At 40.8% G+C, this 72,089-nt stretch overlaps 2 protein-coding genes and 1 non-coding gene across 3 annotated transcripts; all 3 read right to left on the reverse strand.

Annotated features, from left to right (window-relative positions):
- Nucleotides 1–213: 213 nt before the first annotated feature.
- On the reverse strand, nt 214–31,459 carry PATL1 (PAT1 homolog 1, processing body mRNA decay factor). Its single transcript, XM_044259384.1, has 19 exons — nt 31,309–31,459; nt 29,183–29,294; nt 21,109–21,326; nt 20,731–20,811; nt 19,944–20,138; nt 18,903–19,004; nt 18,160–18,249; nt 17,721–17,941; nt 16,358–16,447; nt 13,238–13,418; nt 12,638–12,761; nt 11,907–12,004; nt 11,291–11,350; nt 10,117–10,265; nt 8,455–8,614; nt 4,652–4,807; nt 2,426–2,517; nt 2,177–2,326; nt 214–1,864 (listed from the first exon to the last, which is right to left on the reverse strand). The coding sequence occupies exons 1-19, from the start codon at nt 31,321–31,323 to the stop codon at nt 1,843–1,845; spliced, it is 2,316 nt and encodes a 771-aa protein (XP_044115319.1). The 5' UTR covers nt 31,324–31,459; the 3' UTR covers nt 214–1,842.
- Nucleotides 31,460–38,611: 7,152 nt separating this feature from the next.
- On the reverse strand, nt 38,612–39,606 carry LOC122914521 (olfactory receptor 10V1-like). Its single transcript, XM_044261134.1, has one exon. It carries the CDS (start codon nt 39,574–39,576, stop codon nt 38,638–38,640), a length of 939 nt encoding a protein of 312 aa, XP_044117069.1. The 5' UTR covers nt 39,577–39,606; the 3' UTR covers nt 38,612–38,637.
- A 29,720-nt stretch (nt 39,607–69,326) lies between these two features.
- Nucleotides 69,327–69,428, reverse strand: LOC122914829. The gene has a single exon (XR_006385900.1). It is a non-coding gene; the product is annotated as a U6 spliceosomal RNA (small nuclear RNA).
- Nucleotides 69,429–72,089: the final 2,661 nt, after the last annotated feature.

A 72,089-nucleotide genomic window follows, 5' to 3' on the forward strand; every position in this document is an offset into this window, starting at 1 on the left:
AACATAAGGTCTTTGAACTGTCTCGCCTACGACAGTACAAAAGTAAAATCCTCATCTGTCCCCAACACCAAGACATCCATCAGTCCCATCAAAACAGGCTAGACACATTTGCAATCACGTTCAGCCAAGAGGTAACAAGAAGGAGAAATGCAGGCACTCGGTTCTTCAAGTATACAATTTGTTTTTATTTACAATACCCTATAAAAATGTAAATTTAGAAACTTTAATTTTTATTAATTAGAACCAAACAAAAAAGATAAAGCACAGAAAGGAAGAAATAATAGTCAAGTATTCACTTGATCAGTTGTGAGGGGAAGGGAGGAAAGGCGCATGGTGGAAACAGTCAGTAGGGAAGGGCAGAGGGAAGCTAGGTCATGTCACCGGGAGCAGCTGGCGGGGCGGGGGCTCCAGAACGGGGAGACACAGAGATGGAGAGCAAGGACAGCAGGTTATAATGGAGGACTTTACTGTTGTAGGAGACATGTTTGTGCAAAATGTTGATTCTTTTTAAATATCATAACCTGTCCCCTCACTAACATTCGAAAAGGTGAGAATAGCAAAAAGTTTATCATCAGGACAGTCATGTGAAACTGACTGTGATTAAATTTTCCGGAGGGCTGTAATCCCTGGAGATCAAACCCCTTGTCCTGCTTGGCTGCTGCAGAAGAGGGGGAGGGGTGGAAGAGACCACAGTGGGCTGTCCCTGCCAGGACTGAGAGCCAGGCCCCCCTGGCTGCCTGGAAGAGGGACCTGGAGACAAAGGGGAAGGGCAGCACTTCTGCCTGTGGTGTGGAGGAGCCTGCAGAGCAAAGCAAGCCGAACTGAGCTTCCGTGGTTACCTCTGGAGGTTGCTACCCAGGACACCAAATAAAAATGGGGAAGTGGGAAGTAAAAGCATGGCTTTATTGACGTTGTCTCAGGAAGACAGAGCGAGTGTGCAAACGCTACACCATGGAAGCAGGTTCTAAGTCCGGCTCATCTGGGGCAACCTTGTACGCCCGGGAGGGGACAGGCTCAAGTGCACTGTAGTTGTAGCAGGAAAAGGGCTTAACCGTGTGCCGTATCGCCGAGGCGGACAGATACAAAGGAAATACGGCGGGTAGAGATACAGGACTTCTCAGCCTAGAGCTGGGCGTCAGCCAATTACGAGTTCTGATTTTATTAATGTGCTGCATACCCTGTATTTATATTAAAACAAGTAGAACCCACCAAATTAATTACAAGATGGACTAGAAACAGATTAAAAATACATCAGCTGGTTTGATTTCAGAGGAGGGACATGTCGACTATGTATTTCTCAATCTAAAACTCGTTCTTTAAGGATCCTCTGGAGACCACGTGAACGTGTGTAGGGGGTGTGTGTGCATACATATGTACATACATATGTATGTGTATATATATCGGTTTCTAGTTAATTGGTTCTCCTATAGTTGTATTAATATGGGGCAATGGGAAGAAGATTTGAACAGGATGAGGGAAGGAATCCTTTGGCAGGCTACGATCTACTCTGAACTGGAGTACTGGGGGTGGGAAAGGGGAGAGATTATATTTGCGTCTCTAGGGCAAAGAAAATGCAAAATTGAGAAGAATTGAGGAAAAGCGGGACATGCAGAACTGTAACACAGAAGGTCAGAAGGAACCAGCCGAAGTACCACCCAGCCAAATTCCACAGAGCAGTGGGGAAACATCTGGCACTGGGAGCCGACCCCTGGTGACAGGAATCGGTCCCACAAGACGCTCTGGGAAATAAGCTACCTTCCCTCCCTCATTAAAAACACTCCATTGTGAGGCGGCAGTGCAGGTGGCAGCCAAAAGGAGGTACAGGACACATTTGGAGATCTTTTATCGGATCCCCTGAACTAGCCTATGGGTATAAAGAAAGAGAGAAAGGAAACTTGTATAAATGAGTTAAAACAGAAGGCAATATTTTGCATTAAAGTTACATCCTTGTTAGAATTCTCTCAACAAGACACCTACAGTATGTCTACCTTGCCTTACCGAACTCAAGGGTGCTTCTGTACCCCGTACAGCATCTCGTATCTAGTAGATACTCACGCGGTTGATACAAGTCTTTAAGGTTTCCCACTAAATTCAGTTTTATGCCCCTGATCTCCTCACTATGGCGTCTAAAGCGCCGACTTCAGTAAGATGTGGGACTCTCCTGTTTCAGACTTACTGCAGCTTTGTCTCCAGCAAGTTCAGTTTCTGTCGGTCAACATAGCGAGAAAAGAGGGACACCAGGTTTGTGGGTATAGAGACTGGCTTGGCCAGGGCTGCTGGGGGAATCCGCAGAAGTTCTCGGGTTGCCATGAACATCACCTCTGTCCTGAAAGAAAAACCGTTAACGACACATAAGAACAACATGAGAAAAAGAATAAACAATGATCTAAAAGAACGTGAAAGAAGAAACACAGCCCGGACTGACCACTGGTTGTTCTGTGTTGATTCGGTAGCGGCGTCTGAACTCTGGAGGTCTTCCCCACGGCTCAGGACGACGAGGAGCAGTGACAGGCCAAACTACAAGAGGAGAGAGAGGGAATCCAACTTAGCTCCTGATCCTCCACCAGCACTGAGGGGATCCCGGCACTAGCCCACAATGACCCCGCTGCTGTGCTCTGGCGTCAGCAAACATCAGACATGAGCTGGGAGGTCGTGTCCTCCTCCTGGCTTTACTTCAGGCAGAGCAGCAACAGCATTACCAACGAAAAGGGGAAATCCCAGGGCCAAGCGTCCTCTCCGCTTCCCCACCCCAAAGTGAGATGAAATTTTTTCCCTGCCACAGATAATGTGGGATTTAGTTTTTCTTGCATTTACTAAAACAGAAATAGGTTAAAAAAAGTCGAAGATAAACTTTGATACAGAATATTAAAGTTCACAGAGAAAGAAAAAACATTAAATAGGATGATATTCTGAATTAAGAAAAAAGATGTGAAGACCGGTGGGAAAAAGAGAAGTGTACAAAGAGAAGTGACTGAAACGATTAGGCTATGAAGAGACTTCCTTGAATCTCCTGAAAAAGTTCCCTTAACAAAATTTCCATAACACATCCCTAGCGGACAGATAAAGTTTTAGGTAAGACGTTCAAAGCAGAGAAGGGATGCACAGATACATTCATATATGTAGGACTATTAAAATTTAAGCAACCTGCTCTAGAGATTAAAGATTTGTTTTATTCAATGGGCAGTACTGGCAGGAAACACGTGGTCTAAAGGGGCACAGAACGGAACACAAACAGCGACAAGCAGCCCAAGATGAAATGTATGAATCACAGCAACAGTGGATCTGAAGGGAACCCACGTTTCTGAGCTCACCTCACAGAGGAGAACCCTCACGTCACTGTCAGAAAAACAACACTGGGCTACACATACAATCACCTGTCTGACCTTGTGGCTTTCTACTGCTTTTATCAACATTAAACTCAGAGCCCAAGTAATGCAGAAGGCCCACAGCCTGTCACTCCAGAAACCCCACCTCTATCACCTCTCAACTGCCCTTGAGTCCTGCCTTGGAGGGTTTTCAGGTGTCGGAGGAAAGAGGCCTTGACTTTCTCACTGTGCTCACACAAGTGCCCACTGAGCAAGGGCATTTTGCTGAACTATCACAGCAGTAGGCTCATCTGAGTAAAAGGACAGCTCTGAAATCACCCTTGTCACCTTCCCTTCCAAGTCAGGAAACTGGCTCAGCAAAGTGAAAGAATGTGTTCAGTGTCACAAACCTGGAGACTGGCAGGCCAGGAATGGAAAGCTGCTCTGAAAGCTCATGTTCTCTCTTCTACGTTACAAGTCCCCGGCAAGTCTCTGGATCATGAATCTGACGTAGATGAAACATGGGACGGGATGTTCTCCTATTTACAGTCTTAAGAGTCAGAGTGCAGGCTACCTGCTTCCTTCCTCGCGTCAGTACTTGGATTTTATCTGAGATTACAGTGGTGTGAACGCAAAGATGTTTTCCAGCCCTCTCTGCACATATGTTGGCACGTGAGGAAAACCTGGCCACTGAAATTAAGCAGAAGTTGTTGGCTGTAACTCTTGGAAAACGTCCCAACAAGGCAGACAGCTAATCTACACGCTTGGCCCCGCTGCAGGCAGCTCTCTTCCTGAAGCAGAGTGGAGCCAGCGAAGTCATGAGGGTGACAGCCACCGCTGAGGCTGTGGAGAAGGCGAGCCAAAGAAGCCTATATCCCCGATGACATGTGGACACTATGCCAAAGCCATTCCAAGTGAGAGACAGAAAAATCCCATTTTATTGAAACCACTTATTTCTAGCCTCTGACAGCAGGCGTTTAATGCCTAGTGTCAGAGGCTCTCCTCTGTCAGAGGCTCTACTCCTGGCTGAGAGACACCTTTTCCAAAAAAGACTGAATGATTTATTTCAGAGACTGAGACAGAGACAGAGGCCTTGTGTGGGCACACACATACAAGGGAAAAAGGGGCAGAGGGAGAAAGAGATTTAAGCAGATTCTGCACTGAGTACAGAGCCAGATACAGGGCTCCATCTCATGACCCTGAGCTGAAACCAGGAGCGGACGCTTAGCCACCCAGGCACTGCTGAAAGAAACCGTTTTACAAGTTGCCACAGCAGCCAGTATCTGTATTTGTAACTCAGATCTAGAAGGCTGGCAAAGTTCAGGGACCTAAGAGGGTGCGAGCACCTTGTTCTGGAGCACAGCAGCGAGGTGAGGGTTGGAGGGTGCTGGGGCAGCTGCGCTTTGAGGTAGGTTCATGAGCTGTTGCAGAAGGCTGGTGACAGTCACTGACGGAAGGTGATACAGGAGCAGAGAGAAGGGACTCAGTAAGCATGGCAGCACCTACAAAAAAATGAAGAAAAGCATTACGTCCTGGCAACTGTGACTTCAGTCAGCCTGCATCAATGGACATGAACAGGAGGAGGCCCAGGGGCACCCTCAAATGGCCTCAGGCAAGATTTAACACAAAAGGGCTGTCCAATCTAGCAGGTACTACTACTGGAGTCTCAACAATGGGTTCTGAGGTATCTACTGAGAACTTTTAAAACTCCATTTGCACAGGAAACATGACTTGTGTGAACCAATGTTGTAAAATCACTTCTCAAATGGCAAGATTCACAATAAAACATCAGTATTTGGCTTCATCCCACAAATATTTCAATGTCTACAGTGTGTCAGGCATTGGGGGCTACAGTGAAGTGGTGAACAGCCCAGGCCTGCAGGGATGTACAGCTGAGTGGGGAGTCATGAGTAAACTGGCAATTTCAGTACCCTGTGAGAAGGACTCTGAGACCGGTAAAGCCTGAGCGCTGTGGAACTACCCTGATGTACTTTTAGACTTAACTGGCTCTTGTCTGATCTTTATAGAGGCTCAATGAGGAAGTGGAAAATGACAGATTTTGCAGCTATTAGGCAAGCTAAGCGAGCAGATGCTCGGCATTCAGAGTTCCATAGCTAGCAGTGAGAACCAGAATCCAAGGCTGTTGAATTCTGGCCTGCGAGTCATCCAGTCCTTTTTGTCATGGGCCCAGACTGTAAGGTTAAAACACAGTGCTACCAGCGTTAACTAGGCTCTAACACAGGAAAGGAAATCAAGTGCTTCCAGCACTCAGTGCCCATGGTATAAAAAGTGACAGCTGGTTTTACTTCAGATGGCATTCAAAGATGGAGTAGACTTCTAGTGATCGACCACTCTAAACAAATAAAGCTTTAACAACAAAAGCAGTTTTAATCATTCATAAGCGTATAATGAAGTCTGTGTACCCATCACCCAGTTTCGATAATTAAATCATCCACATTCTACCAATCTTATTAAAATTAAATCTGTTCCTCCTATATATCCTATCCTTTCATCCATAAATACTTCAGCTTGTATTTCTAACAAATTCTCTCACTTAACAAAATTAACAGCCATTCCTCAGTATCACCTAATATCTCCTCCATATTCATTTTCTCCAGTTGTCTCAAAAAGATCTTTTAGCAACTGATTTATTCTAATCATGATTCCAATAGGACCCACACATACCATCTGGCTGGTAAGGCTTTCAACATCTGTGAACTGGTCCCTTGCCCACTGCCTATCTTCTTTTCTCATGCTATTTGCTATTTGGTTGCTGACATTCCACAGTTTGGATCTGGCTAACTGCACCTCTGTGGTGTCACTTAACAGGTTCTACTATCCTCTGTCTTTTCAATTAAAAACTGATGGTTAGAATCAGAGGTTTAATAAAATGTTTAAGTTCATCAGGGAAGGCAAGGGTAAGAAAACTTCGTGGATAGATCTGTATGCTCACTCCTGCATTATGTCAAGAAGCACACAGTGTCTGGCTGTCCCCCTTCTTAGACGGTGATCATTTGTTTGCTGCCCCAACCAACATAAAATTCCCTATTCACCTTTAACCTGATGCCTTTTGCACCAGTGAGGACCGCTGTCCAGACTGACTGACTGGCTGCTTTTCCATTAGGTATTGTAAATTGGAGATTTTCTAATTTTATCATTTCTTTTATATTTATTAGCTGAAACTCTTCTAGGAAGAACTTTCTATTATCAACTTTCTGGTTACCATGATATTTAGTTGTAATGAAAAGGCAGGATAAATGTTTGAGTCTTTTCCCTATATACCCATTTTCAGAATAATGAGTTAATGGCCTAGCAACCTCTGAAGGTGATTAAATATTTTTTGGTATCATTAAGTTAAAAATATTTAATATATTTCAATTCATTGCTGTAATTTATTTTTTATTTTTTTTTTAAGATTTTATTTATTTATTTGACAGAGAGAGATCACAAGTAGGCAGAGAGGCAGGCAGAGAGAGAGAGAGAGGAGGAAGCAGGCTCCCTGCTGAGCAGAGAGCCCGATGTGGGACTCGATCCCAGGAACCTGAGATCATGACCTGAGCCGAAGGCAGCGGCTTAACCCACTGAGCCACCCAGGCGCCCACTGCTGTAATTTTTCTTTCTGAAGCAAATGATCCCATTTTTGGCCAACAGGAGTCCCTTCAGCTTTGTCTGTGCATCTTTCACGTGGGACCCTAGTAATCTTTTAGCTTCCTTACTTTCTGGCACAAGATATTCCAGGATTACCTTGTATATCTTATGCCTCAGACGTGCAACCAGTTATTGCTTCAAGAAATGGTATTCAGAGATGTAGTCTATTACTCTTTAACACACATAGGCAGAAACTCCACCCCTATAATTAACCAAGTTTTCCTCACTAGCAGGCCCTTCAACTAAGGCAGACGTCTTTGAATTCCAAGCTCCCAGCCCTACATGCTATATTTCTAAGACCCAAAATAGCTCCTGGTACATAGATGTGTAATAAATATTTAATAAATATTTACTGAATAAAGCTTTCCCAAACTTATTTCCACTGATGAGTTCCTCTAGGACCGAGCATTCACCCCATGACCTACAATAATCCATATGCTCTAAGGAAGCTGCTGGTTTTTGTCTGGCTTCCATTTTCTAGGATAAACCTCAAATCCTTAAACTTTTTTCCAACCCATTTTTCCTTCTTAAAGATCTTTAAGAAACATATTTGTCTCGTCCCGCTTCACTTTTCCACGAGGCCTCAACTTTGCATTAATTTCTTCTGCCGGTGCTACAATTTCAAAGGACTTTTTCAACTCACTATGATTTCAGAGGGAGTAATTTTCAACTTTCATGCCATACTACCTACACGGTATCCTGGAATCACGTTTTCTGTGGATCATCACCAGCTGGTTACTGATCAAGCATCAGTGTTGGCTCACTCTCGTAAGTTCCAACATTCTGAACCTCACACTGAGTAGTAACTACCTGTTGTACTACCCTTTTCAATTGCTTGCTCTGAACTTCTAGAATGATTCTAAATAGTGCTAATCTTTCAAGTGTTGGGAAAAGGGTAAGTAGAGAGCAGTTCTTACCAAGAGTTTACTTATAAACTTGAAAATCACGTTTCAAAGTCCAGCCTAGTTTAGATCTTGATAAATGTTATTTACGAGCACTGACTTGATTCCTGTGGCACACCATTCAACTAAATATGCAGCTAAATCTTAAGGTCCTGACAACAGCCCAGTGAATACTTTACATCCAGCAAAGTAACCAAGACCATACATCTCTAAATTTTAGTAAGCATCGGATTCAGCTGGGGATTCTCTTACAGATACAGAAGCCCTGACCCTTCCTCTGTAAATTCTGATTCAGAATGTTTGGAGTAGGACTGAATTATCTGCCTCCCAAGAAATTCTGAAACACAACACAGCTTCATGACTATGACAAATACGATGGGATTACTGCTTTCCTCAGTTTAGGAACTTGGTCTGTTAGAGGAAAAATGGGATTAAAAGTATAGTCCTAGAGTAGAGTTTTGCTTTAAACAGTCAAATCCTACTGCTGAAGGTTAGACAAAACAACAGAAACATGAAGAGGGGAGGGAATGAAATTTGGATTCTAGAAACCTTATCAACTATGAAGACCCAAAGGAAAGAAGTCCCACATGGGGGATCACCTCATCTTGTGCATCCTTCTTGATAAGGAAAGGGAGATTCCTGGCTGTTGTCATGAGAATGTCAGCTGCTTGCTCTGTGGAGAGGAAAGGAAGAATACGGGCAACCATTCTCTTCCCTTTTCGGATACACATGATCTGTACAAAGTGGTCATCACTTGGCCTGCAGGGGAAGGAAATGCTCACTTAGGTCAGCAGGAACTATTTAACACGTACTTTTTCTCCTCTTACATGTTAGTGAATGAACATGCTGTGCTTATTTTCACCCTAGGATGACCTGTGCTACAAAATAATGGGAATTACTTCCTCAACTCTCTGCCAAACAATAAGTCATTTTTCAAGTTTCACAAATGTAGAAAATCATCTTCACAAACGTACATAAAATAGACTTGTTCAAACTACAGATGTTCACTTAAGTATATGTAACTAGACAAACAACATGGTTAATACAGCAAAATCTGAAAACATACATAAGCAAAAAATATAAAAACAATCATTTCACAATTAACTTTATACTATTATCATTTTTCAAAAATTTATTTGTATGACAGAGAGATAACAAGAGAGCATAAGCAGGGAGAGTGGCAGAGGGAGAGGAAAAGCAGGCTCCCCATGGAGCAGGGAGCCTGATGCAGGACTCGATCCCAAGTGACCTGAGCCGAAGGCAGGTACTTAACTGAGTCACCCAGATGCCCCTACTGCTACCATTTTTAAGAAACTTTGTTAGATCTGTGTGCTCACTGACTGTGTATTTTTTTCATTAAAACAAAAACAACAACAAAAAAACCCAACAAAAAAAAAAGAGTCCAGAGAATTCACATGGCTTTGTACTTGGCTTTCTTCACCGGACAACTTCTTAAGACAATTTTCTATCTCCACAGATATACTTCAACTACGTTGATTTGATGACCCCATAACATCCCCAGCTAAGGAAAGCCCACCTTTATTCAACCAGTTGCCAGTCCGCCTGACTCCAGAAATGGTGTGATGAAAAGAAGGGGTTTATTCTTATGTTCTGGTTTGTGTGTGTCCTGGCTCAGAAGAATCACCAATTCTTTTGCATGGGCAAATGAAAGGGGAGGTTTCGGGACAGAGTCCCCTTACATTCATCAAATAAACACTTGGGGTTTATAGAACATTTACTGTTTGCAAGATCCTGGGTGGGACAGATGACAGATACAGATAAAAGGATACATTAAGGAGCTTAGTCCCCACTGGAAGACTGACTGGCTACGACAGTGTATAAGCATTCTATGGAAATTCCAAGAAAGTATAAATGTCTGTACTTTCCAACTTAGTAGAAGAGACTACATGAAGATTAAAAGACTGAACAGGCTGGAATAAAGCACAAAGCAAGTACAACCTATAGGCTCAAATGCAGACACCAAATCATGCTCCCCACGATGTCTCCAGTGCCCAGGATAGTCCCTCTCAGAGAGTGAATAGCAAATAAATGAATCTGGAATAAAGAGACTGTTTTCCTGGGTGAGAAGGATTATGAAATGCTTTATATGACGTGGCATTTGAGTTAGGCTGGAAGGACAGTCTCTGAGCTTCCTGGGATGGTAAGGAAGATATCCAAAAGACAGAAATGTGGAAAGCTCAGGTCAGCCAAGTAAGGAGTCCAGCTGGTCTCATGTGCCCCTCCAAGTGTACAATTCTTACCTCTCTTGTCCAGGCAATTTCCCCCTTAAGTTGTCATACATGCTACAAATTTTGTGCTTTCTTTCATCCGCCAGGGCAGGTCGCTCTTCTTCTAGACTTAGGAGATACCGCCTTTCATAATCCTCCACATCCAGGAGTAAACTATAGGTCTAAGTGAGACACAAAGCAGGCCACAGCATGCTGGGTCAGGATCAGAGTATTTGATAAACAATTTCAGTTTAAGACCACCAGGTAAAGACAAAAGAGTGAAAACGAACTGTAGTAAGACAGAGGAAAAAGGTGCTCTTTTGAATCCAGAAAAACATAATGAAAGAACTTAAAGAATTCCTCTCTCTTTGTTGTCCCTCCTGACCACTAACCCAGGAGTGAGGACAGTGAATGATTACACCCTTTGCAAACCTTCCAGCAGCAAGAACAGCATTATAACAGAAACGATCTGCATCACTGCTTCAAGTGATGCCTTCTATCTATGAACACAGTAGTAATTTTACTCCTGGGTGCCAGGCACTGTTCTAGGCACTACGCTTATACTCATTCACAAGACACTCTCCACAACCCAGTCAGAAAGAGATGACGTTATCATCTCCACTGTTGAAGACGAAGAAAATGAGGAGAGCACAGAAAGGTTAAGCAGCTTGCCTCAAGTCACAGACTCAGTTAGAAATGCAGAAGACGCGATTTGCAGCCTGGTTCCATACTCCGTGCTCTTCCTCACCATGCCCATGGCCTAGACACATAGTATTTACACTTTATAAACGAACTGCCTACAGAGTACCACATTTTTCTTTGCACCCAGCACAGTGTCCAGCATCCAGGAAATACCTGTGAACTGACCTCATTAACTCAATTAATTCACAGGTGGAACAATGTAATTTTTATTCTCATTTTCTTAGAAAGGTGACCTGCTCCCAAACACTTAGCGGTTAACTGACCAAGCCTGGACAAAGACCCAAGACTTCTCACTCCAACTGCAGTGTTCTTTCCATGAAGCCGGAGGTGAGGCACGGCACACTCTTTTCTAGTGTGCTCTGGTACATAACAGACACATAAGAAGAACATATTCACTAATTAAAATCACAGAACACCGACTGCTCACTTTCCCACTTCTTGAGTACCACATCTATGTGACAGTTCCTTATTTGAAACTAACTACAGCAACAAATTCTAAACTTACTTTCTCAATTATGACAAGGGTTTTTCGTCTCTTGTCCCGAACCTGTTTTTCTTTTGTCTCCTAAAAAAAAAGACAAGACTACTCAGTGTGAATTCTTCACCTCTGTTAAAAATAACTTTCCTAAGTATGCATATGTACTTCCACTTGTGACAATACCGTGAAAAAAATCTTAACTCTTTGAAAGTTAGTAATCTAAACCAACACTAACTGGATGAAGGTTACAGAACAGACCGAATTAACCCACACAGACTATTAAACTGAATTTACAGGTGGTCACAAGGTAATTACAGAATGTAGTAAAGATGCAGACAATCACAGGAAAATCTTAAAACACATAGAAAATGGTAGTTTTTGAAACTGGAATGAATAGCCCAGTGCTGTTTGCAGCCGGTTACCCAGTTTAAAGACTCCTGCCGCCCCAAGTCTAGCCTGGCTGCCGAGGAATGTGTCAGCACCTCAGCCCACCTGCAGGAAACCAGAACGCTGGGACACGTGGTGGGGAAGCTCCCAGTCACATGACAAACAACTCCGTTGCGCCTGATTCCCTCCCACGGTGACCCCTAGGCACCAGGGACAACCCAGAGTTTCTTGAACACACGGCTGTGCTGACACTTACATCATCCTCACTCCGAGACGTCACAACGGCATCGATCATTTTTCGGGGGTTATTCACACTGGAGACTGTAAGCTTTCCCAAAGAGCCCTCAAACTGCACTGTAAGGACAAAGCATTTTCAACAAGTAACTCAGCAGTGTAAGCAGGCAGCTTTCTAAGACCTCTATGGTCTATATTCTTTCCTCACAGTCTAATGGTTCAGTACAGAAATCTATGTTATCTAATGTGATCTCTTACCCAAATCTACCTTTTCCCATTCTTTGGTTGCAATGGTAATAAAAATCTGAAGTATTTCCCTTTTATTATAGGGATACTAGAAATTATAACACATTTTAAAAAGTTAAGGAATCTCAGGGCGCCTGGGTGGCTCAGTCACTAAGCGTCTGCCTTCGGCTCAGGTCATGACCCTGGGGTCCTGGGATCACAGAGCCTGCTTCTCCCTCTCTCATTCCCCCTGCTTGTGTTCCCTCTCTGCCAAATAAATAAATAAATAAAAATCTTACCAAAAAAAAAAAAAAAATTAGAAATTAAGGAATCCCAAGCTGTGAAGGATATACAAGTCCATCTACACTCATTCCACGCAATAAAGGCAGACCTCTGCATTTAAGGACAATGGTCCTTACGAATGAGCTTTGAATGTCTGTATCCAGTTGTCTCCACAGTTATTTCTATTTATCGTATGGGCAGCAGGTTGAATTTCTTTTATTGTGGGCCTAGGGGTAAGGACCTCACCTGGCTTATACGCGTGCTCCAGTTTGGCCACCTGCGGGGTAATGAGTTTGGTGCGCTCCTTCTTCGGGCCTTCGCCTTGTACTTCTTCAGCAGCTGACAGTTTCTCCAGTTTTTCAAAGTAATTCTACCACACGAAGATGATTTCAGTTGCAACACAAGCCCAGAGTACCGCTGCTCTTTATCATACGTGATTATACTGGCGGCAGCAACAACTGGGACTCTACATATGCATCGATCTTTAATTTTTGCTAGACTGCCAGATATTTACTTCTCAAAAAATCCCAGCCTACAGAAAAGCCCAACATCAATGGAAATATCTTTAAAGTTAGACTGCCAATATGTTTAACTGAGAAAACCAGATTATTGATGCCAAAGAGATTTCAAAACATTGGCCCGAGAGCCTCTGTAAAGAATAAGAGGCAAACATAGAAACCTTCTAGTGAACACTGAGAGGCTCTCCAGCTTCAGAAGAGGACAGAATTTGCTTAGTCAATTCTTACCCAATTGAAAACTACATCAAAAGCAGATTCTGTCAGTATGTAGGTCTACCAGTATCTCCCTGAGCGCCTCCCCAGAGTAAGGGACTGAATGGCTGTCTACCTGGTAATAGAAATCGTCCAGGTAGGGATCAGTGCTTTGCAGCTGCATCATCTGGATTTTAGAGACCCAATCCTTCTCTCGCTGCAGCATGAGATTGGCATAGGGATCCTTTCGGAGATGGTCTTGATGACTGCTCCGGTGACTTCCTCTGTCTCCAGCACCATTGAGACTGCGATGCTGACTGAAAACAAACACAGGGGCGCATTCACTTCAAGTCACAGTATTCATTAGGCCTTGTAACAACACAGGAACAAGCCCCGCCGGTTAAAAAAAGATTCCACTTTGCTTTCGTTAACAAAGTGAAAAGAACTGAGTCTTAATCACGTCGGAGAACAAAGAGCTATGCGATACACACTGAAAGAAATAACCCGGAGACCTGAGTGCCTCATCACGTGTGCTGCGCACTCACCCACGGACTGTTTAGGCCCTGCAACAACCCTAAGAGGTGGGCGGTTTGATTTTCTCCACTGAAGACAACAAACTGAGGCCAAAGAGATGTGAACGCAGGCCAATTTGACTCACAGTCTATACACTTTTTTTAAACTTGCAAAAAAATAATGAAGTACTTCAAATATAGAGAAAAGCCCACAATAAACATTCATCTATCCACCACCCAGACTTAGTGGAAAAAAAAGAAAATAATTTAGTTGCCCCAGTTTGCCTCAGGGTTTTAAAGAGGAGTATTAAAGCAACATACTGTTGTATTTAGTTAAGGCCCTTTTGCACCCTGTCTGGATCCTGGGTTCCCGCCTCCCCTCCTTCCCAGAGGAACCACTATCCTGACTTTGTATGCACTCCCCCTGAAATGTTTTTTCTAAAAATATTTTATTTATTTGAGAGAGAGACATTCTGTGCCCATGTGTGTGTGGGAGGGCGGGCGAAGGGGGAGAGAGGGAGAGAGAGAGAGAGAGAGAGAGGGAGAGAGAGAGAGAAACTCAAGCAGTCTCCACACTGAGTATGGATACTGATGTGGGGCTGATCTCACAACTGGGGACCATGACCTGAGCCCAAACCGAGAGTCAGATGCTTAACACTCTGAGCCGCTCAGGCACCCCTCCCTGCAATATTTTTAAGACTCATGACTCACGTATCCATCTTTAAATATTATACGGTATTATTCTGTGTGCCTTTAACTTTTACATAAATGCTACTGGACATGTTAAGTCTGCCCCTTGCTTCTTATTCAATGTTACGCTCCTCACATTTATCTGTGTTGACAGCATAGCCAAGCATATACCAAAATGAACTGCTAGCATGTGGTGTATCCATGTTTTCAACCTTATTATTTACTGCCAAATTCCCTTACAAGAGGCTGAGACTAACCAATATTCTTGCCAATAATGAGTGTTGAGACATTTCAAATTTTACTTGTCTGATGATGTAAAATAGCTATCTAATTTTAATCTGTATTTTCCTGATTATAAGCAAGCTTGAAATTTTTTTTTCCCCCTCTGAGTTTAAGGTGTACAATATAATGGTTCAATGGTTTTAAATGTTACTTGGTGCTTACCATGATAATTGTACTCTTAATCCCTATCATCTATTTCACCCATCCCCCACCCTCCCTGCTCTCTGGTCACCATCTGTTTGTTCTCTATAGTTAAGAGTTTTTGTCTCTTTTTTCCTTTGTTCTTTTGTTTTGCTTCTTAAATTCCACATATAAGCAAAGTCATATCAGCTTTACTGAGGTGTAACTGACATACAAAGAACTGTGCACATTTAATGTGTACAATTTTGTAAGTCTGGACATGCAAACACTTGCCTTACCATCACCACACATAAGATAATAGATATATTCAACACCCACTAGAATTTCTGTATCTCCCATTATTTTTTTGGTGGTAATAACACTTTACATAAATGAGAACCCCCCTCTTCAGAAATTTTCAAATATATAAAACCATATTGTTAACTTCAGGCACTAGAAGTTTCGTGTGTTAAAACAGTCAAATGTATTAATCTTTTCCTTTATGGTTAGCACTTTCTGTGTCTTATTTTAAAAATGAGCCTATGTTGTTCTTCCCCTGCAAAAAATACTCTAGAGCTTCTTTGAAAGTGAGAAGGAATTACACACATAGAACCATAAAACTGAAGGTTAAAGAAACCTCAAAGTTATGTTTAATTTTCTATTTTTCGTTTATGAGCGATTACAGAATGTCAACCCCATGAAGGCAGGACTTTGACATACCTCGTTCTTCTTTCAGTCCCCCAAACCTACCACAGTGTCCGATATGCAGGGCTATCAGACACTGTGGTAGGTCTGCACACATAAGTACTTATGTGTGGGGCTGCATACATAAGTACATATTTGTATCTGTTAAATAAACATTAGATTACAGGCAAAAACAGAGTGACTGCTGGCTTTACGTAAGACCGAAATACAAACCTAGCCACTATATTTCAAAGTCACCTCTGAGCTGAGGTGATAAACAAAGATAGTTAAGAGTATAAAAATGACTTAAAAAAATCATATCTATATTCTATTTCTGATGTACAATAAACAGATTTATAGAATCTCAGAAATTAGTTGATAAAAAATCTTGTCATTTAAACCCAGTTATCAAGGCACTTGGGTGGCTCAACTATTTAAGCATCTGACTCTTTATTTTGGCTCATGTCATGATCTCAGAGTTGTGAGATCGAGCTTTTTGTGGGGCTCTGTCCTGGGTGTGGAGCCTGCTTAAGATTCTCTTCTCCCCCCACCAAAAATGAAAATAAATAAATAAATAAATAAATAAATAAAGCTAGCGTATCAAAAGCATAAAACAACAGCACATATGATCTTCTTTACCAGTAAAATAAACTTAGTACTAATTACATTTACTTAAAAAGTAAACTAAATAAGTAGCACCTTGTTATACTGTAACAAAGGAAAAATTGAATTAAGAAACCACCAAGGCGGGACGCCTGGGTGGCTCAGTTGGTTGGACGACTGCCTTCGGCTCAGGTCATGATCCCGGAGTCCCAGGATCGAGTCCCACATCAGACTCCCAGCTCCATGGGGAGTCTGCTTCGCTCTTTGACCTTCTCCTCGCTCATGCTCTCTCTCAAATAAATAAATAAAATCTTTAAAAAAAAAAAACAAAAAAGAAACCACCAAGGAGCAGGATGAGTCCTTACTTTCTGCTCTGCTGCTGTCTCTGATGCAAGAGCCGACGGTGCTGTGGATGGAGGTGAGTCGTGTCCGGTCTAAACATTGGGGCCTGAGATCTAAGAAAAAAAAAGGGAAAAGTTTTTAATTCTGTTGTTCTATGATCTGAAGTTTTAGAGAATGTTGTCAATACAGGCTAACCTCACACAGCACACTCAAGGGAATATACAAGTCTATCCTCAGATCTTTCAGAAGGAAAAGACTGTAGTACTTTTACATGTCTTCTACAAACACTAATTCTCAACTCCTAAGAAGAGGACCATAAAATTTGAGTGAATTCGCAGGGAAGCAGTGTAACTATTTTCTTCTTCCTCCTAACTGTAAACAGAAGTCTCAAAAGACTTAATGTGTTTAGCTTCAACTATTTGGGAATCACACTGAAAATCTATGTGTGATAGTCACTTTATGTCAACTTGGCCATAGGCTGTGGTGCCCAGTTGTTTGGTCAAACACCGATCTAACAATAATATTGTTATTAAGAAATAAGGAAAAAGAGGACTTTTGAAAATGTGGGTGGGCCTCACCCAACCAGCTGAAGGCACTAAGAACAAAAACCTGCTATTTCCCAGACACGAAGCAATTCTGCCTCAAGCCTGAAACACAGAAGTGCTGCCTGAGCTTCCAACCTGCCAGCCTAACCTACAAATTTCAGACTCAAGAATGCAAGTTCAACTCTTATCTGAACTTGCACTTTCCTGGCCTGCTTTATGGATTTCCTTAGCCATTTCTTAAAATAAATCTTTTCATTATATAAAGAAAAATGTATGTGCATATATACATATACACATGTGTATATATACAAATACTTCATTGGTTCTGTTTCTCTGAGGAATCCTGATACTATATGACATGTAATAAAATACAATCTCACTAGAAGCAGAAACTTGAACCCCTATTATAAAACCAGATTGGAAGTGAGCAACTTGGCTACTGAACCCCTATTATAAAACCAGATTGGAAGTGAGCAACTTGGCTACCACCAAGATGAGCTGACTTCTCAGTCTCTACATCTCTGGTCCTTAGCATTTGGTAATTCTTGTTACATAATAAGCACTTTGTGCACGCAGATGTTTATAAAATGGATATAAAGTGAGACCTAAGAAAGGTTAGAAGAAATAAAGGGGTGATTAGCAATATGCAAATTACACAAGAAGCACGTGACTTTAGGAAAATGTTAATTCATAAGAATGCCTGGAGACTGTCAAACACTTTTGTGTCTGACAAGAAGACGATCCAATAACATCTCAAAACACATCCCTTGCAGACATGGAAGCCTCACTGATAAAGAGCCTTGGGCGACTGATGGGTAAAGAGTGGCATTAGTTTGCACACCTTAGGTTTTGCAGGTGAGGCCCTGGGCCAGGGGAGTGCTGCTGCGGAGGCGGCGGAGCGGCAGGGGGCGCAGCACTAAAGAAGGCACGGAAGCCAGGTGCTGGGGGAAGCACCTGCCCTACTCGCCCTTGCAGCAACTTGGGATTCATGGCAGCAAGCGGACTACCAACAAATCCAGGGACCCGTGCAAACTGGCTGGGAGACATCCGTCCAGGCGGTAACTAGAAAGAGGGATAAGATCTCAGATTTAGTGAATCAGCAAGCCTCTTGCTTTTATCCACAGAAAAGTGAATACTGTTTCCATCAATAACTTTGTTTGAAAAAGTGAAGGAATAAAATAAGAGGCAGTAGAGACTGATTAACAGCAAAGAGAGGTATTACCTATGAATGTTAGGAAAGCAAGAGAGCTCTTCATGGGTTGGGCTCATCACAGGCTTACCTGTGCTCCTCCAAGAAGCTGTGCTCTCTGGAGGGGGCTGAGAACAGGAGGAACACCAGGAGGGAAAGGGTGACCAAGCAGGGAAGAGTTCTAGGAAAAAAAAAAAAAAAGACAAAAAATTACACACATTCTGTGAAATTTGTAAATTGATATAAAGGAATTTAGTAAAAATGCAGAATAAACTTGGATATAAAAATCTTGGATATAAAAAAGCTGTCTATGGAAGGAATATGAAAGAGAGCAATGCTAGACATCAGGAAGCACTATGATCATGTAACCCGAAGAAGGAGGCAGTAGGATGAGGGACTGAAATAGCAGGAAACCAGATGACCACGCAGGGTATGAATTCTTTTTTTTTTTTTTTTTTTTTTAATTTTATTTATTTACTTGACAGAGAGATAGAGATCACAAGTAGGCAGAGAGAGGACGGAAATAGGCTCTCTGCTGAGCAGAGAGCCCCATGCAGGGCTCGATCCCAGGACCCTGAGATCACGACCCGAGCTGAAGACAGAGGCTTAACCTGCTGAGCCACCCAGGTGCCCCATTAAAGATTAAAAAAAAAAAAAAAAAGCTCAGGTATGAAACAACTGAACATGATGAACCATGTCTTCTGACCTGGGGACCATAACATCCAGAAATTCAAGTATGGAGACTATAATAAGCGCACCTAATTTAGGAGACCGCTATATACTAATGGTGAAACCATATGCAGCACGTTTTCATCAGGACGTGAAGACACATACCGGGACACTGCAGAGCTGGTTTGGAGACATCCTCTCACCATAGGGAGCAGGGTAACGTGGTGGCATCGGGGGCCGGACATGGACAGGCTTCGGACACAGGATCTATCAGGACAAACATATACACAACTACACTCAATGAAGTCAGTTTTTCCTCCACCTACTCTCCCTCCCCTCGAGTACTGGTAGAGACACAGAACTCAATGCACAGCCCTACTTCTAAGCAAACTGCTACGGCTATGGGTTCACGTACGAACCTTTGGTCACTTCCTCTCGTAAACACCAAGCAATGTGCCACTTGTAACTGAGGAAGATTTAGCTAATTCTCCAGTTATCCCCACCCTTCCATGCTATCTGAGGGAGGTACCAACAGATATTCTGACTTGCAAATTCTCTGCAAGAGGATATTATTTTGGTAGCAGCGAGGGAGAAGGAATGATAAGAAAGCTGGAGGATTAACTAAGTCCTATTCTGAAGCCCCTGTGATATGGCCGCCATGCTCAGCTCTTTTGTGATCCATTGGGACTCCACCGTTTTATAGAATACTGAGCCTAACTAGGGCCATACCAACACCACCCTCCCCCCATACCTTCCAAATTGGCCTTCCTTTTCAGCTGCTGGTTTCAGGTGGAGGAAAGTCTATGGAACAGGACTGCACAGGCTCTAGGGAAAGCAGGGATATCTTAAAGGTAAAAAGGGATGTGGACAATGCTGTGTGTTCCCACTCCCCCCAGCTTTCAGTTACCTCTCTGCCAATGTTGTGGGCAGCCAGCAAAACACTTTGAAAAGGATATATATACTAAATGTGGTTAACTACCCTTTTTCTCCCCCAATTAAAAGGCAGCAGCAACAGGAGCAGCACCAGAAAAGGGCATTAGGGAATGTGTCTCTTATTTGTACTAACTTCTCCTCTAATTGGCTATTTCTCTTTCTAATCTAACGCCTACCCGAAACTTCCACCCTCCTCCCAGCATCGCCAACTTCCCAAATAATTTTGCCCAGATTCCCAATATCCTGGGCTGAGTGCCTGTTAATGAGAGGTACCTGTTGGTTGAAGCTGGGTACAGCCATCTGCTTAGGTGGGGTGCCTATGGGGACGGCTCTAACAGGAGGACTCCCAATGATAGGTGACGTTGACCGCCGTGGTAATGCGCGCTCAGAAAGGTCTCGATCGTCTTCTGGACCCTGCGGGGGCCTCTGAGGCAGGGCATATTCTAATACAGATACTGTAGGCATTTCCTAATTGACGAAATCGTTAATAAAAAAAAAAAAGAAAGAAAGAAAGAAAGAAAATTAGTCCGTAACAAATGTTTAATAATCTGTACAGATGCCAAAAGCATCTTGAGAAATTATTTTTAAATTTTATTTCATATCCAGCAACATTCCCTCTCTTTGGTGCCCTCTGAATTTTGATAAATACATATCATGGATCTACTGCCACGATCAAGAACAGAGCAGTTCTGTCACTCCCCAAACTCCTGCTGTAGTGTCCCTTAGCAGACAACTCCTCCTATCACCTCCAACCATTGGTAGACACTGACCTGTTCTTCATTCCTATGGTTCTGCCTAGAAATGACTTAAGCAATTTGAATTATAAGCTAACAAATTCAAATTCTAAAGGCTCCCTTTCAACCTTTCAAAATAAAGCACAAATGAGCGTTGCATGAAGGCTGAGTAAATAAATGTACAATCAACAGGTACAGCTATGAGGAGGTTAAGTAATCAACATAACAGCAAATGACATACATCAACACATTGCTTCAGTAAGGAAAGGGTCAAGACAGGAGTTTTCGGATACTAGGAATTTGTATAAGGAGAAAATGTTTCATACCTGAGCAAGCAGTGGCCCTCGGATGCGCCTCAGAACTTCAGACCCATCCCAGATGCTGGAATTCAGACTTCCTGGTTGGGGCTACAAAAAAGGAAACACATACACAAAGTCTGGAGTAGAGAGAGGTTTCTGGACGCTTTAACTGCTTTCGGTGAACAAGGCTCCGAGAGAGTCTCAACTGCTTGAGAAGACGAGATTACAGTGCTCCAGACGACACCTGACTCCCCTCTTCACCTGCTACGATCAGGAAGTAGATCAACAATTTTCTATGGTATATGCAAGTTTCTTAGGGTAGCAGATAAAACAAAACAGCAAAGCTCAGTACTTCACCTTAATTACTAGTCGGCTATAGTTCTCAGATCAGAGTAACTTACTCACTTGCAGAACTGGCCTGGTCTGCACTGCCCTCATGATAGCTGGATCTTCTAGCTCATTTTCAATCACCATCTTACTGAGCCTTTCTGCCAGATTCTCCTCATGGTCACCCAACAAGTCCATCTCATCCCTTTCTCCGTTGCCTGTTTGTTCATTAACTGCCACCGGCAGCTTCTCCTCCAATTCAGCCAGGCGCTCATGCGCTTCCTGCCAGTCATCATCTGTAAGAACATCACAAGAAACATAGTTTATACTGAGACTAAAAGTTGGATGAAATTCTTCTGTTAACCAGATGAACAATTCTAACTTCAGAAGACAGTATATTTCCACTTGAGAGAAACAAAGTAAGATTTAAACTAAGGGTCATAGGAAAGTGAGCTTTTCACTATTAAGGACAAATAACATCCTACCAGGAATATAACTGAAGCACTTAGAGGGACTGCTTAATACATTACCAACGGCATTCAAACTGTATTCTGAAAACAGTTTCTAAGCCAGTGATAGGTATGTCCACAACTCACTGGTTTTGAGATTCTTTTTTTTTTTTTTTTAAAGATTTTTATTTATTTATCAGAGAGACCGCACACATGTGAGTGCACAAGCAGGGGGAGTGGCAGGCAGAGGGAGAAGCCGAATCCCCACTGAGCAAGGAGCAAGGAGGGACTCTGATCCCAGGGCCCTGGGACCATGACTTGAGCCAAAGGCAGACACTTAACTGATGAGCCACCTAGGCATCCCTAGTTTTGAGATTCTATGACATATCAGGCAAAAAAGGGAAGTTAAAACCCACTGCGTTAGCATACATGTTCTTTTAGATTATGCCTGACATCTTTATGAGCTCTCAAATCTACTCATTTCATTCAATTAGTATTTGTTGAGCCCCTGTTATGTGTTAATGTTTTAGGCACATGGGGTAGATCAGTGCACAAAAGACAAAAAGATCCCTGGTCTCCTGCAACTTTCCTTCAAGCAGGGAAGAGACAGATAATAGATAATAAATGTAACAAATAACTTAGATACTGTAGGAGATGAAATACTATATAGATATATGGAGGAAAAGCAGGTTGAAAACTTTAAATGGGACAGAGAGAGGTACACCTCATTGCGAGGGTGACATCTGAGCAAAGATTCAAGGGTAAGATAGTTAGCCGTGTGGATTATCTGGGAGAAGAGTGTTCCACATAGAGGGCCAGTCCGTAGAAAGCACTTAAAGACAAGGGACGATTTTGAGAGTCAAGTAGGACTGTGTCTGGATTGGAACGATCAAAGAGGAAGAGCAGGAAAAAAGAGTGAGGCCAAGTAGGTAGTAGGAGGGAGCTCCTTCTGGGCCTTTTGGGTCACAATGATTGAAATGGGGGGGCCACTGGAGGTTTTGATGTGGCCTTTCTGAAACAAACAGTCTGGCTGCTGTACTGAGAACAGATTCTGGATGTGAGGGGTGGGCGCGAAAAGGAGAAGAAACACTGGAGGCGTGGAGGCCTGCCGGGTGGCTACTGCAGCAACACCAGGGCTACTGCCGGTGGCGACCCGCAGCTGGGTCCAGTCCTTTTCCATGTTGACAATGTGCAATTCCTGCACACTCCTGTACGGTCCGTAGCTCCAGCACTAGCTTGTTTTCTCACTCTGTATGCCAACGCAGCATTATTTTGGAGTCCTGCTACAGCATAGGTAAAAATCTTCACAACCCTCCGTCAGCTTCTCTAGAACTAGACCTTATTTCCCTCGCTCTGTCATTCCAGTGCTCCTCTATCTCATTCCTCCATTCTGCTTCCACTGCAAAAGTTTGACTCAGTGTTTTTCCCCTTCTGGCATTCAAATTCAGATACCTTTTCCTCCTCATGGAAACATTCCCTAAATAGCCTTTTCATTTTAATGCTACCTTCACCTCATCTAAACATGCAAGACTTTCAAACTCTACAAAAACCTAATGTATCTGTATATATTTTATTCTTAGTTTGTTCTTTACGCCCTATAAAATTCAACAGAAAACGGTAACAGATCATTCTTCTCTCTATTAATTTAAAAAAATTTTTTTTCTCTCTCTCTTTTTAAAGATTTTATTTGTCAGAGAAACAGCAAGTGCTCAAGCAGCATGCATAAGCAGGGGCTGAAGCAGAGGGAGAAGCCGACTTCCCACTGACCAAGGAGCCCAAGGCAGGACTGGATGGTTTGGACCTCAAGATCATGACCTGAGCCGAAGGCAGACCCTTAACCGACTGCGCCACCCAGATGCCCTGATAATTCTCTTTATAACTAACATAAAAACACAGAATTCTCTCTGCAAGTGTCCTCAATGGCAATCCTTCTCATATAATTTTTCTATGTACCTCATTAAAAGAAAAAAGAGGAAAGAAGAACTGGAGGCACCATAACAAGAAAAAAGAAAGATGTCTGGTATACAACAAGGTTAAAATAAATGGTAGTCACTCAAAAAAAAAAAAAAAAAAAAAGAGAGAGATTCTTTAGATTTATTGACAATTTTCTGAGGGGCTCATGTACAACTTGTTAATATTAACTTTTTTCCTGCTTACAAAGAAAATCCTATTAATTAAAAATTTAAACATCACACAAATATATAACTTAGAATGTTCCCCAGAATTCTACAGGTATGTTAAGTTTTTCAAAATGCAAACTATAAAGTTCAACTTGTTTCTTTTTATTTAAGCAATACATCTCGGATACTTTTCATGTATATACACTTGCATGTAACTACTGATAACATTACCTCATTCTTTTTAATGCTGTTTAAGATTCTGATCTATTGATATACTAATTTAACTTATCCCTTACTGATGGAAACTTGGATTATTTGCAATTTTCAATGTAATGATTAATACTGTAATATATCTTAACATCTTATGCAAATATTAAGTAGCTTAAGTCCCTTTTAAAATTCATGATTTTTATTCCATAACAATGTATCACATAAAACTAGTGATCCTAGTTTTATGTGACTAGGGATAAAGGGAGACTTCAGATGTATAATTTGGTATGATCGGAATCATTGTCTAGTCTTTGGGCACTGTGGTATATTTCAATGTACCACTTGTGGTAAAGAAAAAAATTCACTTTAGAGGAAAACTACAACATTAATTTAAATTATCAGTTATCTGGAAAAATATTCTTAAAGATTAGTGTTATTAAAAATCAGCTGGGGGCACCTGGGTGGCTCAGCGGGTTAAAGCCTCTGCCTTCGGCTCAGGTCATGATCCCCGGGTCCTGGGATCGAGCCCCGCATCAGGCTCTCTGCTCAGCAGGGAGCCTGCTTCCCTCTCTCTCTGCTTCCCTTTCTGCCTACTTGTGATCTCTCTCTCTCTCTGTCAAATAAATAAATAAAATCTTAAAAAAAAAATCAATTGTACTGGGTATTACATGCAACTAATGAATCACTGACCATTACATCAAAAACTAATGATGTACTGTATGTTGGCTAATTAAATGTAAATTTAAAAAAAAAACCACCGTTGACATTAATATTTGTGTCATCTTTGCTAAGGAAGAGTAAGCTGAGTACGTTTTAAAGAACAGATTGTTTTTTGTAATTTTACTAATTCAGTGATGCCAAAAAATGGGGACTCTATAATACTGAATGAGGGGATTTTTAAAAAACATTTATTTCCCCAATTTAAGAAGTTAATTTGTGGATGCCTGGGTGGCTCAGTGGGTTGAGCCTCTGCCTTCAGCTCCGGTCATGATCTCAGGGTCCTGGGATCGAGTCCCACCTCGGGCTCTCTGCTTGGCAAGGAGCCTGCTTCCTCCTCTCTCTCTGCCTGCCTCTCTGCCTACTTGTGATCTTTCTGTCAAATAAATAAAAAAAAAAATCTTAAAAAAAAAAAGTTAATTTGTTAGTGGATTACTCTAATGCAGGATTCTTAAACTTGTGTTGTTTTCATTTACTACCTCCCATACTCATGCTTACTAAGTTTGTTAGAGCCTACCAAAGATGAACAGTTTGTCCTTAATTTAAAAAAAAACTCGTTAAATAGCCGTATTCTGCGAGAAGGGCTCTGTTGTGAATTAACTACTACTGTCTGAACGATGAAGGCAAAGGAATCTAAGCCACAGAATCCCATCATTATCATTTTAGGTTTTCCCTGCTCTTGTGAAAACTCATGTGAAGCAATATCAAAAGATCACAAGCCCCTACTATTAGAGGATACTTCACTCGTATCTTTTTCAAATGACCTAAAAATAAAGTCACTCAGATATAACAAAGCTTGACCCTGATCCACAATGGTCAAAATAATAAAGGGTAGGCAAAGGTATACCAGAAAAATGAAGAAAAAGAGGTTTTGTTTTCCTTCAACTAATTAATCTCTACCCTGATGTGACCGGTTACTGAATCCACCCACAGCTAGCAACTAGCAACGCCCAACCCAACTCCCCCCATCCCGCCCCCCACTGCCTATCTCAGGAATAATTCTGAATAAATTCCACATGAAAAGGCAGTACAGGTGATTTAATTTTAAGACAACCTTAGTCCCTAAAGATTATAGCAGCTATCAATAGAAGGGAAGTGGAGGGGCGCCTGGGTGGCTCAGTGGTTTGAGCCTCTGCCTTCGGCTCGGGTCATGATCTCAGGGTCCTGGGATCGAGCCCCACATCGGGCTCTCTGCTCAGTAGAGAGCCTGCTTCCCCCTCTCTCTGCCTGCCTCTCTGCCTACTTGTGATCTCTATCAAATAAATAGATAACAATCTTAAAAAAAAAAAATAGAAGGGAAGTGGAAACAATGGGGGGCTCTTCCAAGCAAAGGCAGGAGATTCCCAGAGATTCCCCAAGGACTGTTCAAACATAACTGGTAGTTTACCCTGATTGCATTTATAGTTACTTCGCCTCTCTCATAGTCTTCTATCTCATTTGTTAAAATGAGGATAATAACAGTACCTACCTCGCAGGGTTCTTGTGAGGATTAATAATAAATATAAAACATTCATAATGGTGCCTAGCAGATAATAAGCACTCTGCAAGTGTGAACTTTATTTTTAGAGAATGAGCTGAGATTACTGTGGCTATTTACTGCTCTAAAGATGATGTAAACATTTTTCCATGCAGAAGACAAGGACTAGTTTCTTAAGGAAAGATGACATCAGAGCATTAGCAGCCAGTGACTTCAAATAACTAACAAGTATCATTCAAGACACTAACTCTTTGAGTTAAAAACTATCAAACCATAACATATGTCCAAGGTCTGACATTTTACCTCCTGATTTAAATTCTTCACACCAGCTATGTATCTACCTGTATGGTGCATTAAACAAATCACAGGCTGACTTAGCAATTTTTTTAATAAATAAATCTGGGGGCACCTGGGTGGCTCAGTGGGTTAAGCCTCTGCCTTCAGCTCAGGTCATAATCTCAGGGTCCTGGGATTGAGTCCCACATCGGGCTCTCTGCTCAGCAGAGAGCCTGCTTTCCCCCCTCTCTCTGCCTGCCTCTCTGCCTACTTGTGATTTCTCTCTCTGTGTGTCAAATAAATAAAATCTTTAAAAATAAATAAATAAATATATCTGTACAATATTTGTATCAAGATATTATGAAGAAGTAAGTTTTAAAAAAAAGATTTTATTTGAGAGGGAGCATGCACAAGCATGTGAGAGCATGAGTGTTGGGGGTGGGGAGAGTTTGGGGGTAGAGGAAGAGGGATACGCAGACCAAGCAGACTCTCCACTGAGCAGGGAGCCAGCCACAGGGCTTGGTCCCAGGACCCTGAGATCACAACCTGTGCCAAAGTCAGACACAACCAACTGAGCCACCCCAGTGCCCCCTGAAGAATTAAGATTTTAACATGAGGGACATGTGGGTGACTCAGTCAGTTAAGTGTCCAGCTCTTGATTTCGGCTCAGGTCCTGAGATCGAGCCCTGTACTGGCGTCCCTTTTGAGCACCGAGACTACTTAAGATTGTCTCTCCCTCTGCCCCTCCCCCCCAACTCATATGCACACACGTGCTCTCTCTCTCCCGAAGATTTTAACTTTGTAATTAGTGTATATTATAAAGATTCATATTTGGACATCTTTTCCCCATTACAAACTTTGTTGACCAAGAAAAGTCTTACTTAATCACTTCTGCCCTGGGGTACAAAGTGGGCTAACCATATGCTATTTCACTGCCTTTACTTTTTGCTACCTGTTCTTTTAAAGTAGAACCCTAGGGGCTTTTTCAACGTGTGTGCACTTTTCTTTTTTCCCATCATATCATACAGAATTCTGCACACTCTAATGTCCTTTTAAGACAATATTTTCCCTAACTTGTGGGGAACACAGAAGCAGAAAAAGACTGTCCATAGCACGCTGGAAGTCAATGAGAAGAGATGAAACTATTACTCTTCTGTCCAGGTTCAAAACTGAGGACATTTTAGTATGCTGTCTCATTTTAATACAGTACCTATAAATCAATCCCACCAATTTTATTTAAACCTGAGGAATTTGCTTAAAAAAATAACATTCAGTACAATACTTTAAGAGAAAAGAAGTTCTAGAAACATGCACACAATGTCTGTAACCTCTATTGTATCCTATAGGTTATTACTAAACTAACTTCCAGATACAATTTGCAATTCACATCAGTTCCTTGTATTTGCAATTCTAGTCAACATCTCTTCCCCAGTGATCTCCATGGAGAGAGAACAGCATCTTAGATCATGTCATCCTCTTGTAGGATCTCATCTCCTAAACTATGGCTATGATCCAAAAGGTCTTTGGTTTCCTTCTGTAATCAGTCTCACTTCTACCTTAAGTGGTTCTCCTGCTGCTCCTGAGAGTGGCAGTTTTACTCTCTACCGAATTTTGTAAACTTTGACTAAAAATACTATGCTTTCTCCTTTTTCCCAGTTAATTCAACTTGGTCTAAGTTTTAATAAATTCAAGTGGGTCACATCACTGCAAAACAAGGAGCCACTTTCACACCTTTAAAACCTTTTGTTTTTGATATTAAACATCTTAAGATCAGTCACTATTGTGAAATTTCCTCTTGCTACTTAACTTTGAATATTTGTTGCACAGACAGAAAGCTTATTTCAAAGAAATCACACAGATTTACACATCCCAACAGAAACATTTTTATTGCTACTTTTCTACACCAATGGTTAAAGCAAAAATATTTACATTAACTCTTACCTACTTCTTTTTTAAAATACATTTTATTAGTATATTTGCTTAAGGATCTCTAATTCTCAAACTTTATCATATAAATCTGTTGTCTAAGTTTCCCATTTTAGATTACTATAACTCTGAGCCATGTTGAGTTTAGCCTGACTCTTCAATTGTTTACCCTTTCTAACTCCTAAAATATTTATCTATATCTAGGGATGGGAAACTTTCATCTGTGTGAGCACTTTTCTAACTTATGAAGACTTCCTATCAGCACAATTCTTAGAATAAAATGTTTTTTATTTTATTGAAGATACTATGTAAGGCAACAGCAGGGTCATGCAATATACCAATGGTTACCTGAGTTTTAAAACATACACACCCAAGGCCAAGTTTTCTTTTAGTCTACTAATTTCCCAAAACTTACATGTTCCAAAAATAAAAATTTCCTTCTTCTAGGATTATTTTAAATCTTTAAACAATGTCTACTTGTCTAATGACTAGCATACCTTACAGCATCAACCTAGAGCTATAGATAATATAGCCAGAAGGCACAGGGCTCAGGAAGCATCTGGTTTTAAATATAAATGAGGCAAAAGAGGGGCCCAGGGCATTGAGGTAGATGCTTCCAGTGAAGACTGAACTATTCTGAGACCAAGAATAGAATATTTTGCTAAATTTGTGAATGTAGTTACTCCTACTAAGACAAAGCACTTACAAAAGAGAACACTGGAAGAACAAGAAACCTAAATGACATTAAAAGAGAAAGACCTGGGTGGCTCAGTGGCTTAAGCCGCTGCCTTCGGCTCGGGTCATGATCTCGGGGTCCTGGGATCGAGTCCTGCATCGGGCTCTCTGTTTGGCAGGGAGCCTGCTTCCCTCTCTCTCTCTGCCTGCCTCTCCATCTACTTGTGATTTCTCTCTGTCAAATAAATAAATAAAATCTTTAAAAAAAAAAAAAAAAAAAAAAAGAGAAAGATGTCACTTACCAACAGCACCTGACCCAAATGTATCATCATTGAATTGATCAATCTCCTCATCTTCTTCTCCCAAGCCCTGAAATGCATCTTCATCTTCATCCAGAGGACAATCCTCTAAAGACTAAAAAAAGAGAAAAGAGATCAGCTATTCATGAAGTTCACACCTTCATTTAAAAAATGTCCATTTTGGGGACCCTGAGTGGCTCAGTTGGTTAAGTGACTGCCTTCCGCTCAGGTCACGATCCTGGAGTCCCCAGACAGAGTCCCACATCCGGCTCTCTATTTGGCGAGGAGTCTGCTTCTTCCTCTACCTCTTCCCTCTCATGCTCTCTTTCTCTCTCATTCTCTCTCTCTCAAATAAATAAAATCTTTTAAAAAAAAGTTCATTTTGTCTTCCCCATCATCACAATAGCTTAGAATATGATCTCTTGTAAACACATCATTTTTTCTACCTCCAATTTCCCTGACATTGAAAAATGGCAGTATCCTCTTTCAGTTTCTCTTTTCCGAAACACTCCATTTCTCTATCAAGAATTTAATAACAGTATCTCTTCATGCAACCAAGAAATTAGGCCCCCAACTTTCTTGACATCACTGGTTAGAATAGTAATGACAACTCAAAATGTACACTTTATCATTACTTTGAGTTTTATGTAGATCTTTCAACAAAAGTATCATGTTCCTCAGGTTCATGTCAAAATTTCAACTATTATGTCCTCTTAAAGCTTTCTCTTCATTTCCCCTCTTCTGTTTTCATCTGGTGATGAAACAGAAAGCTAAAATCTCAAACCTAATTAAGTGAACTCTGGAAAAGTTAGGATATGATGAATTCAAGTTGTGGCCCCTTCTTACAAGCGGTGTAAACTTGGCTAAGTCATATTCTGGTTAACTCATTAAACACGTCTAAGTACCTAGTGTGTCTCCGGCTCTACATTTACTCAGAGTGGCAACAAAGGGACAATACCTTAGAGGGTTGTAAGGATTAAATGAAGTAAAGACTGCAAATTTGCTAAACAATGCTAGTTATCACCACAACAATTTAGCTCAGTTCTATTTTAAATACCACCCCCCCCCTTTTCAGTTTTCAACTGATTTATTTCCCAAGTTCTCTTCTTTTGGAAACTCTGCCTACCGCACCTCATCCTCTCTCCCACGTTTACATCAAGTCAGTTTGGTCTTGAACCATTCCTATCAAGTATAAGTACCTGTGGCCCCAATTTTCAAAGACTCAGAATCACAATACCACACATCAATAGCAGGTCTGTGATACACCTTGCCAGACAACCTCCTTAAACAGACTTTCCCAAAGGCAAGGTTAGGCCAAAAGGCCATTCTACCCGTCTTAAACCCTTCCAAACTTCCACGAAGCAGGCATGCAACAGCTTCCACAGCAGAGATCAACTTAACCAAATCACTGCTTTTTTAAATTAGAAAGACTCTTCGGGATCACCCAGAGCAGCCCTTTCAGTCTACAAGTCTAGAAACTTTCTGTCCAGAGACTAGGAGTAGCTCAAGGTCATACAGCGAGTTAGTGGCAGGGGCAGGACTCTCTACTATTGCTACATTCCCGGGATGGTCACCAAACACAGGTCTTGTTCCCCTCGCCCGGAACTTCTACGGGACACGCCCCCTCCCAACTCGGAGCCCTCTTCGGTAAACCGTCTCGGGCCCCAGTAAAGGACAAGTCCAGGCCCCCCTGACCCGCTGGGTGCCCGTGCGCACGGGTGTGTGTGTAATTGGGGGGGGGGGGTTCCGGGTCCAGGGCGGGAAACGCGTCTCTAGGCTTTCCCGGGAGACTCTCCCTCAAGGATGGGGGCAACGCTCTCCCCTCCGCGGTTCCTGCCGGGGTGCGGATGGGGGATGGCCTGGTTACAGCACTTAACGGGCCCTCCCCACCCCAAAACAGAGGCCAACTCTCCCCAGCGGCAACTGATAGGACAGTCCCGCCCCCTGGAGCCGGCTCAGCCCCCACGGATTAAACCCGCGACCCCAGGCCCCAAGCGTTCTACTCGGTCCCCTGGGTCCCGCCGCCAGCCCCCTCCTCCCCCAGGGGCGCGGGACCGACGCGCGGGGGGCGAGAGAGGAAAGGGGGCGCGGGAGGGAGGGAGGGGTCACTTCCGGTCGCAAGAGCTCACCTCGTAGCGGAACATTCTTGGGGAGGGGGGGAGGGAGCGGGGAGGGGAGTGGGGGAGGGAGGGAAGAAGCGCTGACTCCCCGGCTCCTCCGCGCGCGGGTCCTCCACCGGCTCGCGACCCCTGGCCGCCGCCGTACGCCGGAGCGTGCGTGGGAACGTGCACAGGCGCGCCTCGGGGAGGGCGGCCGCCCCGCTCGGCGCCCGGCGCGGCGGCTGCGCGGGGACAGATTTGGCGTCCCGCTTCCTAGTCTCAGCGGCGGGAAGGAGGTCCCGTGGAGAGAGACTGCGCACGCGCCGCCCGTCGGGGGCTTCCTCGCGAGCCCGACTCGCAGCTCCGCCCCCGGCTTCTCTGCGCCCGCCCAGCGCTCAGGTCCGAGTCACGAGTTTTCCGTCACCGACGGGGCGGAGAAAACCCCTGTGATTGTCACAGGGTATGGCTTTAGAGAGCCCCAGGCCGATCCTGGGCTCGGAGAAATGGAGGTTCCTGGGCTGTTTTTCCAGCGACCAGCGCGGTCTTCGGGGGGCTCGGTGGTCCTGGCGAGACACCCTGTGCGCGGAGTGGAGGGGGCAAAGCCCGACAGGTGCAGGTCCTCGAGAGGGGCTGAAGTCGTCACCGCTGTGAGCGGCACGCCACCCGCTGAGTCCACAGCAGGTCGGGGCTGTGATTTATGTATCTCGAGGTGATGACGGCGCCCGGTTTTTAAAAAGCGGAGGCTCGTTCCGGGAGGCTCAACCGGGGTGATATTTTTAGGCGCTAGGCGCTCCGGGCACGTGGCGCGGGGGAGCCAGAAAGGGCAGCGCGGCCGTGGGCAGCAAGGTCAACGAGGCCGCGGAGCTCCACCCCGGCTGCGCTGCTGGGGGACACGCCTCTGGAGCGGACCGAGCCCAGGAAAGAGTTTGTCTGGGTTCTGGTGGTTCGTCATCCGTGCGGGCACCGCCCGGGCCCCTTCGGGCCCCTTAGAGCTCATGGAACTCTCTCTTTTCCCCTAAGGACTAAACTTCGCAACTCCTTTCTCCGCGTGTCTGAAAATGCTGCCTGGCCTAGGAATGGCATACAGTAAATTCCTCACATGCTAATCAGACCCCAAGTCTGGACACTCTGGATTTGGAAATAGAAGTTCTGGGTGGGAATCGGTGCTTTGTCACTGGCCATCAGATTTGGGCAAGTTACCAAAACATCTCTGAGCCTTAATTTCTTTGTGAAATGGGTTTAATGGTACCTGCCTCACAGTAGTGGTTCAATGGTATAATGATTGAGGTCTAACCTGGCACTCTGCTAGGTACTGTAAATGGATTATCTCATTCTATCCTTCCTTATCCCAACCCCACGAGGTAGGTACTATTATTTTCTCTCTTTTGTGCGTGAGGAACCAAAGAATTAGAGATGTTAGGTAATTTGCCCCAAACCACCCAATGGCAAGTGGCAATGCTGCCAGCTGGGGACTCTCTCATTCCAAAACCTAGTATCTGAAGCACTGTGATCCTTTCACAAAAGCAAGTACTTGCGTGGGCCAGGCCTGAACCTTGAAGAAGAGTAGCAGCCGGAGCATAAGGTGATTGTTGGGTTTCAGGCATGCACTGAACATTACAAAACAGTATTAGGTAACAGCAAGTCTTGACAATGACCAAAGCATTGGTGCTATAGACCAGGGGTTGGAAACTATGACTCTTGGCTGAATCAGACAAAGTTGCCTGCCTTTTTAAGTAAAGCTTTGTTGGAATACAGTCACTCTCATTTATTTATAAATTGTCTTTGCCTTAGGGCAAGGAAGGCAGAGATGAGTACTTAGACTGGAGACCATTCTGCAAGCAAAGGCTAAAATAGTTACTCACTGGCTCTTTATGGAAGATGTTTACAAACCATGTTTTCTCATCACTGTGTTAGAAATCAGATGTTAAAAAGAAACACATCTCTAATTCATGGACTACTTAAGAAAATACAATGGCAAGCAGAAACTACTTAGAACTGAGTGATAAAAGATATCAAGAGATTCAGGATATAGCTAAAGACGTTTATAAAGGAAAATAGGAAAGCTGAATATAAGTGAAATGGGTGAACTTGGGAAAGAAAGAAAGAATAAGCAGTAATTAAGCAGAAGTCAAGGTGTCACTGGATTAACAAAATTACCCTTTTTCCCCCTCACCTAATACCTGTTCATGAAGGAGATTGAGGGTTTTCGAAAGAGAATAATGCATTAAAAAAAAAAAGTTGTGTAATGTAATCCTTTATTAAGTTGGGGAGGATACAAGTTTTTTTTGACAAGTGATTCTTTAGAGATAAGGTATGATGTCTCTGGAGAGTGTCCAGTGAGTGGGTGAAAGAAAAGTCTCTTGCACACCAGGTAGGTAGAAGAGGCTTTGATAGATGGAGGAGGACATTGGTTAGATAAAACCAGAGTTTTCTTTAATGCCGTCTGTCCTTTCCCCAAAAGCTACAAATAATCCCTTGTGGTATTTATAGGCTCTGTAATTTTTTTAAAAAATTGAGGTAAAACAATCCATTTTCTTGTGAGACTATTTCATTTATTTATTATTTTTAGTTAACATATAATGTATTACTTGTTTCAGGGATACAGGTCTGTGAATCATCAGGCTTACACATTTCACAGCAGACACCATAGCACATACCCTCCCCAATGTCCATAATCCAGCCACTCTTTCCCTCCCCTCCACCCCCCAGCAACCCTCAGTATGTTTCCTGAGATTAAGAGTCTCTTATGGTTTGTCTGCCTTCCCCGTCCCATCTTGTTTAATTTTCTCCCTCCCTAACCCCCACAACCCCCACCCTGCCTCTCAAATTCCTCATAACAGAGAGATTACTTGATAATTGTCTTTCTCTCATTGACTTATTTCGCTTAGCATAATACCCTCTAGTTCCATTCACGTCGTTGCAAGTGGCAAGATTTCGTTTTTTGATTCTTTGCCTTGGTTTCTTAACAGTTCCCATAGAATCACTGGAACAGGGTCAGGTGGCAGCATCCCATTCAGAATATATCCTTTGCCCATTTTACTGGCAACAGCTGGTCTAAGGAAATGGGGGGCAAGGTAGCTGAAGAGTAGGGAGTAAGAGAGGAAATCCTGTGAAAGCTTAAAAGCTTAACTCCCCGTCCAACACCTTGGTGTTCCCTGTGCCATGGGCTCCGTGGTGATCTGTTTCTGGCATTAGCTGGTCTTCTGTATTTCCCCATGTCTAAATGAGAGGAGGCAGGTAAGCTTCTAGTTTCCGGCCTTTTCCTGAGACAGTTGGGGAAAGAGAGAGATTTCAGGCTCTCTGTGGAGACTGCTATACTGGAGGGAACTTGGCTCTCTCTCTTCCTTTGGGCAAACCTTGCAAAAGAAAAAGTTTTGTTCAACAAAGTGTGAAAATTAGTCAAAAGTTCCAGGAACACCATTAACAGTCTTGAGGCATTCTATTACATACAGAGAAGACTGATGTAAAATATACAGTGATGTTTAAGAATTCAGGCACACTTGTTTCCCTCACCCATTCGCTAACAACTTAAGTCAGGACACTTTTGATTGAAGAGATGCTTGGATTCTGGTATTCTCCCCCCCCCCCCCCCCGCCATTAGCGAGATAGGAAACTTATAATGTAAAACACGTGATATTTTGGACTTTGATGGTTAACTTGGAATGTTGTAGTTATTCGATACACATAACGGACCGTCTGAATTCAGTGGTTAAAACAACAATAATGATTTATTTTGCCAATGAATCTCCGTTTGAGGGGGACACAAGGGGAGCAGCTCATCTCTGCCCCAGGTGGCATCACACGGTACTGCTTGCAGCTGGGAATGACTGGTTGGTTGTTGGAACCGTCTGAAGTTTTATTTACTACCTGGCAGCTGAGACCTCAGAGGGGTTCTCAGTGCCTAACATGTGGACTTTCTACGTGGTTTCTTACTTTCTTCACCACCTGGTGGCTGGGTTCCAAGAACAAGTGTTCTGTAAGGGCCAGTTGGAAGCATATCCCCTGTCATGACCTAGTCTCGAAAGTGACATAGCATCACTTCTGCTAGATTCAAGGGCAAGAAAGATGGACCTCACCTCTGGATGGAAAGAGTGTCAGTGTCACAGTGGGAGGAGAGCATGTGGGAAGGGATAGGTCATTGTGGTCGTTTTGGAAAATGGGGGCTAAGGGTTAGGAGACAGGGCTTTTTGGTTAAGAGAGGCCAAGAAATCTCTTGAAAAAAAAAGTCAAATCTTACAAGGTAGGTATTTTTCTTTCTTTAAAAAAAGTCACCATCACCACCACCACTACCTGGGTTTATAGGATGGCGTGTGAGGTTGGCACAGAATCAAAGGACATCTGGGAAATTTTTGCAGTTTTGGAGCTTATAAAATCTTTGGTAAGGACATGCCCTGATTTCCGTGGTGGAACGTAGGCCATGTGCATGCAGATACCCCCTAAAATGCAGCTCGTCAGTTCATTCCAATAATGGGGGCTATGTTATCTATTGCTGCACAAAAAATTACTTTAAAACGTAGCAGCGGAAAACTAAAATCACTTCTCATCTTACAAAGCTTAGGAGGGTCAGGATTTTAGGAGGAGCAACTCAGCAGGGTGGTTCTGGCTCATAGTGTTTGAGGAAGGGCAGTCAAAAAGGTCAGCTAGGGCTCTGTCATCTGACGGCAGGTGTGGGCCCAGGGTGGTTTACTCACATGGCTGTTGGCAAGACGCCTCAGTTTCTCTCCACATGGACCTCTCCATGGAGCTTCTTGGCTGTTCTCAGAACATGGCAGCTTCTCCCAGAGTAATAAGGGAGAGGCTGCAGCCACAGTATTTTTAATGACCCAGTCTGAGAAGTCATATATCAGTTCTGCCACGTACTATTTGCTAGAAATAACTAAGTATAGCCCGCACTCAAAGGTAGGGGTATCAGGCTTAACCCTGTAAAGGGAGGGATATCAAAGGATTTTTTGAAACCACCACAACCTGTTTGAAGGCAGACTCCAAACCTTTTAATTATGACAAATTTCTGGAAAGATAAATAGATTCTAATATGATGATGATCATAAAATACCACTGGTACAAATAAGGTGGTGTTGGTGCAGATATATACGGACTGATTTATGGAGCAGAGTAAGCACCCGAGAAGTAGAACTTGACAGAAATGTGGATTTACTATGTGATAAAGATGATGCCTCAATTCAATGGATAAAGGAAATACGATTTGAAAATTATACTGAAGCAATTGGTAATTTATTTTGAAGCAAAAGTTAAAGCCTTACAGCACAGCATACAACACAGTAAATTTCAAAATGATAAATACGTTCCATGTAAATTTTAAACATAAAGCAGCAAGAACAAAGTATGGATGAATATTTGTATGATTTCTGGATAAATTTTCAGAATTTATTTACTATAAAAATGAAAATCACAAAACAAAAATTTGAACGCTGAATTTTATAACATATACACATATAATATATGTAATAGTATATATAAGATGTAGTATATGTATAAAATAAACTTTCAAAATATTTTCAGCACATAGGGAAAGTGTTGAATAAAGTACAAAAACTTAAAAATAGATTTTAAAATTCTTTAAGCATCTTACTAAAGGCCACAAAAATTTTTAAATAGCTATGGAATATATAAAAAGATCAATTTAGTAAATGTAGACAAGATTAACAGTTGCCATTGTGAAGCCATCAAATTGGCAGATAAGAAAAAACTAAGGACAGAAAAAAAGAAGAAGGGAGAGTGTGAAGGAGGGAGGAATGGAAAGAAGGAGGAAAGGAAGGAAGCCAACCCAGTGTTGACCGTGAATTTATAAGGCAAATACCTTTGTAAATAGTTTGTGGGAGTATAAATTTGTAGTCTCAGGAATGCAATTTGGCAATGTGTGTGTGTAAATAGGGGTTTAAAGTATTTTAACACTGGGGAAGTAATTAGAGTTAACACAAAATCATATTTAAAGATCACCCACAGTGATACTTGTGATAGTGAAAGATAGGTAGCCGTTTAAATGCCAATAAGAATAAATGGAAATGTTATGACAACCATGTTTTAAAAGGCTACTTGAGCAAGGCAGGTGTTCATAAGTTAAGAGAATGAAGCAGGGTACTAAAGCTCAAAATATAATATGCATAATGTATAAAGTACCCAAACATTATCTGAGGTTTATTTTCATTGGTGGGGTTAGAAATGGTTTTTAACTCCTTTCTACTTTTTTTTTTTTTTTAAAGATTTTATTTATTTATTTGACAGAGAGAGAGATCACAAGCAGGCGGAGAGTCAGGCAGAGAGAGAGAGAGAGAGAAGCAGGCTCCCGCCAAGCAAAGAGCCCGATGCGGGGCTCGATTCCAGGACACTGAGATCATGACCTGAGCCGAAGGCAGCGGCTTAATCCACTGAGCCACCCAGGCGCCCCTCCTTTCTACTTTTATATGTTTCCCAATTTTTCTAAAATTGATATGTAATATACTTAAAAATGGAAAAATTTTATTTATTTATTTTTTTAAGAAGATTTTATTTTCAGAGAAAGAGGGAGAGCACCAGAGGGTCTGAGGGAGAAGCAGACTCCCCACACTGAGCAGGGAGCCTGATGTGGGACTCAAACCTGGGACTTCAAGATCATGACCTGAGCTGAAGACAGTTGCTTAGCCAACTGAGCCACCCAGGCACCTAGGAAAAATGTTATTTTAAAAGAAGAACCATAGCAAGACAGATTGGCAAGAACAGAGGAAAGAAGTTCTCATACTGGTTCTGCCAAATAACCATTAGTTCCTGACCCCTTCTTGAAATTTCCCATTCTGAGTGGGGTGAAGATACTGTTTACGATTTTAAAGCATCACCAATTACACTTTCAAAATGATGATACGTTCCAGATATTTATCACATTCCAGATATTATTTTTATAACTTTGCAACAATAATAGATCTCACAATAAACATTTCCCAAGACTCAGTCAATGGAAAGGAGAAAAGTAAAGCTTTATGAGTAGAAACTTGAAGAATTATTAGTGCTCTTAAAGGGAACCTCTTGTAGTTACTCTGTGAGTATTTATGGAATGCCAGCAGCAAATCTCCGTATATAACCTTGTGGGGGAGATAACAAAGAAATAGAATGTCCTTCGACATCACTCGAAGGAATTCATCAATTCAATAAACAGGTATTGACAGCTTTAGCTCTTTTAGGCACTGGGGATGGATTTAGAGAACAAAACAAAATACCTGCCCATCAAGAATTTACTCTCTCTTATTTTAAATGTTAATATCTAACTTTCAGGAGCTAGAAATAGGAACTGGGGCCTGAGGAAGTAGTAAATTAGTTCCCCTGAGTTTATCATTTTCTGAGTTTATCATTCATGTGAGTCCACATTTCCTAGCACAGCAAATGTCTTTTCGTTACCTTATTTAGTGCGTCTTTCAGCTCCTTGTTCCTCATGCTGTAGATCAAGGGGTTCAAGACAGGGGTGACGAAGGTGTAGACAACAGACACCACACGACCCATTTCTGGATTGTAGCTAGAGCTGGGGCGTAAATAGATGAGGCTACAGCAGCCATATTGGAGGAGAACCACAGTCAAATGAGAAGAGCAGGTGGAGAAGGCCTTGTGCCGCCCCTCTGCAGAGCGGATCTTCAAAATGGCAGCCACAATGAAGATGTAGGAGATGGAGATCAGGGAAAAGGGAATGGTAAGGATGATAACACTGACAATGAAGATCATGGCTTCTTGCATTCGAGTATCTCCACAGGCCAACCGCAAGATCGGGAGTACGTCACAGTAGAAGTGTGTGATCCTGTTGTGGCCACAAAATGGCAGGTGGAAAATCAGAGCTGTGAGTTGTAAGGCTAGAATGAAGCCAAGGACCAGGGCTCCCACTGCCAGCTGGGCACACAGCTGCCATCTCATGATGAGGGTGTAACGTAGGGGATCCCGAATGGCTACAAACCGATCGTAAGCCATGATCCCCAAGAGGACACAATCAGCACTGCCCAGAAAGACAAAGAAGAACATCTGTGTGCCACAGCCAGTGAAAGAGATGGGTATTCTCCCCATGGTCAGGAGGTTGACCAAAGCGAGAGGAGCCACAGTGGAAGAGTAAAAGATCTCCAGAACTGCCAAGTTGGCCAGAAAGAAATACATGGGAGTGTGGAGTGAACGCTCTGCCCAGACAGTGAGGAAGATTGTGGCATTACCAAGGAGACTGCCGATATACATCAGCAGGAAGGCCACAAAAATAAGTATTTGTATCTCCAGGATGGGTGAAAATGGGTGAAAGTGGAACTGGATGTCTGTGGTTTGGTTTTCATCCCCCATAAAAGTGGCACATCAGGTTTTCTAGGACAAAAGAAAAATTATGTTAGGAAAGAAAGTGCTTTGAGCTTTAGGATGAAGTGATGATACTGTGTTAGCACCTCTAGCTTTAATAATCTCGAAGCCGAGTTTATACTGGGCATGTCACTCTCTAATCTTGCTTGTGTTTGCCAGCTCACATTTTCAAGAGAATTGGCTCAGGTTAACTGGAAAGCCTGTCACTTTGAGTAAGAGCCAAGTTAATTTGCCCCATGTGGCAATGGAGCTCAGGACTTTGACTTCACTTTTGTTTTGCAAGAACCAGCTGAACTAATAACCCCTGAGCTTCTAAACACATGTGTTACCTAGCAATAATATACTGGCTATCAAATATGGACTCGTAATGATCCTGAGTCCAAGTCCTATAATATACATTGGGATCATATTGTCCCATATAAATGATGCTCCATTGTTCTCTGAGGGTTAGGTTCCTAGACAGAAAAAAGAGGTCAACGGGCCAGTGCAGCGGCACTGAGCATGATGGCCCCATTACTGCTTTGTGATTGCAGAAAAAACTCTGAGCCTTCTAGTACATTGGCCCTATAAGCACCCCATACCTTTTACAAACTTTCCCTGTGTTTTTAACCAAGAGTCAAGAGAAGTACAGTAGTTTTAGAATCAGCATCCATATAAACATTTAGAAAATTCTTCCCACTAGGACAATTGGACAATGTCCACATTCTTGCATATCGTAGAGAAAGTATCAAGTATGATATCTTGTACACCTTTCTAAAACAAACTTTTAATTTTTTTCTTTTATTCTATTTTTTGTGATAATTTGTTTTATGTATGTCTTATTTATCATAGATATATGAACTTCTGCAGGATAAGCACTGTATCTTACTCCGCCCCCTCTAATGCCTACTATGGTGACCAATAAACATTTGTAGAATGAATAAATAAATGAATACGTTTTTCACAACCTGGGTAGATTTTCATTTAGGCAGAGCACATAGTCTTATAAAGTATGACTTAAGGGTTCATGGAAAGAAAACATTCCTCTAACAAGCTGGGTGCAGCATAGTTCCTTTATTAGAAAATATCACTGAAAATTTGTGCATCTTCTTAGTTCTTACTAGTTTGACTTCAAATAAATTCAGTGCTCAACTCTCAAACTGTTTTCCTATGTATGGAAGATAATCCTCTCTCTCCATTATCTCCAGAGAATCCTGAATCTCTGTTTGAGGGTTAGACTGATGAACATTTCTGGTCTGGACCTTGTCCTGCTCTGGGCCTCACCACCGAAGGGGACCAAGCACCAAATGTAGAGTTTCTCTAGACTACTGGCAGTAGATTGGGCTAGAATAGACTTTCAGAAGGAGGGTAAAGGATTTAAAACAGGGAGGCCTTGTTTCACCTTCTTTGTAGTTACTGCCACACCCATAAACACACCCTCTACCCAATAGTCATCCCATAGGAAGTCATCCAAACTCCCATGGTTTTGTTAATTACTGCTTGGATCTGGGTCAGCCTCCTCCCCCCAGGAAGAAAGGTTAGACATTTACCATAGGTATAGGAGTTGAAAGGCGTTGTAAAGACTCTCATTCATAAAATTATTTTTTTTCCTGGTAAAATGAAAAATGTACCCAGCTAAAATGAAAATGTGAGCTAAGATGCATGGGGGTGTGAGTGTAAATGAAGAGAGTCAGTTATAATGCCATTTTACCCGTCAACAGCACCTTACCTGATTTTATTTGCCAGAATCAACTCAACTTCTCTTTCAGGACCTGGAAAGAGGAAACATTTAATTTTTTTAATTTAAAAACTTTTTTTTTCTTTTTCTTTTTTTTTTTTTAGTATGCTCTACCCCCAGTATGATGACCAACACTAGGCTTGAATTCACAACCCCGGGATCAAGACCCGAGTTGAGATCAAAAGTCAGACTCTTAATTAACTGAGCCACCTACGCACCCTTAAAAGGGGAACATTTTAGAGCACTGTGCATAGGGGAGGAAAAAGTGACATAACCTGTATATAAACCTTGAATGACTAGATGTCTTATAGCAACTTAGGGACAATTTCTTATAGACCACTCTATGCTTTTTCAATGTATTTCTGTTCCACTATCTCATTTGATTGCCTTAGAATATCCACCAGGTAGGAAGGTAGCTATTAAGACCTCCATCTTGAGACTAAGGCACAGAAAAGGTGATTAACTGACTCATTATCATTCAGGGGTTTAGAGGTGGAAGAGAGACTAGCATTTAGATCTCCTTGTACTTATCAATGATTACTTAAATCTTAGCTTGATTCTTGTCGCAGGACCCTGAGCCAGCTATGATCTTGTCGCTGACACTCCCAGGGAACTCAGAACAAGCCAGCAAATGGCTTTTCTCAGGGTAAGGCTCTTAATGTTTATAGAAGAATGTTCTTAATGATGCTATAGGAAAAGATAAAGAGATTTCTATTCAGAATTTCTAGCTAATTCCATGAATCTACAAGGCTTATACAGTTGGGGCTACTCTAAAAATACTACTAATTCAAGTGAAATTCAAGTGAAATTAGAAAAATACTACTAATTCAAGTGAATTGATCAGACTTGGCTTAGCCTCAAAGGAGGTCAGATCATCTCAGAATCAAAGCAGTGTTTACCGGCACCGAAAGCATCAGTCCCTGGTTCCTAAAAACACAGTCATACTGATTGGTCCACAGAACTGGCAGGAAAGCCTAGCAGAGTTAAGAATCTGAGGACTGGAGTTGAGAAGACCTGGGACCATCCCCTGTCTCTGCTATTTACCATCTGTGTGACCTTGGAAAGTTTCTCTCTATGCACTTCACTTCTTCATCTTCAAAATGTAGATAATATCAACATCTATCCCACAAAGTTGTTGTAAGGATCCAATGAAAGAATGGCTATAAAGTGATTTATACAGCATCTGGTGGTGGTGTCATTCCAGGCTAGCTATTGCCATAACTGATCTTTGAAAATTTGTACTAATGGCCCTGTGTGAGTCTTGCCATAGATAACATGAGTTCTTATTCTGATATAAAAACCTTTGATGATCATGTTTTCCTGCTTTAGTTCTCTCTTTACAATAACATGTCTTCCTGCATCTGATTTACCTCCACAGGACAAGTATAAGTACATTGGTATGGCATTGTCATTACTCCAATTTGAACCAGGACAATCTAGTCCCGTGAGGAAATCCAGTGACTATAAAATGGTATTTCCAAGTCCATCCAAATTTTCCAGGGTATCTTGACCTTTCTGAATTTTAATTACTATAATCGATGACTTAGGCTATTAATATTATATTTCTCTTATTTCACATTCTCCAAGAAGGACGGGCTCATGGGTCTTATATCTCATGCATACCATTGTACACCCAGCACCTATCATTGTATTGGAATACAAGAGACAATAAATTTAAGACTGAAGGCATGCATGAATGAATGAAGGGTTTCTTTTCTTTTTTTTTTTTTTTTAAGATTTTATTTATTTGTCAGAGAGAGCGAGCGAGCGAGCACAGGCAGACAGAATGGCAGGCAGAGGCAGAGGGAGAAGCAGGCTCCCTGCCCAGCAAGGAGCCCAATGTGGGACTCAATCCCAGGACACTGGGATCATGACCTGAGCCGAAGGCAGCTGCTTAACCAACTGAGCCACCCAGGCATCCCAAATGAAGGGTTTCTTACTGGTGTATACGAGGGAAAGGGAGAGCATATAGCGTTGTCTGGGATATTTTGATGTTCTTGTAAGGAGTAGTTCAATGTAGGGCCTTATTACAATCCTCATAAGAGGTAAAAAAAAAAATAGTAGGGAACTTATCTAGAATATTTTGAATCTTGGAGCTGGAGCCAAAGAATTTCCACCTCATTCCTTAGGACCATACAGATTTATGTTAAATAATGGTATGTTCAGGAGTTAGCCTATTTGCCCATGAAATAGTCATTGCCATTCTTGTGACTGGATGCATAGCCTCCCAGTTCTGTTCATTTTGAAGTTGTCAGATGTTTTTCTGCTCTTAACCCAAACTGGAATGTTCATTGTTCAATGCATAGCGAAACTCTTTTGATCCCCTTTGTCTGTCTTCACGTGGACTAAATTGTGAGAGCAAGGACCCATGATAAATGGCAGATCTGTAAGTCACTAATTACCTGGAAAGAAAGTCAAAACATATATCAAAATTTTCCTGGTAGAGCCAGTCTTCCAGACTTTTACAGATGTTACAAAAACCAAAGACAGAGACAGAATATTTGTTACACTAAAAACTCTGATGGTATATTGCCTTTGCTATAATCTTCAGAGTTGGCTCTTAATCATACATGTAAGGAGTCTGATGCCCTACAAGGCAACAAAGAGAGATGCTGGAATTGGCTGAGAACTTACCTTCCTCTGGAAGGAGGAACTATCTTCTAATCCAAGTGTTATTTCTAAAGATTTCCCTCCATCCTCAAGCTTTTACAATTTCTGCAGGGATCTTTGGGACCAATCTCTCCTGGGTGTCCCCAGATCCCTGTCCACAAACAATTGCCAGGTTGTGGCACAGACCTTGTCATTGCTCCTCCTTCTCCGAAGCCACACTCACCATTCAGGGTTTCTGTCAAGCACTGAGTCTCTTCAGCAATCTTGCATCTTGCTGTGTTTTAGTTCAAGGGAGGCATTTATCCCTAAGAGTCTGCTGTTTTAGAAGGGTTTCGCAATCCGGTCAAATTTCATCTCTAACAGGAGTTTATAGCCCTTAGAAATTCAAAGCAAGAAAAACAAACAGCATTTATCATTCACTGTTTAGTAGCCTTTAAAGGCTTGACTTATGTTTCATGGGTAGTTTAGTTTGCCTTGATGAAGTCACCTCCTTTCTCAATTGTTTTAAAAATAGTTCTTGGGTGTTATTTTCCTTGATAGTGTCATTAAGCCAAAAACCAACAACCAGAATAGTCTTTCTCCCAGAGTAAGATGTTCTTACTTACACCTTATGAAAAGGTGTCCTTTTCATAAGGTGTAAGTAATATATCTAATGAAGAGTTGAGAAATTGAATCAGACAGACATCTGACTATTTTGTACTGAAGTATAATTAACAGTGTTACATTAATTTCAGATGTACAACATACTAATGGGGCAATTCTGTAACCACTGTAAGTATAGTCACCATCTGTCACCAGGCAACATTATTACAGTATTATTGACTATATATTGACTATATTCCCTATGCTGCACTTTTTATCTCTGGAATACTTGAGTATTTTGAGGCAAGCCCCTTGACATTTTGTAGGATGTAGGCAAGATTTTGGATTAACGGCATACCTCATTGCCGTTCCTATATTCTGAAGTTGTGTTGACATATCTAGGTTATGTCTTTAAACTTCTTTTTCTTTGGGAGTGGCGCCTGGGTGGCTCAGTGGGTTAAGCCTCTGCCTTTGGTGCAGGTCGTGATCCCTGGGCCCTGGGATCAAGCCCCACATCAGGCTTTCTGCTCAGTGGCGAGCCTGCTTCCCCGCCCCCACCCCCGCCTGCCTCTCTGCCTACTTGTGATCTCTCTGTCAAATAAATAAAAATTAAAAAAAAAAAAGAATTTAAACTTTTTTTTTTTAAGATTTTATTTATTTATTTAACAGAGAGATACACAGCAAGAGAAGGAACACAAGCAGGGGGAGTGGGAGAGGGAGAAGCAGGCTTCCTGCAGAGCAGGGAGCCTGATGCAGGGCTCCATCCCAGGACCTTGGATCATGACCTGAGCCAAAAGCAGACACTCAACGACTGAGCCACCCAGGAGCCCCTGTCTTTAAACTTCTTAAATCATTATTACCTCTTCTTTCAAAAATTGGTTTGGTATCACTACCACCATAGGGGAATGTCACCATTATCTTCAAGAGACTTCAAAATTTTCTTTATGTGTGTTGAGTTTGAGATACCACCTTACACCAGTTAGAATGGCCAAAATTAACAAGACAGTAAACAACGTGTGTTGGAGGGGATGTGGAGAAAGGGGAACCCTCTTACACTGTTGGTGGGAATGCAAGTTGGTGCAGCCACTTCGGAAAACAGTGTGGAGATTCCTCAAGAAATTAAAAATAGAGCTACCCTACGACCCTGCAATTGCACTCCTGGGTATTTACCCCAAAGATACAGATGTCGTGAAAAGAAGGGCCATCTGTACCCTGATGTTCATAGCAGCAATGGCCACGGTCACCAAACTGGGGAAAGAACCAAGATGCCCTTCAATGGATGAATGGATAAGGAAGATGTTGTCCATATACACTATGGAGTATTATGCCTCCATCAGAAAGGATGAATACTCAACTTTTGAATCAACATGGACGGGACCGGAAGAGATTATGCTGAGTGAAATCAGTCAAGCAGAGAGAGTCAATTATATGGTTTCAATTACTTGTGGAGCATAAGGAATAACACAGAGGACATGGGGAGATGGAGAGGAGAAGGGAGTTGTAGGGGTAGATGAACCATGAGAGACTTTGGACTCTGAAAAACAATCTGAGGGTTTTGGAGGAGAGGGGGTGGGAGGTTGGGTGAGCCTGGTGGTGGGTATTAAGGAGGGCACAGATTGCATGGAGCACTAGGTATGGTGCATAATCAGTGAATTCTGGAACATTGAAAATAAATTTTAAAAAATAAATAAAAATTTAACAAAAATTTTCTTTATTAAAGAAGGGGGTACCCCTGAAACTAATAATACACTATATATTAACTAATTTGAATTCAAATTTTTGAAAAAAAGAGGGGAAAGTTGGAGAAAAAGAGGTGAACAAATTTTTGTGGATTTAAAAACATGGTCATTAAAAAATAATGTAAAGTGTGTGTAAAATATGCACATATCATAGTATGCAATGCTTTCTTAGTACTTTTGCATTACTCTTTTATTCCTTATACTATCTTGTTAGCTTGAAATGATCATTCCCATTTTACAGATGAGTCAGTAGAAGCTCACCAGGCTAAGTAATGGATAGGGCTTGAGACAGGGCTGAAATTCAGATTTCATAACATAAAGTCCTGTTTTGTTTATTATATTAAGCTAGCTTTAGTTTGTATTATTGTGACTATAATGATTGTTACTGCTTGTTATTAATTAAGCTTTTTGGTTTAATTTTATTAAAACTTTCTAGTAACCTTTTCTCTTTCCACCCTTTGTCTTTTTGATTCTATATTTATCTTAATCATATAAACTTCAGAAGAGGAACATTTTCGTGCTCACTTGGCTTATAAAGCTTCTTTGAAGTAGAAAAAAGTACTTTTTCAAGTTAAAAAGTTAAGCTGAGCACACTGTTTCTCAGTCATAATTAGAACAAGCATGAATTCTATATAAAGTATACAGATCAAATTATTGAACTTAAATAATAGAACAATTAAATTTTTAACTACAATAAATATGTACTGGATATAGTAATTTTTAAAATGTTGTTTAGAAATTTTTCATTGAAATGTAGATGACATATATTGGTTTCAGGTGTACAACATAATGATATGATAGTTACATATCTTAACAAATGCTCATCACGGTTAAGTGTAGCCATCATCTGTCACCATACAAAGTTATTGCAATATTTTTTCTCTTTGATTTTATTTATTTATTTGAGAGAGAGAGAGACAGGATGAGATAGAGAGAGAGACCAAGAGAGCGTAAGCATGAGCCAGGGGAGAGGCAGAGGGAGAAGCAGGCTCCCTGCTGAGCAGGGTTCCATCCCAGGACACTGGAATCATGAGCTGACCTGAAGGCAGAGGCTTAACTGACTGAGCCGCCCAGGCACCCCCAAAGCTATTGCAATATTATTGACTGTATTTCCTATGTTGTACTTTTTGTTCCTGTGACTTATTTATTTTATAACTGGAAGTTTCTACCACTTTGTCCCCCTGACCTGTTTTGTTCATCCCCCTATCTCCACTCTCCTGTGGCGACCACCAGTTTGTTCTCTTTATTTATGATTCTGTTTCTCTTTTGTTGTTGTTTGGTTGTTTGTTCATTTGTTTTGTTTTTTATATTCTACATATAAGTGAAATCATATGAAATCTGTCTTAATAATTTTTTATAAAGTATTTATATTTATACCTCTTGCTTCCATGGAAACAAACTTTTTCTGAGCATTTCAGTGCTTACCAGTTCTAATATCTCTGTTTTATAGAAGCCATCTCTAGATTTGACAGTCATCCTTCTTATGCCATTGTAGACCTTAAGTTTTCTTTTTAATTTTTAAAAATTATTAACATTTAAGGCATTATTTGTTTCAGGGGTACAAGTTTGTGATTCATCAGTCTTACACAATTCACAGCACTCGCTGCAAAACATACCCTCCCCAATGTCCATCATCCACCTCATCCCCCAACCCTCTCCCCTCTGGCCCCCTCAGTTTGTTTCCAGAGTTTATGAGCCTCTTATAGTTTGTCTTCCTCTCTGGTTTCATCTTGTTTCATTTTTTCCTCTCTTGCCCTATGTATGATCTTCTGCCTTGTTTCTTAAATTCCACGTATCAGTGAGATCATATGATAATTATCTTTCTGTAGACCTTAAGTTTTTAACAAATATTAAATTCGGGGATCTATGTCCTTCACTAGCAACTGATATTGGCAAATTTAGAAATGAGAGTTAAAAAAATCCCGAGGCCTAGATAGTATTTGAAAATGGCCCTAGTAAATTATTACTGTAAGTATATTGCACTCTTAAAATAGGAATGTCATACTAGAGCTTAGAAAAACTGTTTAAGATTTTTAATTCCACATACACTGAGTTCATATCAACAGCACATTCCTTACTGTGCTCACTCAGTTTCAAGGATAATGTTTTACGTATGACTACAGTAGCTCACTTTCTTCATAATTCTTTAAGTTACACATGTCAGCTCAGATACTGAAAATTCTCTTAGGAGTATAAACCTTTCTTTGAAAGATAGTATTACTGTTTTCAATAGAGAAAAACAATAAATGGATTTGAAATTGATGAGCTAATTGTAAGATTCTCAATTCATACTCGAAATGCATGTTGCTCCTGTTTTTGTTTTTTCTTTTAAATTTCTGGCTGGGAGAAGTTGCCATCACGTTCAGAGACTGAAAATTTTACTTGGAATAAATATATAAATAAATATATATATATATATATATAGTGATTGCTTTTTTTTTTTTGAAATGATTTATTGGTCTCTGTCATTGCTTCTAAGGGCATGATGTACAATGAATTTTGATGCCTGTATTATATGGCTTAAAATATTAATTTACATAAAGTATTATGCCAAATTATAACTTGGAAAAGTGAATTTAAAAGTAGATATTTTCTAAAGTATGTCTTTGGCTTGCACTATAGAAACTATATCCTTATTTATATCATCAGCAATTTTCTGAAGAGCATTGTATACTGTGTTTTTAGACGCATGATAGCAAACTCCATTTTTCTGTTATATATTCTGTTATATATCTCCAAATTTATCTGATAAATATAACTTGGATTTGTTCTAGCATTTTGTTGGATTGAAAAATCATTGTATGATTATATCATTGGATGATATAAAAGTTCACTGACATCAAAAGTGAATTTTGCTACTTTGTTCACAATAGAATGGTTTACAATGTTTCACAGGATCTTATGTTTCAGTCTATTATGTATTCCATGCAAATTTGTACGATTGTCATATGTCTCATCCACTCAAATTATTTGTATCTGGGTTAAGCTCTTTTTGGCAGAAAAAAAAAAAGCTAATGTACCCTTCATGCATACTGCATAATATCTATTATATGGTAGGTCCTCACAAAATAGTATCTCTAAATTGTCCAAATATGAAATCTCTCCATATTGTGATTTATTATATATTAAAATTGTTCATGTTATTTTTCTGCTCTGTGGCCCACTGTTACACTATTGTTTAAAAACAAATCCTCTGGGGCACCTGGGTGGCTCAGTCATTAAGCGTCTGCCTTTGGCTCAGGGCCTTTGGCTCAGGTCATGATCCCAGCAGGATCCGTCTCCCTGCTCAGCGGGAAGTCTGCTTCTCCCTCTCCCATTCTCTCCGCTTGTGTTCCCTCTTTCAGTGTGTGTGTGTGTGTGTGTGTGTGTGAAATAAATAAATAAAATATTTTAAAAAACAAAAAAAACACAAGTCCTCCTTTATTCCTTCTTAAATTCCATTAGATTTTCAGCAGAACCTCAATTTTATTCTATATCCTAACCAGGCCATTTCCTAAACAGGTTCTATACTTTCCCACCTACATACTTTGGTTCATCTCATGCCATTATACTAGACATATCCTAGGATCTCTTGCCATCAAACACCAACCTATCCAGGGAACACCCAGGCGGCTCAGTTGGATAAGCATCTGCGTTTGGCCTAGTTGATGATTCCAGAGTCCTGGAGCCAAGTACCGCATCCGGCTCCTTGCTTAGCGGGAACTTGCTTCTCCCTCTGCCTCTGCCTGTCACTCTGCCTGCTTGTGCGTTCTCTCTCTCTCTGACAAATACATATATAAAATCTTTAAAGAAACACAAAAAACACCAACCTCTCCTAAAATTCTTACTTAAAGAGGTGCTTTCTCCATAAGTCTGTCCTAATAGTGTATTTAGGAATACGCTCTTTAAACTTTCATTGTTCTTTATACAAACCTTGTCTGTGATATTATCTTATAGGTAATTGTGTACTTAAGCAATTATTAGAAGATATATATAATTAAGGGCAAAAACAGTGATAGATTTATTTTTTAAAAGTTCTACACATGTAGTTACTTGATAGATATCTGTTAACTTAAATCAGTCTTCTTGGCCACATAAATGATGAGGTATCAAAGAAGACTCGGCGATGTGAGAAGAACTACTTTAGAATGGAAAGTGGTGCTCATTCATGGGACTCACAGTAGAGTTTTTGTTCAAAAAATATTTATTTTGAGTGTTCTCTTTGTGCTAGAAGATGTATTCGCATTTAAGTGTGCAATCGGCCCGAGAGGAGGGGACAATAAACAGAAACTTACAGGAACTGCCCCCAAAGATGCAGCACTTTGAAATACAATGCGGACTACTCTTGGTGAGATAAGAGGTTTTGTCTTGTTTTTTTTTTTTTTTTTTTTAAGGTTTAATTTATTTGAGAGAGAGAGCATGAGTGAGGGGAGAGGGAGAAGGAGAAGCAGGCTCCCTGCTGAACAGGGAGTCTGATGTGGGGCTCAATCCCAGGACCCTGGGATCATGACTCAAGTCAGAGGCAGACACTTAATCAACTAAGCCACCCAGGTGCCCCCAAGACAAGAGGTTTTAAAAGAAACTTCACAGAAAAATGGCATCAGTTAATGAGAACCTAAGAGGCAATAGGAAAATCTCAGGAGACTAGGTATAGATGCTGTAGAAGGTCCAAAGATGAACATGTCACATTGTAGTAATGTTTAGAACAACTTAAAAACCAGATAGTAGGTGTGCCTGAGTGGCTCAGTGGCCTCTGCCTTCAGCTCAGGTCATGATCCCAGGGTCCTGCGATCAAGCCCCGCATCAGGCTCTCTGCTCAGCAGGGAACCTGCTTCCCTTCCTCTCTCTCTGCCTGCCTCTCTGTCTACTTGTGATCTCTGTCTTTCAAATAAATACATAAGATCTTTAAAAAAAAAGAACGAAAAACAAAAAACCAGATAGTAAATATGTTTCAGGCAAGTTGAACAAATCAGGGTTAAGAATTGGACTTCCTGGAGCCCAGAGCCATTGAAGTTTTCAGTAAGACAGAAAAGTTTAGGTTAATATAGAATTGCCAAAAGCCATGAAGAATGCTAACTATGTTCTTCTCCAGGAGACCAGGAACCAGGGACTAGCGCTGATGCAGAACTTAGGTGGAACACAAATGAGACCACAACGGGTGATCATGGAGTTCATGTCTTAAAGCCAAAATAAGAGGCATTTTTTGGGGGGGGAGGCAACTAAGATGATCTCCAAATATAAGAGTCCCACCAATCCTGACATAGCTTATGATGGAAAAGAAACTGCAATGTCTGCTTTTCAACTTCAAATGGAGATCAGAAAAAGCAACTGAACTTGGATACTCTATAAGTTGCATCCACCAAGTCAATCTGTGGTTTGAGTATATTTGCCATAAAATAAGAAAGATAAACTCTATGAAACCTCTACCCTTTCCATTTTAGCTTTAAGATCAGGAAACTTGAAGATATAGGGACCTTCAGAGGGACAAAAAGTAAGCTCTGTTTTATGGAATACCAGCATGTAAAACAAAACCCCACAAGAAGACATTATAGATAGCATTTACTCCTATAAAAAAGGAATATCTTCATTGGTTCTGGCTGTGGGTAAAATGAATTAACCATCATCTACCCTGTCCCTCCCACTGAATGCAGCTAAAAAACTTGTAAAAAGCAAGAAAGAGCCATTTGAGGACTCTGAAAAGCATATAGTAATAGGTAGTTTGGGAAAGAAGTCCAGATTTGGAGGACAGCTGAATTGGTGGTTGGTTTGCCCCTTTTTGTTCCCTCTCCTGTGTCCCCTTGCCTGGACTCAGGGCAGCCTGAAACCCAGAAGTGGGCATTGGCATGGATAGACAGGGCTCCAAGAGGAACCATTCCAGTTCAGACGGGAAGAGTAAGAAAGGGATTTCTTGCTGGTAACAATGGCAGCAGTGGGACCACCCACAGGCACCTAAAACTCAGGGGGAAAGATAATTTTTTCTCCAATCAAAGAACATGTTGTCTCTAGAAGGAAAGGTGAACACCTGTGGATTATTTTTTCTCTCCCATCTTCCTGCTGTTGGACTCAGACCTGGGTGCAGTCCAGGGAAACTCCCTTCAGAGTACATAAATAAAGCTCAGCCTTCTGACCAAGCAGGAGAACCCAGGGAACTGAAAAATACCAGGAAGATTTTGCATAGGGAGGAGCTCAGGAAAGTGACCTGATAAAGTCGTTTATGAATTCCTGAGCTCACCCCTGAGTCACAAATGGGTGGATAGGAATACAAACAGCATACCAGAGACTTTGAGGACTTAGAACTAAGAATAACCTTCCAGGTGCCCTACTGGACACTGGGTAGAACACATGTGGAACATATCTGAATATCACATTAAAGGCTTTGAAAATAGAATTAACATGGAAGTCACAACATAAGGGGGAGGAAGTGGTGGTGTTCAAAGATTTTCCAACACTTTGAGTCTAATACACAGAGAAATTACTGAGGCTAGTGTTGATAGTAACCCTGCCAGCTCTAGTCCCCGGAGGAGAGTGAGGATGGGGAACAGATGGTAAAGATTTGGGGATTGCCATCGATGTCAATTCCTTCCCAACTGGGCTACATTCTAGAGCAGTGGATCTTACGCTGTATTATGTATCAGGATCACATGGAAGGCTTGTTAAAACTCAGATCGTTGGACACCATCTTCTTCTTCTGATTAAGTATGTCTGGGGCATGGTGGGGGATGGGTGCTGAGAATTTGCATTTGTAACATGTTCACAGGTGATGCAGAAGCTCCTGGTCCTGGGACCTGCACTATGAGGGTCGCTGTTGTAAAACGACATTGCAGAAGAACCAACTTGGTTTCAAGTGCGTATCATTAATTAGAATAGTTGAGAAATCTAGCCAGGATCCTCTGTGACTTAATCTTTTTGTCTAGCAGTTATGTGTTAGGTATGAAACCACACACACACACCTTGGCCCCTAACTCCAGAAACAGCTACTTCTCACCCTTCCTCTTCTTTTTCTTCATTTCCTTCTTCACCCCCTCATCCTCCCTCCTCATTCTTTTTTCTTCTCCTTCTTTAGCAACTACAGTATTAGCTATTGAAAAAAAATATGTGATTTTCCTGACCTCCAGGGACAAGAATTCCTTCTCTTTATTTGCTTTCCCCTCCCTCTTCCTCTTTCCCTTTCTTCTCCTCCCTCTCTCCCTACTTTTACTCCTTCCTTGTTTTGGATACAATAACTAAACATGGTTGGAATTTTCATCAGAACAATGAGAATTCTCAGCAGAATGCTGACTCAGAAGAAGCCCCAGAATTTTTCCTCCAGTAATTATTCACAAGTTCTTACAACATGGGACACAGGAGTCCAATTTCTCATAGATACCGTAATGCCTTTTGGTTCATTTAGTAGTTGGGCACCTACCCCTGAGTTTTCCACATGAATAATGGATCTACAGATGGGATTCAGTGGTTCATTTACAATTTTTATAAGCTGAACATACTGGACATACACATAAAGAGAGATCAATCTTTAGAAAATCGAACTAAAAAGCCCTGTTAGTTGCAATGAAGTCCTCAACACTGGATGTTCCTTCTGTACTTTTTTGGCCTTTGGGATTTGGGCAGGAAGAAAAGAACCTGAGAAAGGTAACAGAGGAACTAGTTTTACCAAGCCCTACAAAGAATAGGAAAGCATTTTTGGAATGTCTAAGAAAGAAAACAAAAACTATATTTATAATCTTTCTGAAATCAAGAAACGAAGAATGAGTTTATTTTCATTCTTTTCATAATTTTCCTTTTTAGAAAAATATCCACATAGACTCCATAGAATTCCAACACTGGATATTACTCAAAGAATGTGAAACACTAATTCAAAAAGATAGAAACATCCTTATGTTTATTGCAACATTATTTACAATAGCCAAATTATGGAAGCAGTCCAGTGTCCTTTAATCAATGATTGGATAAAGATGAATGGATAAAAAAAAAAAAGAGAAGTGGTATATATATATATATATATATATATATATATATATGAATATTACTCAGCTATAAAAAGAATGAAATCTCACCATTGCAACAGTGTGGATGGATCTAGAGAGTATAATGCTAAGTATAAATAAGTAAGTTAGAGAAAGGCTAATACCATATGATTTCACTCGTATTTGGAATTTAAGAAACAAAGTGAACACAGAAAAAAAGAAAAATAATCAGCCTCTTAAATAAAAAAAAGAAAGTTATCAAAAACTGTGTTTATAAAAGATTTGTAATGACATTGGAAATGAATATAACTTTCAGTGAAAAAAGATAATGTATAATTAAAGTATGTTAAAAATATGCTGTACAAGAGATCAAATGGGAATTTAACAAAACATTAAAATAAGTTGTTTTTTAGTGCTGGGAATCAAGTTTATTTATTTATTTTTATTACCATATAATGTATTATTTGCCCCAGGAGTACTTACTGGTCTGTGAATTATCAAGCTTACACATTTCGCAGTACTCACCTTAGTACATACCCTCCCCAATGTCCATAAAGCAGCCACCCTATCCCTACCCTCCACCACCCAGCAAACCTCAGTTTGTTTCATGAGATTAAGAGTGTCTTATGGTTTGTCTCCTTCCTGATCCCATCTTGTTTCATTTTTTTCCTTCACTAGCCCCCACACCCCCCTGCCGTGTCTCTCAAATTGCTCATATCAGAGAGATCAATTGATAATTATCTTTCTCTAGTTGACTTATTTCGCTTAGCATGATACCCTCTAGTTCCATTCACATCACTGCAAATTGCAAGATTTTGTTTCTTTTGATGGCTGCATAGTATTCCATGACACACAATCTCACACACACACACACACACACACACACACACCCCACATCTTCTTTATCCATTATCTATTCATCTGTTGATGGACATCTAGGTTCTTTCCATAGTTTGGCTATTGTGGACATTCCTGCTCTAAAACATTGAAGTGCATGTGCCCCTTTGGATCACTATATTTCTATCTTTGGGTTAAATACCCAGCAGTGTGATTGCTGGGTCATAGGGTAGCTCTATTTTCAGCTTTTTAAGGAACCTCCATACTGTTTTCCAGAGTGGCTGCTCCAGCTTGCATTCCCACCAACAGTGTAGGAGAGTTCCCCTTTCTCCGCATCCTTGCAACATCTGTTTCCTGACTGGTTAATTTTAGCCATTCTGACTGGTGTGAGGTGGTATCTCATTGTGGTTTTGATTTTTATTTCTCTGATGCTGAGTGATGTTGACCACTTTTTCATGTGTCTGTTGGCCATTTGGATGTCTTCTTTGCAGAAATGTCTGTTCATGTCTTCTGCCTATTTCTTGATTGGATTATTTGTTCTTTGGGTGTAGAGTTTGATAAGTTCTTTATAAATTTTGGATACTAGCCCTTTATCTGATATGTCATTTAAGAATATCTTCTCCCATTCTGTCAGTTGTCTTTTGGTTTTGTTAACTGTTTCCTTTGCTGTGCAAAAGCTTTTGATCTTGATGAAGTCCCAGTAGTTCATTCTTGCCCTGGCTTCCCTAGCCTTTGGCAATGTTTATAGGAAGAAGTTGCTGTGGCTGAGGTTAAAGAGGTTGTTGCCTGTGTTCTCCTCAAGGATTTTGATGGGTTCGTGTCTCACATTAAGGTTTTTCATCCATTTTTAGTCTATTTTTGTGTGTGGTGTAAGGAAATGGTCCAGTTTCATTCTTCTGCATGTGGCTGTCCAATTTTCCCACCACCATTTGCTGAAGTGACTGTCTTTTTTCCATTGGACATTCTTTCCTGCTTTGTCAAAAATTAGTTGACTTTAGAGTTGAGGGTTCATTTATGGACTCTCTACTCTTTTCCATTGATCTGTGTGTCTGTTTTTGTGCCAGTACCATACTGTCTTGATGATGACAGCTTTGTTATAGAGCTTGAAGTCTGGAATTGTGATGCCACCAACTTTGGCTTTCTTTTTCAATATTCCTTTGGCTATTCGATGTCTTTTCTGGTTCCATATAAATTTTAGGATTATTTGTTCCATTTCTTTGAAAAAAATGGATGGGATTTTGATAGGGAGTGTATTAAATGTGTAGATTGCTTTAGATAGCATAGACATTTTCACAATATTTGTTCTTCCAATCCATGAGCATGGAAAAATTTTCCATTTCTTTGTGTCTTCCTCAATTTCTTTCATCAGTACTTTATAGTTTTCCGAGTATAGATTCTTTGCTTCTTTGGTTAGGTTTATTCCTAGGTATGTTATGGTTTTGGGCACAATTGTAAATGGGATTGACTCCTTAATTTCTCTTTCTTCTGTCTCGTTGTTGGTGGAAAGAAATGCAACTGATTTCTGTGCCTTGATTTTATATCCTGACACTTTACTGAATTCCTGTACAAGTTCTAGCAGATTTGGAGTGGAGTCTTTTGGGTTTTCCACAAATAGTATCATATTATCTGCAAAGAGTGAGAGTTTGACTTCTTCTTTGCCTATTTGGATGCCTTTAACTTCTTTTTGTTGTCTGATTGCTGAGGCTAGGGCTTCTAGTACTATGTTGAATAGCAGTGGTGATAGTGGACATCCCTCCCTTGTTCCTGATATTTCCTGATGATATTTGCTGTGGGTTTTTCATAGATGGCTTTGATGATATTGAGGTATGTACCTTCTATGTCTACACTTTGAAGAGTTTTCATCAAGAAAGGATGCTGTACTTTGTTAAATGCTTTTTTCAGCATCTATTGAGAGTATGATATGGCTCTCGTTCTTTCTTTTATTAATGTATTGTATAACATTGATTGATTTGTGGATGTTGAACCAACTTTGTAGCCCAGGAATAAATCCCACTTGGTTGTGGTGAATAATCTTTTTAATGTACTGTTGGATCCTATTGGCTAGTATTTTGGTGAGAATTTTCGCATCTGTATTCATCAAGGGTATTGGTTTGTAATTCTCCTTTTTGAGGGGGTCTTTGGTTTTGGGATCAAGGTAATGCTGGCCTTATAAAAAGGGTTTGGAAGTTTTCCTTTCATTTCTATTTTTTTGGAACATTTTCAGGAGAATAGGTATGAATTCTTCTTTAAGTGTTTGGTAGAACTCCCCTGGGAAGCCATCTGGCCCTGGGCTCTTGTTTGTTGGGAGATTTTTGATGATGGCTTCAATCTCCTTACTGGTTATGTGTCTGTTCAGGTTTTCTATTTCTTCCTGATTCAGTTTTAGTAGTTTATATTTCTCTAGGAATGCATCAATTTATCCCAGATTTTCAAATTTGCTGGTGTACAGTTGCTCATAATATGTTCTTATAGTTGTATTTCTTTGGTGTTTGTTGTGATCTCTTCCCTTTCATTCATGATTTTATTAATTTGGGTCCTTTCTCTTTTCTTTTTGGTAAGTCTGGCCGGGGGTTTATCAATCTCATTAATTCTTTCAAAGAACTAGCTCCTAGTTTTGTTGATTTGTTCTACTGTTCTTTTGGTTTTTATTTCATTGATTTCTGTTCTGATCTTTATTATCTTCTCCTTATGGGTTTAGGCTTTCTTTGCTGTTCTTTCTCCAGCTTCTTTAGGTGTAGGATTAGGTTGTGTACTTGAGACCTTTCTTATTTCTTGAGAAAGGCTTGTATTGCTATATACTTTCTTTTCAAGACCACCTTTGCTGTGTCCCCAATATTTTGAAGAATTGTGTTTTCATTTTCATTTGTTTCCATGAGTTTTTTTTCCATGAGTTTTTAAAAATTCTTCTTTAGTTTCCTGATTGACCCATTCATTCTTCAGTAGGATGCTCTTTAGCCTCCATGTAGTTGAGTTCTTTCCAACTTTCCTCTTGTGATTGGATTCTAGTTCCAGAGCATTGTAGTCTGAAAATATGCAGAGAATGATTCCAATCTTTTGGTACAGGTTGAGACCTGATTTTTTGACCCCAGATGTGGTCTATTCTAAAGAATATTCCATGTGCACTAGAGAAGAATCTGTTTTCTGCTCTTTGGGGATGGACTGTTCTAAATATATCTGTGATGTCCATCTGGTCCAGTGTGTCACTTAAAGCCTTTATTTATTTATTGATCTTTTGCTTAGATGATCTGTCCATTTCAGTAAGGGGGGTGTTAAAGTCCCCTACTATTATTGTATTATTGTTGATGTGTTTCTTTGATTTTGTTATTAATTCATTTATGTAATTGGCTGCTCCCATGTTAGGGGCATAGATATGTAAAATTGTTAGATCTTCTTGTTGGGCAGACCCTTTAAGTATGATTTGGAGTTCTTCCTCATCTCTTATTATAGTCTTTGGCTTAAAATCTAATTGATCTGATATAAGGATTGCCACCTCAGTTTTCCATTGACATCCATTAGCATGTTAAATTGTTTTCCACCCCCTCACTTTAAATCTGGAGGTGTCTCTGGGTCTAAAATGAGTTTCTTGTAGACAGCATATTGATAGTCCTCATTATTTTATCCATTCTGATACCCTGTGTCTTTTGATTGGGCCATTTAGCCCATTTACATTCATGGTAACTATTGAAAGGTATGAATTTAGTGCCATTGTATTGCCTGTAAGATGACTGTTATTGTATATTGTCTCTGTTCCTTTTTGGTCTGTTACTTTTAGGTTCTCTCTTTGCTTAGAGGATCCCTTCCAATATTTCCTATAGGGCGGGTTTGGTGTTTGCAAATTCTTTTAGTTTTGTTGTCCTGGAAGCTTTTTATCTCTCCTTATATTTACAATGACAGCGTAGTTGGATATAGTATTCTTGGCTACATATTTTTCTTGTTTAGTGCTCTGAATATATCATGCCAGTCCTTTATTGCCTGCCAGGTCTTTGTAGATAGGTCTGCTGCCAATCTAATATTTTTACCATTGTATATTACAGACCTCTTGTCCCAAGCTGCTTTCAGGATTTTCTCTTTCTCTCTGAGGTTTGTAAGTTTTCCTATTAGATGATGTGTGTGGACCTATTTATATTGATTATGAGGGGGGTTCTCTGTGCTTTCAGGATTTTGATGGCTGTTCCCTTCACTAAATTAGGGAAATTCTCTGCTATAATTTGTTCCAATATACCTTCTGCTCCTCTCTTTCTTTTTCTTCTGGGATCCCAATTATTCTAATATTGTTTCATCTTATGGTACCACTTATCTCTCAAATTCTCCCCTCATGGTCCAGTAATTGTTTTTCTCTCTTTTGCTCAACTTCTGTATTCTCCATCATTTGGTCTTCTATTTCACTAATTCTCTCTTTTGCCTCCTAACAGTAAGAAACTCCATTTTTTTATTGCAACTCATTAATAAATTAATAAAGCTTTTTTTAAAAATTTCAAATTGGTTAGATTTTAGTTCTTTTATTTCTCCAGAAAGGGATTCTCTAATATCTTTGATGCTTTTTTCAAGCCCAGCTGGAACCTGGATAATCATCATTCTTAACTCTAATTCTGATATATTATTAATCTCTGAATTGATTAGGTCCCTAGCCATTGGTACTGCCTCTTGTTCTTTTTTTTATAGTGAATTTTTCTGCCTTGTCATTTTATCCAGATAAGAATAGGTGAATGAAAGAACAAAATACTAAAAGGGTAGCAATGACCCCAGAAAAATATACACTAACCAAATCAGAACGTACCTGAAACCAGAGGATAGGAAGTGGGGGAGAAAAAAATACTATCTTTCTCTACACACACACACACACATTAGATTGGTGAATAGAACAGAGCTACATACTTGATATTGGGTGTATTTTGGTCTGTTAGAAGAAACTATGTCCCAAAATTTTAAAGAAAGGAAAAATTATATATATATACACAAAAATAAGGGTAAATATGACAAAGGGATGGAATATGACTTAAAGATGAATATCAAAAAAGATTCTAAAAAAGAAATTGATAAGAAGTTGGTTGAAAAAGGAAAGGAAAAGAAAAGATTAAAGAATGTGATCAGGCTGGAGACTAGAACAAAGCCATGTGCTAAATTTAGGGTATATTTTGATCTATTAGAAGAATATGTATCCCAAATTTTAAAGAAAAAAGAAGTCTACATTTAGGCAAAAAATAAGATTAAATATAATGAAGCGATAAAACATGAGTATGACAAGGAAAATTTAAAAAGATTTTTAGAAAGTTATTGATAAGATAAAGTAATTAAAGAATTAAAATGGGAAAGAGGAAAATTTTTTAAAAATAGAGTAAGAAAAAATAAAATTAAAAAAATTTAACTTTCAATGACTAAAGAATCATGGGGAAAAAAAAAGAATTCTATGTGTTGCTTTCCCTTAGGTTTGGAGTTCCACATTGGTGAACTTGTTCTTGCAGATCTTTTGGGGGAGGGGCCTGTTGTAGTGATTCTCAAACGTCTTTGCCCAGGCAGGCTTACAATGCTCTTGCCAGGGGCCAGGCTAAGTAATCTGCTCGGGTTTGCTCTCGGAGCTTTTGTTCCCTGAATGCTTTCCATAGAGCTTCTGGAGGCTGGGAATGAAAATGGCGGCCTCCTGATCTCTGGCCTGGAGGGGCTGAGAGCTTGGGGCCCCACTCCTCAGTGCACCCTCAGAGAAAAGCAGTCAATCCCTCCCATTTCCCTGGTCTCCGGCCATGCTCTCTGCTCACCCAGCCTGTGGCCAAGTGTTTCTATCTCTGGCATGTGGCCCCGTTTGGAGTCTCCAAACCCAGCAGATTCCTGCCATGCTTCCACACCATTCCATGCAGAGGAGGAAAGGGGGTGTCTCCCTGGATATGCCACTTCTGAGGTTCCTGCTTGAAAAGCAGTGGCCCAGCTGTGCCTCTGATCATGGTTTAAGATAATCCTGAGCTGAGAGCCCACTGCTCAGCTCTGTTTCTGTAGCAGCTTCCCCACTCCAATGCCTGGGAGCTCTGCCACACTCAGACACCCCTGGTCTTTTTGTGTCCCTTTGGGTCCTGAAACCACACTGCTCCTGCAAGGGCTCCACCCCCTGCTTAGCCTCTGGAGTGATGTCCCTCAGTGGAGTAGACTTCTAAAAGTTCCAATTTTGTGCTCTGCTGTTTTCTCACTTGCTGGGAGCTGGCCCCTCCCCCCATGTTCTATCTTCCTGAATGTTGCCTCAGATTCACTTCTCCACACATCCTACCTTCCAGTAAGTGATCTATTTTCTGTTCCTAACATTAATGTTCTGCTTCTCTTTGATGTCCTGTTGAGTTTGTAGGTGTTCAGAATGGTTTGGTAACTATCTAGCTGAACTCTTGGGACCTCATGATATTTTGGTCTCCTACTCCTCTGCCATCTTGTTCCCATAAAGTTTATTTTTAAGGAACATTTTATTTTTATCCATTTGAATACTTTAATAATTATGCATTACTTTTATAATGAAAATAATGTCAAATTTAAACTTAACCATGAACTTAGGTGGCTGGTTAAGTCAGGTTACTTATTTGGTTATGCAATCTTCCCTGACAGTCCCATTATTAGTTTACAGAAAAGGAAGCATAAAAAATTAGAAAAAGTAGCATACTTGCCATTGGAAGATCTTGGACAAATCATTCAAACTTGGTGTACTCTTCAAATGAGCATAATATAATGAGAAACCAGGAACATTTCAATCTTGAGGATCAAGTGCATATGAGGACATTCTGTAAATGGAAATTTGTTATTCAATTGAAAAATATTATTATTATTTCTGAGATGAAATTCCTATCTAGAAGCTGAAGGTTGATAACCATAATATCATGTTCTAGACAGCAGGCTGTGGAAAATTGTCATATTCTTTAGTTTCTTATGGTCAGTTGGAAAGAGCACTGGGCTGATAATCAGGTTGGCCTGGGTTATAGGTCTGGTGTTGCCACTTGCTGGCCTGGTCACCTTCTGAGAGTCCTTACTACTTTGTTGTTGTTGTTGTTGCAAAAATTAGGAGGCTGTGCTAGATATCTCTGAGGGCCTTCTATATATCACAAATAATTGTTGGCAAAATGACTAATACAAAATTTTGGAACTGAAAAGTAATTTTTCACAGAAGGCATAATGCCAGCATTTGCTTGCCATCATTAAGTTGATTTGTTTGCTGTTTTTCTAGGTTGATATCCTACACTGTGTACAAATTTGGTGAGTGGAAATGGACCGATTAATATGTGGAAGCCAAGTTTTCATAAAGCAGATGACAGAGTAGATCATGGAGTTTTATATTTAGAGCCATGAAGTATATCCAAACAGATCATTCTGGGAACTTTTATGTAGCCTGTAATGTGAGCTGGACTCAATCAGAACATTGAAGTTGAAGTTCTACTTCTGCCCCTTACTAGCTAGGTGACCTTGGGCAAATGCCCTAGTTCTCTGTGCTCCATTTCTCAATCTCACAAATGAATATTATAATGTCAGTTTATTTTTAGAAAAAAAAAGTAAAGACTTTATTTATTTGCCAGAGGGGGAGAGAGAGAGGGGAAAGAGGAGATATCACAAGCAGGGGGAGTGGCAGGTCAGGGGAGAGGGAGAAGAAGACTCCCTGCTGAGCAAGGAGCCCAATGCAGGACTCTATCCCAGGACTCTGGGAACATGACCTGAGCTGAAGGCAGACATCTAACTGACCTAGCCACCCGGGTGTCCCTATAATGTCAGTTTAATAGGGATTCTGTTAAAAGAATAAAAATGATAATATTTTTGGAATAGTTTTATATATGAAAAGGTTCTGTATACAGCAAATTCTCTATTTTGATGTTCAAAAGGGTAAGTCATCTGTAAGTATATCATTGTCTGTTTTCACTCATCTTAATGAGAGAAGTGGGTAAAGGAAATAATCAAAGCCCATAGGTATTAAAAAAGAAGGAAACAAAAGAAATTAGTTTCAAAACCTGGACAAGAACCAGAAATGGAAGTTGGAGTTTTGAATGTTGACATTGGAACAAGAGATTTATCAGGAGACCAGGGCTTCAACTTAATAATTATCTGATCCCCAGATTCATTACCTTGGGCCTTATTAAATGAAGTTAGGACCTTTAGGGATATAAATGTGGGGATGATATAATAATTCTCAAATGATACTATGTGACCTTAAGGCATAATAATCAGACTTAAGAATAAAGTTGAATTTGTTTAAATTAACTCTAGCAAGGAGAACTCAGACAATAACTGTAAAAAAAGATGCCGCACACACCTAAATAAAAGACACCAGTTCCCAAATACCAGCGTCAATATCGAGAAATATTTTCTTGTTTCATGCATTGGCACTAGACTATGGACTCTGAAAAACAATCTGAGGGTTTTGAAGGGGCGGGGGGGTGGGAGGTCGGGGTACCAGGTGATGGGTATTATAGAGGACACAGATTGCATGGAGCACTGGGTGTGGTGCAAAAATAATGAATACTGTTATGCTGAAAAGAAATAAAAAATAAATTTAAAAAAAAGACTGCACAATTTTATATTCTTTTTCCTCTTTCTCATGTCTTACAAAGCCAGATTGATTATTTTATCTTAATTATTTTATTCCCCAGATTCTTGGTACCTTGGAAAAATAAATGTACTGTCTTTCCTAATGATAAACAACACTATTAGCTCCTCATGGCAGCCCAAATGTCAACCTTGCTCTCTCTCTGGTGCTCCTTTCCAGTTCTTATCCTAGGAAACTCTAGCTCATCTCCTTGTATGCTCCAGTACCACATCTGTGAGGGCTTGGTCAGTCATCCCAGGCTGCAATCCACTCCCTACCATGGCTCTCACAGCCCTTTATTCATATTTCACTCTTAGCCTTCATTGCATCAATCACAATGGTTTGTTAATATGTTTGTTATTCCTTTTAGACTGTGAGCTACTTAGAGAGAAGAGCATCTTTAGGTCTTCCATCTTTAGGTCTCAGGATCTCATCTAATATCTGATGTTTGGTGTGGGATGAAGTTAGAAGAGAGATGGGAGACACTCAGTGCCTGAATTCTTGATGTAATTTTTGATCTACATCTCTTCTCTGAATTGGATGTATGTTTAAAAGACCAAGCCAAGGGGTGCCTGAGATGCTCAGTCAGTTAAGTGTCTGTCTCTGGCTCAGTTCATGATCTCTGGGTCCTGGGATTGGCCCCACTCAGGCACCTGGCTCAGCAGGGTGTCTGCTTCTTCCTCTCCCTCTGCCTCTCCCCCTGCTCATGTTCTCTGTCTCTGTATCAAAGGAATAAATAAAATCTTTAAAAAAAAGACCAAAACTGGGCAACTATATGTAGAAGAATGAAACTCGACCATTCTCTTAGATCATACACAAAGATAAATTTGAAATGTGTTAAAATGAGATAAAAGACCTCAATGTAAGACAGGAATCCATCAGAATCCTAGAGAAGAACATAGGCAGTAATCTCTTTGATATCAGTCACAGCAATTTCTTTCAAGATACGTCTCCAGAGGCAAAGGAAACAAAAGCAAAAATAAACTTTTGGGACTTCATCAAAATCAAAAGCTTCTGCACAGCAAAGGAAACAGTCAAGAAAACAAAGAGGCAACCCACGGAATGGGAGAAGAGATTTGCAAATGACAGTACAGACAAAAGGTTGATATCCAGGATCTATAAATGAACTCCTCAAACTCAACACACACAAAACAGATAATCATACCAAAAAATGGGCAGAAGACATGAACAGACCCTTCTCCAATGAAGACATACAAATGGCTATCAGATACATGAAAAAATGTTCATCATCACTAGCCATCAGGGAGATTCAAATTAAAACCGCATTGAGATATCACCTTATACCAGTTAGAATGGCCAAAATTAGCAAGACAGGAAACAACATGTGTTGGAGGGATGTGGAGAAAGGGGAACCCTCTTACACTGTTGATGGGAATGCAAGTTGGTGCAGCCTCTTTGGAGAACAGTGTGGAGATTCCTCAAGAAATTAAAAATAGAGCTTCCCTATGACCCTGCCATTGCACTCCTGGGTATTTACCCCAAAGATACAGATGTAGTGAAAAGAAGGGCCATCTGTACCCCAATGTTTATAGCAGCAATGGCCACGGTCGCCAAACTGTGGAAAGAACCAAGATGCCCTTCAACGGATGAATGGATAAGGAAGATGTGGTCCATATACTCTATGGCATATTATGCTTCCATCAGAAAGGATGAATACCCAACTTTTGTATTCACATGGACGGGACTGGAAGAGATTATGCTGAGTGAAATAAGTCAAGCAGAGAGAGTCAATTATCATATGGTTTCACTTATTTGTGGAGCATAACAAATAGCATGGAGGACAAGGGGAGTTAGAGAGGAGAAGGGAGTTGGGGGAAATTGGAAGGGGAGGTGAACCGTGAGAGACTATGGACTCTGAAAAACAATCTGAGGGTTTTGAAGGGGCGGGGGGTGGGAGGTTGGGGGAGCCAGGTGGTGGGTATTATAGAGGGCACGGATTGCATGGAGCACTGGGTGTGGTGCAAAAACAATGAATACAGTTATGCTGAAAATTTAAAAAAAGTAAATTAAATTAAAAAATGTAAAAAAAAATATGAACAAGGAATCAAAAGTCAACAACACCTTGAAAAAAAAAAAAAAGACCAAGCCAAGAAACGGAAGTCCTGTGATCATTATTCATTTATTTGCTTGCTTTCTATCACCCGCATTGGTCCATTCCCTCATTTCTTTCATCTTTCTTCTTTTCTCATCTGTAGTTAGGTAAAAATATTCACAGTCTAAAAAATAAAGCAAAGAGTTATAACTTATTCATGATTATAGGCAGGTATAAATATGTAACTGAATAAAAATTTAAATGAGGGAGCATAGAAAAATCTCCCATACAATACAATTCCAAATAATTTATGTAGATATTCTCCCCTCAGTTGGTGTAGCATGACTCTCTACTCTGTAAGGGTGGGCTAAATATGTTGACTTCCTTCAAAAGAAGATGATGTGGAAAGGGAGAAAAGAGAGTAAGTTTACACTGGAGAAACCTGACAAATACTGCCTCTGCAACGTGATCAAAGTCAACATCAACAATGAAGTCATGTTTATAGTATGTACCCTTGATATAAGGTGATGAGAATGACAGTTTACCTCTGCATCCTCCAGAAACCTGTAAACTCCTTGTCTAAGCATCAGACAAATTCAATTTGAAGGACATTCTACAAAACACCTCACCAGGACATCTCAAACTGCTACAGTTATCAAAAATAAGGAAAGTCTCAGGGCGCCTGGGTGGCTCAGTGGGTTAAAGCCTCTGTCTTCGGCTCAGGTCATGATCTCAGGATCCTGAGATTGAGCCCCATATCGGGCTCTCTGCTCAGCAGGGAGCTTGCTTCCCTTCCTCTCTCTCTGCCTGCCTCTCTGCCTACTTGTGATCTCTGTCTGTCAAATAGATAAATCTTAAAAAACAAATAAGGAAAGTCTAAGAAACTCACGGCTAAGAAGGACCTAAAGAGACATGATGACTGAATGTAGTATGGTATGGGATCCTTGAACAGAAAAACGACATTAGGTAAAAAATAAGGTAATCTGAATAAAGTAGGAACTTTAGTGAGTAATAACATGTTGAGGTGGGTGAATTAGTTATGACAAATATACTATAGTCATATTAACCATGAGAGAACTTGAGTGCAGTGTACACATAGTGTACAGACATTCAGTCTTACTAAAGTAGATATTCCCCGCTCAGTTACTTCCTATTGTGTCACCATGGTTACTGCCTTCACAGCAACTACTATTGTCCATCATGTTCACTTTTATTTGTTTACTGTCTGCCTCTCCCATTAGATTGTAAACTTTGCAAAGGCAAAGTGTTTCTCTGTTCAGTCTGTTACATTCCCACTATGTTGGAATTTGCTACACATAGTAGATGTTCAATAAATACCTGTTGAATGAATGAAGGAAGGAATTATTGGGAATAGTTGTTACCAAGACTTGAAGGATCACTGCAACTGGAACAGAACAAACTCATTACTTTATGTTATAAATAAACACATTTCATATTTTTTTAAAAAGAGTGGTAGTAGGGAAAGTACCTTGATCTAGGCTCAATTTCTCCCTCCCTCTCTCTCTACCTCATGTCTTCCACCCTCCCTCCATCCCTTCTCCCCTTCCTTCCTTCCTTCCTCTCTCTCTTCTTTCTTTCTTTCATAATTAAAAAGAAAAATTTCCCTAAGCATCCTGTGAAGGATACCCTGGAGTTACTTCTTGAAGGTGTGTAAATAAGGATGCCAACATGCATTTGTTGTTCAGGCTGGGAAGTTCCTCACTTCATTTCTTGAGTCAACAGGAAGAAATACATATTATCACAGATGTGTACCATAGGAGACTCAAACTTTCTCCATTGAGATGTTGTCACTGAAGCAGAAGCACCTAGCTACTAAGCGTAAAGAAAGTCTCTGTGCTCAGCTGGGTCCTCCCCGCTTCCTGGGATCACTGAAAGCAGGGATATTACACAGAGGCTGGAAAACCTGAAAGTCACAAAGGTATAGTTGGATGGTAGACCCTGGGAGTAGTGTATCATCCTGCATGTATCATGACAGTACTTTATATGGTCCGTGTTGGTCTCTGAAGTATTTCTGTGCTCTTATTGATGGGTTCAATTTCTTCCATTAGATCACTTAATCTGTAGTTCTTTGGGTGATTTTTTTGATGTCCACCTTTTCAGTATGGCAAGTTTTGTGAGATATTCGGAAACATGAGATATTAGGCATGGTGTCTGGCATCCATGAGGTCAGCATCTGGCTTGGGAGACAAAATACAATGGCATGAAATGTGAGTAATGTCCAATGCAAGACTGTCCCTCAAAAGTGATGTTATCGTGGGGAAGGTAAGAAAAGTCACACAGTGCTTTGCAAGAGAGGCAAAAACTGAGCCAATCCTGAATGCATGGCTGTAAATTAATGATTCATAAATTAATTCAGTATTTTTGAGATATTTAGGCATCAAGGTAACAGGGATAGTTTCTTCTTCCAGAGAGGTCACAGTGTCCTTGAGGGAGATAAGTAAGGGCCTACAGATGCTGTGATGGAATTCTACACAAGGTACCGAGGTAACACGGGGGATGGTGTGGTCACTTGTCCTGGTGTGGGAGTGGGGTGGACAGTCAGGAAAGGCTATTTAGATGAAGTGTTGCTGAACTGAATAGCTCAATAAAAAATACATCTATTTAAAAGATATGTAATAGAAAAGAATGGTGGTATATCACTTAGGTTTTAATCATCCTCCTGATTTTAAATAGGAAAGTTGGTATTCAGTGAAATAGGTGCTTTTCAAATCCTGGAAAGGATGGAGAAGCAGGGCTAGGCTAGGACTCTAGGAGGACAGCACAGAACCGATCACAAGAGGAACTGCCACATTCATCCACGAGAGTCTGGGAATCAAAGAGTCACCACTGACGGGATCTTTGGCTTCAGAGCCACACCTCAACTGCTAGACTCCCAGCCGTAAACAGGTGCCTCATACTTCACGTACCTCTTTCTGTAGGTTATTCAGTTTTAATTCATGTCTTGAGGGAGTGCATCTGATTGGTGGAAACTAAATACATCCTAAATTGCTAGGGAATCTGGGAGTTTGTAGATTTTTGGGTCCTCAAGAAGGACCTAAAGCTCAGGAAGACTCACCAGATGGCGGATGAAACAGACTGTGGGCACACCTGGTTGCCAAATTCTCTGTGAGCTGCACACGGACCTCTAATGGCAAAGCCCTGGTACCCTGATGAGGAGGTCTGTCTACCCAGACTGGCACATTAAAGGCCAGAGAGTTGTCCCACACCAATCAAACACATGGAGAAGTTTCAAGACTGCAGTTTATAATTAACACACACCCAGACACACAAACCCATAGCCAGTTACCTGCTGTTCTCAAGGCTATTGTGCTCACATATTTTTTTTGCATATTTATTTTTTATTGAGATATAGTTGACTATAACATCATATTAGTTTCAGGTATATGACATAGTGTTTTAATATTTGTATATATTGCAAAATGATCATCACAACAAGTCTAATTAATATCTGTTACCACAGTTACAATTTTTTTTCTTGTGCCGAGAACTTTTAGGATCTCCTCTCTTAGCGACTATAAAATGTACAATACAATATTGTTAACTAGAAGTCCTATAACCTAGGACTTATTTATTTAATAACTGGAAGTTTGTACCTTTTGACCCCCTTCACCCTTTTTGCCCATCCGCCCCCCCCATCCCCTACCTCTGGCAACCATGAATTTGTTCTCTGCATCTATGAGTTTGGGCTTTTGTTTTTAAAAATATGGAATGCTTCATGAATTTGCACATCATCCTTGGCAGGCACCACGCTAATCTCAGTATCATTCTAGTTTTAGTACCTGTGCTGTGATGTGAACACTCATTTCTTTTCAAATAATGAGGAAGTCATACACCACATCTGACTTTCAAAAGACCTCAGAATGAAATCATTTTGGGGACAGTGTGTTTCCCAAGTCAGACGCCCACAGACCCCAGCACTCAGACTTTCTGTCCTACTTGGGAGAGGACAAGGGTACCTACTATCCCACTGGGTCATGCCCATGTTGTTCGTTTCACTTGCTAATTGAGAAGCAGCTAAAAATCTATTCCCCGTGGGGTAAAAGCACCACAGAAGCCTGTCCAAGGTGAAGAGGAATGGCCTGAGCTTTGGAAGTGAACAGAACACAGGAGAATTAATGAATCAAAGTCAATGCTCTCAGATATCTTAGATATTAACAGTTTTAATCTTCTTATTTTCTAGATGTTGGGATGTGAGCTTGAAGGATGAAAGTGACTTTCCCAGCTTACTGCTCCTAGAAATCATGTCTCCATGTCTCTGAATCTCAGTCCCATGATGCGTCTTCCAGAAACACATGGTTGAATCTCTGATGCCCTCTCCACTCTCCGTTGCCTGTTGCAGTAATCCATAATTCCTCCCATCTTTCACACCCCCACAGGTTCCTCAGACATCCCGCTTTCCTCTGTCTGCCCTATCCCCATGTCCTGATGGGGATTGGTTTTTCTAGTGTCTTCTGGTTCACCATTTTTTTTTTTAAGATTTTATATATCTGAGAGAGAAAGAGAAAGAGAGAGAGCACAAGCAGGGGGAGGAGCAAAAGGAGAGGGAAAAGCAGGCTCCCCGCTGAGCAGGGAGCCCAGTTGGGATCTCCATCCCAGGATCCCGGGATCATGACCTGAAGTGAAGGCAGACACTTAACTGACTGAGCCACCCAGGTGCCCCTCACCTTTTCTTCACTATCCTCTTTCCTCTCCTTCTAAACACTGCTATACTGTAAAAGGATGAAATAAACATGAGAATCTTTTGGGGATTTTCTTCTGGGTGTAATTGCAGAGTATGCCTGTCCCTTTGGCTCTTTATTTTTGGAATAAAGAGGAACAGGATAAACAACATCCACTCTGCAGCAAGTAAAAGTTACAAATTCTCAAAATTTTTTGATGAATGATGGCAGTTTAAAAATACCCTTGCTAAAATTGGGTTAAATATATCAAAGTATATGATCTTTTAATATGCAGTAATAATAGCTGCCCACTTCCTTCAGATGGATACTTTATAGTTCCCATTTGTATTTTTTTATTATCTGTAAGTCTTAGGGAACATTGAGCTTACAGATATAGAATCAAGCAAGGCATTAATAAATGACTAGTAGCAATAAATGTTTCAAAAAAGTTTTTAGGGGTGCCTGGGTGGCTCAGGGGGTTAAGTAAGCCTCAGCCTTCGGCTCAGGTCATGATCTCAGGGTCCTGGGATCAAGTCCCGCATTGGGCTCTCTGCTCAGCAGGAAGCCTGCTTCCTCCTCTCTCTCTGCCTGCCTCTCTGCCTACTTGTGATCTCTCTCTGTCAAATAAATAAATAAAGTCTTCAAAAAAAAGTTTTTAATAAGAATATACATTTATCAGTAACGTTAAAAAATTCTGAAAACCAGAAAAAACTTATCTCCAAAGAAAGTCCTGTTTAATTCCACAGATATTTATGGAGTGCCACCACTGCTAAAGGAACAGTGAAGTATACAAATGGTAGAAAAAGGGTAGAACACAATCCCTTTATATAAAGAACATACAATTTTTATGAGCAGCAAGACACTCTTCCTAGATGTAATTTATCTCCTGATAATAAATCAGGTGAGTCTAATAAATGTTAGCTGTGGCACTAGATGCTGGGAATTCAAGAATAAATTGCATATTCTCCACTCCCAAGGCACTCACAACGACTGAAATTTTTTCCAGTCAGATGAAGACATAAAAGAAATTTATAAACTACCAGTGGGTTTCAAAACAATAAGACAGTCATCTCAGTGCAAGTCCCTATTAAAATTCTGGAAACATGTGATTGAATAGATAATTTATAGGCATTTTGGAAAGCCTGGTGATTACTAAGAAGAGCCCATATGAAGTGACCCAAGATAAATCATGCCAAACGCACTTTATTTTTAAGATTTATTTATTTATTTGATAGACAGAGATCACAAGCAGGCAGAAAGGCAGGCAGAGAGAAAGAAAGGGGGGGGGGAAGCAGGCTCCCTGCTGAGCAGAGAGCCCATTGTGGGACTCGATCCCAGGACCCCGTGACCATGACCTGAGCTGAAGGCAGATGCTTTAACCCACTGAGCCACCCAGGTGCCCTGCACTTTACTTTTAAAATAAAGCTTTTCAATGGTTAGATTTGTATCACTATGGTAGTGTATATTTTGATCATATGAGAAGATCTGACAGACTTTCCATGGTATTCTTCTTGGAGAGATGGTTTATTACAGATTGGATGGTGAATTGGTTTTTTTTTTAAAGATTTTATTTATTTATTTGACAGAAATCACAAGTAGGCAGAGAGAAGGAGAAGCAGGCTCCCTGCTGAGCAGAGAACCTAATGCAGGGCTCGATCCCAGGACCCTGAGATCATGACCTGAGCTGAAGGAGAGGCCTAACCCTCTGAGCCACCAGGCACCCTGAATTGGTTATTTTTTGATGCAAAATATACCATTTCAACCTTAATGACTTACAATATCTATCATTTTATTTGTCCATG

Source organism: Neovison vison, chromosome 7, assembly GCF_020171115.1.
Source record: "Neovison vison isolate M4711 chromosome 7, ASM_NN_V1, whole genome shotgun sequence".
NCBI lineage: Eukaryota > Metazoa > Chordata > Mammalia > Carnivora > Mustelidae > Neogale > Neogale vison.

Excerpts from the sequence above, each read along its gene's own strand:
- PATL1 (XM_044259384.1), bottom strand. Across the intron at positions 12,762-13,237 it reads TGGACGATTTCTATTACCAG|AATTACTTTGAAAAACTGGA; the intron begins GTAGACAGCCAT and ends TTCGTGTGGTAG. Across the intron at positions 10,266-11,290 it reads CCCTTGTCATAATTGAGAAA|ACCTATAGTTTACTCCTGGA; the intron begins GTAAGTTTAGAA and ends TGTCTCACTTAG.
- LOC122914521 (XM_044261134.1), bottom strand. The coding sequence starts at position 39,576 with ATGGGGGATGAAAACCAAACCACAGACATCCAGTTCCACTTTCACCCA.